This window comes from Aotus nancymaae, unplaced genomic scaffold, assembly GCF_030222135.1.
Source record: "Aotus nancymaae isolate 86718 unplaced genomic scaffold, 86718_ANA_hifiasm-v0.15.2.pri h1tg000006l, whole genome shotgun sequence".
NCBI lineage: Eukaryota > Metazoa > Chordata > Mammalia > Primates > Aotidae > Aotus > Aotus nancymaae.
In genome coordinates, this window is record NW_026988417.1 from 62996195 (window position 1) to 63061176 (window position 64982).

Below are 64982 nucleotides of genomic sequence, written 5' to 3' on the forward strand. Positions count from 1 at the left end.
CGCTGAATTGTTCACTTTAAAATTGTTAAAATGTACATTTTATTTTATGTGATTTTTACCTCAACTATTAAAAAACATGTGGCTGGCCAGATTTTGTTCAGAGGCACTGATTTGTCAGCCCTTGGTTAATTAAATTATAATAAATGTGATTCCTACATATTTAAAAATAGCAAATGCTGTTATTTATGTCATTTCCACTAGAAACATGTTACATTTAAAAAAAATATATGAAGTAATTTAGGTAATGACTCAAATCATTGTGGGAATTTTTCTGTCTACTTAATAATGACTGTAATTAATATAAATTTACTTTGCTATTAATTTGCTATGTACAGCAACTGTTTGTAGTGCTTTACCAAGTTAATGTGTCTATCCTTTGATCAGCCACATGAGGTAGATAATGGCATTACTTCATCTCTGTTTCACTGATACAGAAGTTGAGGCATAGAGGTGAGGCTACTTGTCTAACCCCATAAAATTTTGTAATTGTTTTTGCAGGGACTTGAATTCAGGCTAACTGGATCCAGAGTGCAAGAGATCTTAACCAACATCCTGTGCTGACTCCCCTTTCTGCTTTAAAGTTATTTTCAAAATGCTACATTTGTAGTTTCCATTTTCTTGGCTCTACCTTAACTGTAAATTATTATGAATGTATAATTAAATTTTTAGAAATATCCTTGTAATTATTTATCATTTTATAACAAATTGCCCTCAGTTGTGGAGACTTTGAAAAACAAGCATTTTATTACAACTCCCGTATCATGAGTGTTGGGTGGACTCAGCCAGGTGATTCATACACTATATTTCTCAGGCCATTACTTTCATATGGTGGCTGGGATGTAATTATCTGAAGGTTATTCATTCACATACTTGGTGATTGAGGTCCAAAGACTCTAATTCCTGTGGGACTGAATAATCGTAACTTCCTAGTCTCCTCTTTGCATCTCTCCCTGAAATTGTCATTTATCATCAGGACTTTGGGTGTGACACTGGGCTCCAAAGTGTATAGAGGGAGTAAAAGTGAGAGAGGGAGAAGGAGAAAGACAGAGAGAGGAAAAAAAGATACAAGTGAAAGACAGGGACTGACAGATAGACAAACAGAGACAGAGAGACAGAGATAACGTACAGCCTTTTCTAACAGTTTTCAAATTCATGTTGTCACTTTTACCATACTTTCTTTTGTGAGAAAGCCAGTAGCCTTGCCACATTTCAAAGGGAGGGACTACGGTTTGAAAACAATGTGAAAGTATTTGCAGTGATGTCTGAAAATTTCACAAATATAAGCTTTGAGTTGGTCAACAGAAGCCTCTAAGCAACTATGAAATTCATGACATATGGACATTAAAAACACAACAAAATTCTATAAATTGTGTGAATTTATATTTTTACAACTACTGCAACATGCTTTAGGCAATTTTAAATGTTTCCTCATAGAGTTTTATATATGAAATAGGTGTCCTAAAATCTACCCTCAAATAAACTACATAGTATACTGAGGTGATCATAAGTGACTTTCACCCTCCTCTTCTGCTACAGAAACATACACCAGGAACAGAAAAAATGGCATTGGACAACACACACAAGCTAGTCTAAAATGAAGGATGGATGTCCACCAGTTGTTAAAATTGGAAGGAATTCTGTAAATAGTCACTTGTAAGAACTATGAAAAAGTGATGTTTGGGAGGAAACCAAACGAGACATAGTACCGAGAAGTAAGGAACAAAAATTTACTCAATGGAGTGCAGTGACTTTTGTGAAAAAAAAATAATAATAATAATAAAATGTGTGTGTAACTAGAGATCTCCCTAGACTGCAACAGAGGCAATTTTAAATATAGTGAAGAAGTGCTCTTACAATGCGTTGGGAGTATGAATAGACTGGTGATAGGTGAAGGGTACACATGGGACCAGCACAAGAATACGAGGGATGTTGCTGAAGTGCAGTGGTGTGATCAGGGATCACTACAGCCTACACCTACCAAGCTCAAGTGATTCTCTCACTCTGTTTTCCAGACTGGAGTGCAGTGGTGTGATCACAGCTCACTACAGCCTCAACCTCCCAAACTCAATTGATTCTCTCACCTCAGCTCCCCAAGTGGCTAGGACCAGAGTTGTATGCCACCAGACCCAAGTAGTATTTTAAATTTTTTGTAGTGATGAACTCTCATTATGTTGTCCAGGTTGATCTCAAACTCCTGGGCTCAAACAACCCTTCCATTTCAACATCCCAAAGTTTTGGGATTACAGATGTGAGCCACCATACCTGAACAAAATGAGATTTTTAAATAAGCATGATTAAAATGTTCAGAGATGCAAGAGCCACTAACATAAAACAAAAATGGGATAAGGTGAGCAGGATGAATACAAACACAGTTAGATATTTTGGAAATCAGAAAAGGGCTCCCTAATTATATGAAATGTTTGTTGATTACATGAAATAAAATGAAACCACATGCTTGACTGAGAGAGCCCTCAGGAGAAATCAACAATGCCCTAGAAATTGGAGTAAACTGATTAAAACCTAAGAGTGTTGCTTGTTAATACCTTACATTAAAAATTTCCTGATTAACGGTTTTTCTTCCAAAGCCGTCTTGTTTTTGTTTGTTTTCTTGGTCTTAACAACCAGTTACATGCTTTATAAAAGCATTTATGACCTGATTCAATGTATTTGTCTCATTTTTTATTTCATTCTGTTCTACCTCTTGCGAACTGCATGTCCTCATTATGACTGATCAATCCAAACAACAAAGTTCACCTTATCTGACTAAGGATTATGCATTAAATTTCACTTGTTTGCCTGACCTTTATTAATCTTTTTTTTTTCTCAAGCACTCTGAGCCACTGTCATAATGAGTCAGGATTCTAGATCTTTATGAAGACAAATTCATCCTTAATAAAGTCTCTATACCAAAGAAGAATCAAAAGAAAAACATCACTTGAAAAAATGAGTGCAGTAGATAAACAATTCTCACTGGATCATAAACCAAAAACGTGATTAATCAGACTAATAATTAGGAACTTACAATGAAATCAATGACACATCTTGATGTGGTTTAAATGGATGAAAGTTCATATCCATCATAAGAAAAGCACCAAATAACTGGCTACGCCAGTATTGATTTGTTGGGAGTATGAGTAGACTGGTGATAGGTGCAGGTATACTTGGGCCCAGCATGAGACTCCCTCTAAGTCAAAGCTAGATACTACTGAAATTAAAAATCCAATCTGCTAGTATCTCATTTCTTATTATACATTTGGACATTAGGGAAGTGACCACCAGTGGTCACTTAAATATAAATATATAATATATATAAAAATATAAATATGTAAAATATAATATATGTATAAAACAAGAAGATTCCAAAAAATGCACAGAAAAACCAGTCTTTCTGACCTTCTCAAGTAAACAGTGAATTTCAAGTGAATCTCATTTTATTTTGTTTTAAAATATACATAATTAAGCATTAAAATTGAATTATTACAGGTTTTATGAAATTAAGATTGTACACTACTGAATGTTTAACAAAGAGCAAAAATTTTGCACAAACCAAGAAGGCACAGGTCTTATAAAATGTAGCCAAGAATTTAGTACATATCTTGATGCATAGTGGTGCCCTTAATTGTCATGATCTTCTGTATCATGCCTGCCTGCCTTAGATGTCAAACAGTGCTACACTCTATTCCTTCTTTCTTGTCTTCATGAACTTTTGATAATCAAGCAACATATTATGACAAATAGAGTAACAACTGCCACACAAGCCAACACACTCAGAGATCAGTACTGGCACCAGGTGAGGTTGTGGGAAGATGGCAGCCGGTACTTGTCCCCATTGTGGTGCATGAGAAGCTCAATCCAGAATAGTTTTTGGTCTTTAGAGACTTATCATAAATTATTGATAACCACATAACTTTCTCTTTACAGCTAAAATAACATAAAATAGACACCAACTTATATAATGAACCAGAAAATATAAATGTGTGAAATTTTTGTGCAGATGCTCAAAATGAGTGCCACATAAAAGTGGATAAAAAATAAAATATTTTATTTCATGGTGGTTATATCGATTTTAGTATGGGCTAGAATTTATTGGATGCATAAGATTTCAAGATGTGATGAGATAATTTAAGAAGAAATAAGTATTTCTAGCATAGAAATTCAAATCAGATAACTCCAAAGGGTTAAAAAAATATTTGAGAGTACAGAGGTTAAATTATCCAGTACAATTTTTAATGAACCTGCTGTAATGAACAAGTTTTGAAATAATATCAAAGTCTAGAGATAGGAGACAAATCTGATAAGGTCAGGTTCACATCAGGGCAAAGCACATAAGAAGTTCACACTGACCAAGAGTTAGTATGAACATTATATCAGTGGATTCGTGGTTAAAAGTATGAAAGCAGATGGTCTTAGTTTGAATACTAGCCTGATAGCTACTGGTTTTTTTGTTTGTTTGTTTGTTTTTTAAACAAAATGTATCTGTTTTGAATTTTTTATTGTTAAATTGAATGAATGAGAATCTTATCATTCTGGCTTGATTAGTGTGAGTAGTAATGTAATGATTCTTAGAATACCTGGTAGAATTATTCTCATCATATAGTGATTGTCAATAAATATTTACTTTTTTTACTGGTTTTTCTTGTATTGTGACTTTAAAGTCTAAGTGGCTTTCAGTATTTTACTTTGAGGCATTGTAGTTCCATTTGTTTCTAGTGTTGAAATTATGGACTAATAGCAAAAGAAAAAGGGTGCACGTAAGTGTCCTGCTTACCAAACTGAAACCAAAATTGCTAAAGCATGGCACATAGCAACAGCAATGGAGATAACTTTTCTCCTTCTTATTTAAAAAACACAGTGGGAGGACTGTGTTTTTCAGAGGAGGGCACTAATTCTGATATGTATTTTCATACAATTGGTAAAGACAACAAGGAAGTTACATGATACAAAGAACCAGGCCAAGGGCAGTGGCTCCCACCTGTAATTCCAGAACTTTGGGAGGCCAAGGCAGGCAGATCATGAGGTCAGGAGATTGAGACTATCCTGGCCAACATGGTGAAACCTGTCTCTACTAAAAATACAAAAATTAGCTGTGCATGATGGCTTGTGCCTGTAATCCTAGCTATCAGGAGAGCGAGGCAGGAGAACTGCATAAAACAGGGAGTCAGAGTTTGCAGTGAGCCAAGAATGCACCACTGCACTCCAGCCTGTCAAAAGACAGAGACCCATCTCAAACAACAACAACCATAGCAACAACAACAAAACAGAGATATGGACCAATGGAACAGAGCAGAGGCCTCAGAAATAACACCACACATCTACAACCATCTGATCTTTGACAAACCTGACAAAAACAAGCAATGGGGAAAGGATTCCCTATCTGGCTAGCCATATGCAGAAAGCTGAAACTGAATCCCTTCCTTACACCTTATACAAAAATTAACTCAAAATGGATTAAAGATTTAAATGTAAGATCTAAAACCATAAAAACCCTAGAAGAAAACCTAGGCAATACCACTCAGGACATAGGCACAGACCAGGACTTCAGGATTAAAACACCAAAAGCAATGACAGCAAAACCCAAAAGAGACAAATGGAATTTAATTAAACTTAAGAGCTTCTGCACAGCAAAAGAAACTATCATTAGGGTGAACTGGCAACTTACAGAATGGAAGAAAATTTTTGTAATCTACTCATCTGACAAAGGGCTAATATCCAGAATCTATGGAGAACTTAAACAAATTCATAAGAAAAAACTCCATCAAAAAGCGGACAAAGAATATGAACAGATACTTCTCAGAAGAAGACATTTATGCAGGCAACAAACATATGAAAAAGAGCTCATCATCACTGATTAGAGAAATGCAAATCAAAACCACAATGAGATACCATCTCATGCCAGTTAGAATGGCGATCATTAAAAAGTCAGGAGACAATATGCTGGGAAGATGTGGAGAAATAGGGCACATTTATACTGTTGGTGGGAGTGTAAATTAGTTCAACCATTGTGGAAGACAGTGTGGCAATTAATCAAGGATCTAGAACTAGAAATACCATTTGATCCAGCAACCTCATTACTGGGCATATACTCAAAAGGTTATAAATCATTCCGTTATAAAGACACATGCACATGTATGTTTATTGTGGCACTGTTCACAATAGCAAAGACTTGGAGCCAACCCAAATGCCCATCAATGATAAACTGGGTAAAGAAAATGTGTCACATTTACACCATGGAATACTATACAGCCATAAAAAAGTATGAACTCCCATACTTTGCAGGGACATGCATGAAGCTGGAAACCATCAGTATCAGCAAACTAACAGAAGAACAGAAACTCAAACACTGCATGTTCTCACTCATAAGTGGGTGTCAAACAATCAGAACACATGGACACAGGGAGGGGAACATCACACACTGGAACCTGTCGGGGAGTGGGGGCTTATGGGTGGGATTGCCTTAGGTGAAATACCTAATGTAGATGTCAGGGTGATGGATGCAGCAAACCACCATGGCATGTGTATACCTGAGTAACAAATCTGCACGTTCTGTACATTTACACCAGAACTTAAAGTATCATGAAAAATAAAATTAACAAATAAATGTAAATAAAGAACCAACAGAAAACATGTCATGTCATACACATTTATTTATCAACTAATTAGAAATTATACTTTTCAACACCAGCATTATGTTTATTAAAAATTATTGATATTACCAATATAATAGTAGTAGCATAACTGAAATTAACGTATGTACTGAAATAATATATCAACTACATATTTCTGGTTTCAAAAATTTTGGCTGCAACTTATCTATTTCTGGTCAAGTATATTTTGGTTTTATAATTCTTCTAAATAAGCTAGCAACCACCACTGTTAAGAACAAAGAAATGGCTGCATTTTTACTAGTATCTACTCTTTTCAATAATTTTAAAAAGACAAATTTGGAAGCTTTAGTAGTTTATAATTTATTAATAATGAGATCAAAATTTTAGCATAAAAATTTGGAAACAAATATAACGGGAATTAGAGATTGATTAGGTTGTGCTGATTACTGAAAATAAATTGTTTTAGAAAAGTTTTAAAACAAAAAAAAATAAGTAACTAATGTGAGATCATGACCATGTTTATTAGCTTCATTATGGTAACCTTTCAAATATGTGTTTGTATTCTATAATATCACTTTGTATATCTTCAATATACATTAAACAATTTTAAAATGAACATTTGTTGTGCTCTCATGCTGAAAGGCCACATAAGTGTGCTGAAAATTAGTCAGTATTGTAATAACATTTATGGTTCCCTGTTTCAACTTTGTTATCAATCTTCTTTATAAACCTTCTGTTACCATCTTTAGCGGTTCCTTTTATTTTACTTTTTGGCTATTTTAGAACTTATGCATGATTCTAAAACCTCTGTCAAATGTTTTCCACTAAAACAACAACAAAAAATATTGTGATACAATGGTGTATTGATCATGGCCTTTAAGCATTACAAAACATATATGTACTCAGCATTGTGCTCATGTTCAGAGTCACTGCTGCTCCCTGGGCTTTCATGTAAGAAATTATGAATACATGCTATGTGGCTAAAAAATTTACATTCATGTAGGGTCATTAGTGACTGCCTTTAATGCATTGAGCAAATCTGTAATTTACATTGTTTTAAGTTCAATCTAACAGCTTCCTCCTTAGCCTTCATGTAAGTAAAGTTATCAGGTTGATCTGCAAATAAAGGAAGACCCACCATAGGCATTCCATGGTAGATTCTCTTGTAAATTCCATTGGCTCTATCATGAGTTACAGAAGCTTTGGTTTGGGGATGACCTAAGATTTTTTGAAAAATTATGCATTATAAATCTTAGAAATAAAATGAGCAATGCACAATATCAGGCAATGAAATGGGCAGTGTTCTCTAGATAACAAATTACTGTAATAGTAAAACTGCATTAAAATCACTTTCAGATCACTGAGGAAGAAGCATCAAGTCCTCTGGGGCAATAAGTGAAAGCTACATATTAAGAAGTGGTACCTGACTTGAGACCTGAAGAATTAATACAAGATTGTCAAGTGGACAAATAGCACACACTGTGGATAAAGATAATTGCATATCACCCACTTCCCATCACCACCCTCCCCAAAAAAGCAGGATGCATGCTAGAACATGTTCTCTTAGAGAAATGGTGAAGTCACTGAGTATGACAGGGCACAGTATCCAGGGCAGCAGAGTGTAGGGTGGTGGTGGTACTTGAATAGAGGAAGGACAGGTCACACTCCATCATAAAATGTGTTAACAGCATTCCATAATAAAGACTGGGGATTTATTCTCATAGAAAATGCAGCAGCTGGTAATGAAAGAAGAGCTGTCATTTTTCAGTTGCGTTTGCAATTCCTATACATTAGGAGAGCTTTAATTTCAAAGAACACTACTGTCTTAACCATGTTCATTATCCACACATGTGTTTACTTGAAGCCCTGTTGTAAAATCTATACTGAATAATGTGAGGAAGGAGAACTAGTGGGGATTGCGTAGCTGCGAATTCACTCCTTGGGAAGCACATGACCCCCTAGTCTGCTTGTTCACTGTACTCTGTGTTTGAGTATTTATTCATCTGTTGTAGAATCAAGGTCTGCAGGACAGACCCCCAAAGGCAGTGGCCCCAACATGACCAACGTCACATAGTAGTAGTGCCAAAGTTTTAAAGAAACCTCATCTCTCAGTTCCTTCAGAAGGAGCAATGTGCTACAAAATAAATTTCCTCTATTATTAATGCATAGTTATGCAAGTGTGCCTGTGTGTGTATTTGACTGAGTATATATAATAAGAATTAAAATAGCAACTTTATACACTAATCAGGAGAGATACTGTTAAAAAATATGTGAATCAGACTCTTAATTAAAATATTTTAGTCACTAATATAGATTCTTAAGACGACTGCTATTTGTTTATTTATCTTTAATTTTATATTGTTATAGATCTGCTAAATAACTTGGGTTCATTCTAGGCAGCTTTTCTGAACAAGTATATTAATTTAGTCATGACAATTGATTTCCCTGACTATGAGCACGAAGGAAAAGTTACTTGTCATTGGGAAGACAGTGTATATTTCTCTCAACTATATAATCCAACATAAAACTTTTTTTTTTATGTTCTTAGTGGACATTTACATATTCTTTGGTAAAATTTCTGTTTAGATCTTTTAAACATTTTTGATTAGGTTGTCTTTTTAACATTGAGCTGTAAGCCTTCTTTATGTATTTTTTATACAGGTCACTTATCAAGTATGTAGCTTGCAAATATGTATTCCAAACTCTGGTTTCTCTTTTGACTTTATTGATGGTGTTCTTTGATGTGTAAAGATTTTAATTTTTTTAAATCCAATTTATCAATGTTATTTTGGTTGCTTCTGCTGCTGTGTCATATCTAAAAACCTTGCCAGATTCAAGGTTACAACGTTATACCCACATTCTTCCTGATAAGAGTTTTGTAGTTCTAGATATTATATTTCAGTTTTTGATCTATTTTGAGCTTATTTTTGTATATAGTTTGAGGACAGGGGTTCAATTTTGTTCATTTGTATGTGGCTAGTTTACCCACTGGGATTTGTTAAAGATATTCTTCTTTCTCCAATGTATAGCCTTAACATTCCTGTCAAAAATTAGTTGACCCTATGTTTGACTGTATTTCTGGATTCTTTATTCTTCAGTCTGGTTATTTTAGCACTAATTGCTGTTTTCTTTTTTTCTGCTACCTTTGGATTTTTTCTTTTTCCTAAATAACTTTTCTCATAACTTTTTGTATCTTTTTTTTGTTTTCTGTGTTCTTCAACTTTTAGCAAAGGGTATTTTTTAATTTCATCTTTAATATACAAAAATACATTATTATTAATGTATTTGTTAATTACTCAATTGTATTATTAATTCATTTTTAAATATTTGTATCTCATGAAAATCTTTATTTCCTCTTTTGTTGTGTGCTTTTCTATTGTATTTATTACACTTAAATGTATATATTACATTTCCAAACCAAAATAACATTGTTGTTATTATTACATTATATAATGTTATGTCTTTTCAGAAGTGAAAAAAAAAAATAAGAGCAAATATATACCTATATCGTTGGATATATAGGTTTTTGTTTACCATTTTTTTTGTTCTTATAAATTCAAGTTATGATTTGGTATTATTTCTTGCTCCAATTCAGTTTTGCATCCATATATCACCTTAGTGCTATTATTGACTAATGTATTACATATGTATATGTTAAAGGCTCAACAATATAACTACATATATGCTTTATATACTTTTTAAATTTGTTGAAGGAAATTGAATAAATATGGATTATACGATTTGTTAATTTCCATAATTATTTTTTTCAGGTGCTCTTTTTTTATGTGGATTATAATTTTTTTCTCTGTTTATTACTTTCAGCCTGGAAAATTTCTTTGGAAATTTCTTAAGGAAGACAGATTACTTAGCAATAAATCTTATTTTATATTTGTTTAGGAATGATTTTATTTCCCCTTTACTTTTTAAAGACGATTTTGTAGAATATAGGATTTTTGGTTGACTTTTTTTTTCTTTTCATGCTATTGCCTTAGTGGCAGCATTGTTTCTGATAAGTACTCAGCTATTAATGTCATTTTAGTTCCCTTGTATATAATGACTTGTTTTTCTCTTTGCACTTTATGATTTTCTTCCTTTAGCTTTTAGCCGATTATTATTATTGTATCTGTGTTTGGATCTTTTTGTATTTTTCCTAAACTAAGAATATATTGAACCTCCGAAGTGTGTAAATTAGTGGTTTTTAAAATCATTTATGGAAAGTTTGGGACATTATTTTGAAAATTTTCCACTGAATCTTTGTCTCTCTCTTTGTCATCTGGTACTCCTACTTTGCATATGTTACTGTGCTTAAGTGTATCTCAAAAGTCTATAAAGCTCTGTTTAATTTTTTTCTTTTTTTTCTCTGTTCTTTGGATTATATCGTGTCTATTGATCTATCTTCAAGTTTGTTGGCCCTTGCTTCTTCGCTTCAAATATAAAGCAGAATCCTGCTTGTGCATTTGTTATTCATTATGATAATTTTCATTTTGGTATGTTCACTTTGTTCTTTTCAAAAAACATAACTTCTATTTCTTTCTATGTATTCTCTATTGGATGTGACATTATTATTATACCTTCATTTTCAGCTTTAGATGTGGTTCCCTTTAGGTCTTTGAAAATATTTATAATATCTAAATTAAAGTTTTGTTTGTTAAATCTACAACTCATCACTTTCATAACACTTTTTTTGCCCATTTTTCCCCATGTAGCAATCTGACTTTCCTATTTCTTTATAGATCATTTAAAATTTGTTAAACCTTCCTTATTTTAGATAGTATGTTATAGTTACTCTGAGAACTAAACCCACACCTTTTTAAAATTGCAATTGTTAATTGTTTAGTGAGTAGACAAATTATTTAATTAAATCTCTTTTCTCTGTAGTGTCATTTCCTTGATATTTCTACACAGAGGGTACATCCTGGGGCATTTTCACAGGCCTATAATAATAGTGGTTTTAGTAGAAGCCCTCTTTGACTGCTTGCTGTTTGTTTGCTTATTTGTTTGTTTTTCATACCCAGTCCAGCTATTAGCCTTCATAAATTGTGGTTTATTCATCCTTTGCTTTTGGTAGTAGCCTGGGGTCAAACATTACTTCACAATCTGATAAAATATCATTCAGCCACATTAGCAGTGATAGCCTTTGAGACATTTCAGATTGCTTTGGAAACAAGAAAGGCTCTACTTTACTGTCCTTCTCTTTGTTTTGTTTTTTGTTTTATTTTGTTTTCTTTTGTTATTAGCTTGCTCATGATCTTGTTTGTATCTCTCATGAAATTACCACCTTCTTTTAAACTGTCTACTGTTAAACCCTTCATATTTTAAGAACACATTTAGGCTTGAACTTCCTACATATTCTTTCAAATAAAGTAAATTACTCTCATGAGAGCTTTAGAGCTCTTTGTTTAATGGCCTGACACTTTCTTCGGGTGAAATGTATCAACCCTGGCTCTAGAGGTTGGGGCAGAGGCAGTGGCACACTTTGTGCCACTAAGGGTAAGATGCTAGCCTCTTTTTTAGTTTGCTTCTTTTCTCAGGGAACCTCCATCCTATGAATGAATAATAATGACTATTTGGTACTCAGAGTTCTTACTATGCTGTGCCTGAGTAAAAGCTCTGAGTTATGACAGTGGCTAGAAGAAAGAAGAGACACATTTTTGGCCTCTCTTGCCTGGAATTTAGCCTCTGTAACATATAGGTGAGGTGTGTGCATGCAAAACTCAGAAGGCTTTTCCCTCTAAAAAAATAATATAGCCCTCCTGTAGAAGTTTCATGGAAGCAGAGCTTAATGCTGTTGTCTACACCTGCCTGCAGTAAAATATCTGTCACACTGAGTGAGGGCAGGCTAGAAAACAAGTCATTGTTTAAATGCCACAGGCCCTTGCTGTTGTTAACAACCCTTAGTAGATGCTCTGTAATAGATATTTGTTTGTTTGCTGCATGTCTTAAAGATAATTCCTAGTATAGTTTTCATTTGTTAATTAATTTCATTTTTTAAACCTTTTTTGTTTGCCCAGAGAATATTTGTTAGCAGAAGTTGCAGATGTAGCATTTACCTTGAGATAACTTTGCCACAATATATCTGGTTTTTATTATTTTTATTACTGTTTTTATGGAAATGACTTTTTCTGTTTAGCAATGGAATAAGCTTTTCTCTGCAATGGCTACACTCACATTTGTAGGAGGAACATGTGTTCATTGACTGCAACTATTTAAGTGCTGGAGGAAATATTCTTTTCATACATGTGCTTATATGGAAGGATTTCTGCATGGCAGATTTCTAGATGTAGAACTTCAGTTTCACACTGTATACTTACATTTTATTTTAGAAGGTTATTTTGTATTATACTCCCTCAAAAATAGATTTTTCAGGTTTTTATAGATTGCAAACCTTCTCTATAGCTTTAATTTATTGGCATATTTCCATATTCCTGAGCATCAGTAACTTTATTACCTTTTATATGTTTTTGGTCATTTTTACTTTGATGTGCCTATTTACACTTTCATTAAGATTGTATTAAAATGTTTCTCTTTTTTGGTTTATCATTGTAGTTCTCACAAAACAATAGATACCAATCTTTTAAGTGTGTTGTAGAATAAGTTTAATGTGAATCGAATGAGGCTTATAAGATTGACGAAACATTATTAACCTTTTGCCCCTTATGATTTCTGTTTTTTATATAAATGTATCAATATCTGGATGATTTGTTTAAAATATTGTTATAAATGCTTCCTGTAATTTAACATCAATGGTTTAGTGTGTGTGTGTGTGTGTGTGAGACATGATTTATATAAATGAATACAAATACAAATCTACGAATATAGTAACATCTATGTGCATAGCAATATATACGTGCATATATTACTGTATATGCAAAGACATAAGAATAATATAATGGCCTCTCAGGACACAGGGAACAGTCATAGTGGGGAGAGGGCTAAAAGATTACATATTGAGTGCTGTGTACACTGGTCAGGTGATGAGTGTACCAAAATTTCAGAAATCACAACTAAAGAACTTTTCCTTCTAATCAAACACCACCTGTTCCCTAAAAAGTATTGAAATAATTTAAAAATGAGAATAAAATCAACCAGATGAATATTTTCGAGTGACCTGAAAAAATAGGTAAACTGAGGCTCATGGTGAAAGACTGGCTCAGTAGAAGGATGGAACTTGATCTCAGTTCTCCTGACTTTTAGCCCAGTGTTCTTTCTACCACTCACTCACTCATTTCTCCATTTTTAATATGTTTTTGGGCAGACATGTGTTGATATTGTTGATATCATTTGGAAAACCTGAGTTAGGAAAGCCTGAATTGACTCGTAGAACCAACACCTTTGTAAAATAGTTCAATTTTACTGTAGGAAGCAGGTAGGAGTTTCTGTATTTCTAATTCCACCTATGTTTCATTGGGAAATGACTTAAGCTCTAAAATGGTAAAAATTTTGCCATAACTTTTAGGAAAAAATTGAGGCTGAAGCAGGATGCACCATAAAAGCCAAGCAGCACTACTCATCTTAAAATATCAAAAAGAAGAGAGAGGTTTTTGTTATACAATTAAATTGCTTAAGAGTTCCTTTAGCAACAGTTAAAATATAAAAATCCCACTCAAATGAAGCCAAAGTATTCTGAGTATTTGCAAATCAGTACTGATACTCTCAGTGAATTCCTTGTGTTCTTGTGTTTATTATGTACAATATGTGAAATGTTGTTAAGCTCAGTGACATTTTTTTCATGTTACCTGTGAATGGGAGCAACTAATTTCAATAGAAGCTCAACAAATTTAAATGTAAGATCATGTGGCTTTATACAGTTTTATATTTTTGCTAGTGTTTTCCTTCTTGACAAAAATTATTTCTAACCATTAAACAGGTATTAAATCTCTGAAAAACTCAAGGTAAGCTGTTTTGAAATGATGTTCTGTCATGGAAAGAAAGAGACCATGCATCATAACCTTTCTTGTTGAAATAAACTGAAGTAGTCCCATCTATCAGGTTTCCCATCTTCAAGCCTCAAATACAATTAATCTTTTTTTGTCTTCTTTCCAGTTCTAACAAATTTCCAGAAACAAAACAGACAACATTTTGTGATGATAAATATCACAGCTGCCATGCAGGCCAGGAGAAACCCAATCACATCCAAAGAGTGGTACTGGAACCAGGTGAGGTCGTGGGCTGCAACCCGAAGGTGTTTGGCTCCTTTGTGGCGCATGACAAATTCAATCCAGAAGACTGCTCGATCCAAGGGCTTCACTGGTTGATCATGATGAATTCTTGATAATTTCATAATGTTCTCTTTATATCTGAAGGATAAATATAGAGTTACCAATATTGAAATTAAGTTAATTTGTCTGAGCATATCAAGTCCATGGAAGGTTTTTATTTTTTACATTTGTTTGTTTGTTTAGAGACACAGTCTCACTCTGTTGCCCAGGCTGAAGTACAGTAGAACAATCTTGGCTCACAGTGGCCTCCGCCTCCTGGGGGGGTCAAGCAATTTTCCTGCCCAGCCTCCTTAGTAGCTGGGATTACAGGCTCATGCCACCATGCCCAGCTAATTTTTGTATTTTTAGTACAGACAGGGTTTTTCCATGTTGGCCAGGCTGGTCTTGAACTCTGGCGTCAAATGATCCACCCCTCTCAGCTTCCCAAAGTTCTAGGATTACAGGTGTGAGCTACTACATCCACCCCATGAAAGGTTTTTTTTTTTTTTAATTGCATTTTAGGTTTTGGGGTACATGTGAACATGTGAAGAACATGCAAGATTGTTGCATAGATGCATACGTGGCAGTGTGATTTGCTGCCTTCCTCCCCTTCACCTATATGTGGCATTCAAAGTGTCAAATGATTCAAAGTAAATCTCATAGACTTGACATAGAATTTGTGTATATTAATTTGAGTCATCATAGAAACTTTGGCTTCTAAATTGGAATTTTGTCATTGATAAATATTTTTAACCTAAAAATGGAAAAAATCAGGTGAGAAAACTAATTTTTCTCAAGCAAAGCAAATATGAGTTATTTCATTATTATTTTTTAATTTGTTAATTTTTAGTTTTTTGGGTACATAGTAGGTGTATACACTTATGGGTTGCATGAAATGTTTTGATACAGGCTGCAATGTGAAATAATCACATCATGGAGAATAAGGTATCCTTCCCTTAAGCATTTATCCTTTGTGTTATGAACAATCCAATTATACTCTTTTAGTGCTGGAATAGGCATATGAGAACATGCTCAACATCATGAACAATTTTAAGTGCTTTAAGAAAGAGGGAAAATATAATTTGAGAAATATCATTTTTAAGTTCTGAAAAGGAATTGTGGTCATGGTGAGTGAAATGCCTCATAGCTAGTCACTCTGCTTTTACCCTACCCCTGTGTCTCCTACTGTTTCCTACTCAGTAGCCAGAATGATATTTTTGAAATAAAAGACAGATTTTGACACTCCTCTGGGTAAGATTTTTGCCTGACTTCTCATCATATTAAGAATAAAGCCCCATCAAAAACTGGGTAAAGTATACGAACAGACACTTTTCAAAAGAAGGCATTTATGCTGCCAAGAAATACATGAGAAAATGCTCATCATCACTGGTCATGAGAGAAATGCAAATCAAAACCACATTGAGATACCACCTCACGCCAGTTAGAATGGCGATCATTAAAAAATCTGGAGACAACAGATGCTGGAGAGGATGTGGAGAAATAGGAACACTTTACACTGTTGGTAGGAGTGTAAATTAGTCCAACCATTGTGGAAGACAGTGTGGCAATTCCTCAAGGATCTAGAACCAGGAATACCATTTGACCCAGCAATCCCATTCCTGGGTATATACCCAAAGGATTATAAATCATTCTATTATAAAGACACATGCACAAGTATGTTCACTGTGGCACTGTTCACAGTAGCAAAAAGTTGGAACGAACCCAAATGCCCATCAGTGATAGACTGGATAAAGAAAATGTGGCACATGTACACCATGGAATACTATGCAGCCATACAAAAGGATGAGTTCATGTCCTTTGCAGGGACATGGTTGAAGCTGGAAACCATCATTCTCAGCAAACTGCCACAAGAACAGAAAATCAAACACTGCATGTCCTCACTCATAAGTGGGTGTTGAACAGTGAGAACACAGGGACACAGGGAGGGGAACATCACATACCGGGGTCTGTTAGGGGGTGGGAGAGCTAGGGAAGTGATAGCAGGGGGTTGGGAGATTGGGGAGGGATAACATTAGGAGAAATACCTAATGTAGATGACAGGGCAATGGATGCAGCATGGCATGTGTATACCTATGTAACAATCTTGCATGATCTGCACATGTGCCCCAGAACTTAAGCATAATGAAAAAATAAAATAAAATAAAATAAAAACATAAAATCCAACTCTGTTATTTAGTCTGTAGGACCCTGCAATGTCAAACACTGGCAAGCTCTTCTCCTAACACTTTTTCCATGGACACTAGGTCTTCTAGAGACATTGACCTTCTATTTTTCTTTTTGCTCCCACAGGTGTTCTCATCTTAGCACCTTTACCATTTTGTCCCCTCTCTCCCACTCTTGGAGTATTCTTTCTTGCAACAACCCAAGGCATGCTTCTCTCTCATTTTGAGGCTTCCCTCGAAATGTTACCTCTAAGAGAGGCTTTTCTTGGCCACACTAAGATGGAACCCCTAGGATTTTCTCTATTGTTTTATGATTATTTTGATATTTGATTCCTAGAATTTAAAATATATTACATATCTTATAAAATAAAACTTTAAATATTAAAACCAGAAGATAAATATACATACACTAAGTGAGTAGGTCAAAAGTGTAAGATCATCTTGAAGAGAAGATACCAATTTACCTACTGCTCAGTTTATGGTACAGGATATCACAACCTACCTAGAACAATTCTCTGTTCCTGAACTATTTAGTCACTAGCTTTGTCCTCCAATTAAGTATTAGCCTGACTTCAAATATCATACATTAGTTTTACTTGTTTATATAATTGAATTATATAATATGTATTCATTAGAGTCTTTAAAAAATTTTTATGTAGCAGTTGTTGGTTAGTTCCATTGCTGTGCAGTATTTTGTTGATTGCTAACACATGGATTATGTCATCGTTTTATAACCAATAGACATTTGAGTTGCTAACAATTTTTGGATAGTAGTAATAATTCTGTCATAAACATTTTTGTATATGAAATTCAAGAGTTCCATGGCCCCCATCACAAGACGTCCAACAGGTGTGTGACTCATCTGTTCACTCCCCATTCACACACAAACCCCTTACAGGAGGGGGAGCACACAGAAAGCCAGGTGCAGGAGGCTGGGTGAGCACCCTTGGCCTCTGGCCCCAAGGCACCATCCAAGGTTGGGTGTTTGTAACTCCCAGTGCCCACGTGGGTAGTGTTACAGGGTACTCTTTTAGCCTTGCCATCTTCTGATGGCTTAAGTGTTAACCAGTTCAGTGCCCTGTTAGTACTCAGGTCCTTGTCTGGCATTTAGGAAGAATCAGGTCACACATGGAATTGAAGGATGACATGTAAATGTTTATGACAGAATGCATGGCTTTTATTTAGTGGTGGAGGTAGCTGTCAGTGTGATGTATGGGGAGCTAGAATGGTAATAGAGTGGGAAGATGATCTTCCCCTGGAGTTTGGCCATCCAGCGTCCAATTTCCTCTCCTCTCCGACTGTCCCTAGCTGAACTACTCTCACCATTCAGAAGCTCCTTCTCTTCTCTCTAAGGCACCATTCTGCCATTCTTCTGCTCTTCTGTTCATCTCGTGGAGCCGGGGATTTGGGGTTTATGTAAGTACAGAATAGGGGAACATGGGGGGCCAAAAGGCAACTTTGGGGCTCAAAAACAGGAATGTGTTCTCATGTAAGGCCATCAGTTTTCAGGCTTGATGGTGGGAAATTTGCTGGGGAACTGACCTCTTCTACCCAGTATTTTCCTGTTTCCTGTCCATATTATATATAGTACAAGTTTGGCATATTTATACATATCTATTCGGTATATAATTGAAAGCAGCATTGCTGAGATAAAAATGCATGCATAGTCATGATTTACTTCTTGACTTTAATTTTTAATTTTTAATTTTTTTTTTTGATGGAGTTCTTCTCTTGTTGCCTAGGCTGGAATGAAACGGCATGATCCTGGCTCACTGCAACCTCCATCTTCCAGGTTTAAGTGATGGCTTACACCTGTAATCCCAGCACTTTGGGAGGCCAATGCAGGTGGATCATCTGAAGTCAGGAGTTTCAGACCAGCCTAACCAACATGGTGAAACCCTGTCTCTACTAAAAATACAAAATTAGCTGGGCATGGTGGCACATGCCTGTAATTGCAGTTACTTGGGAGGCTGAGGCAGGACTTTAAATTTTTTTTGAAGTATGTTTTTTTGAAGTATATTTCCAAAATGAAAGTTATTTTAGTTATTTTTATAATCTCCCTTACTTCCACTAAGGCTGGATTATATACCTTTTATTATATTGAATCTTTTTATATTTACTGAGTCTTACAGCCCACCAAATATCACTTCAAATAACTATTAACAGTTCAACATGCTCTAAGAAAATGTGTCTTCCAGTCAATATATATAATACATATATGTGTATTTATACATATATATGTATGTGTACTTATATATGTATGTGAAAGTGTATCATGTTCCATTTGTTAACTCTGTTATTCTAATATTTTTTGTTCTTACTAGTTATTTGCTCCTCTTTTTAAAGTCTGTTTTGATTTAATGAAAGTATTTATATATTCACATTTAAATATATCACCTTATATTTCTTTTATATTTGTCCAACATGTTTTATGGTCCAATCTGTTTTAAAGTGTTCCTTTAGGTGATACCTTTCATATACAAATATTATTGACAGTAATTATATATGCTGAATTGATGGTAGCTGGATTCGGAATTTTAGGCATTTTTTACATTGTTTCCTTTGGAGTATAAATAAATCAATTATTAAAAATTTAACTTATGAAAATTAAAATTTGTGGGCTTCAAAAGCCATCATCAAGAAAGTAAAACGTTAGCACACCCAGAATGAAACAAAATATTTGAAAATTACATAGCTGATATAAGATTATATCAATAACATGTAAACCATTCTTAAAACTCAGTAATAAGACAAGGAGCAAAGTTAAAAAACATTCCAAGGATTGGAATAGACTTTTTTCCAAAGAAGATATATCTTCAATAAGCACATATAACAATGCTCAACACTTTTAACCATAATGAAAATTCAATTCAAAAGCACAATGAGAGATCATTTCACCCCCACTAAGAAGGTTACAAGAAAAAAACAGTAACAGGTGTTGGCAACAGTGTGGAGGAATTGGAACCCTCTTGTACTGCTGGTGGTAATGGCAAATGGAACAAGTCATTTGGAAAACAGTTCAGCAGTTCTTCATAAACATACAGTTCCCACATCAGCCAGAAATTCCACTTACAGTATCAACCCAAAAGAAAGGAAAATATGTTTATGCAAAAACATGTATAGCAATGTTCCTAATAGCCATGATTGGAAACAAGCGAAAGGCCAATGAACTGATAAGTGAACAAATAAAATATGGCATATCCATACTATAAAATGTCACACGGCTGTAAAAAGAAATATTAATACACACTACAACATGAATGAATCTAAAAACCATTAAAAAAAAGAAAAACTATACTAGGTGAAAGACATCATTTATACAACACCCTAAACAGTATAATTCCAGATGGCTTCATGACTCTAAGCATTCTAAATATATTGGGATTTTATACTGTAAATAGATGGGTTTTAAGTTATGGAAATTATATCTAATTATCAAGTCTGTTACAATAATTGTAACAATAAAAGTGAATTTTTCATCAGGAAAATAGTTATACTTTTAGACATTTTAGGTATTTAATTAAAATATTTAATGATGTTTCTTCATCTATTCTTCCTATTATGGATTGATTGTATCAATTTTTTAAAATGTCTTTTAAATATTTTCTATATTACTTTAAAATTATTTTTGTGCAGAAAATTGTTTCACTAATTGGATGTCCCTTAAATGTATGGGGTCCAAACACAAATTTTTAATAACTGCTCAAAAATCAAAGAAGATTTCAGATTGGCTACATCATTTAAATTCTTTCAGAATTAGTCTCTTGCAAAAAGGATGAATCTCATACTTAGTATTTACAAGATAAGCTGTCTATAAATACCGCCTAGTAAAAATTATTATTATACTCACATAGGATCATTAATTACTGCCTTCAGTGCATTCAGCAAGTCTGTACTCGACATTGTGTTGAAGTCCAATCCAATAGCTGCACCCTTGGCCTTCATGTGAGCAATGTTATCAGGTTGATCCGCAAATAATGGAATGCCCACCATAGGGATCCCATGGTAGATTGCCTCGTAGATGCCACTGGCTCCACCATGAGTTATAAAAGCTCTGGCTTTTGGATGACCTAGGATTAAATTAATTTTAGCAAAATTATTCACAGGAATAAAATGAGAAATCCACAACTAAAGACGCTAAAAGTGACAGTGATTTCTAGCTAAAACGTTGAACTAAATTAAAATTGTGTTTCAGACTTCAGAGGAAGGAGCACCTACTTCTGCCATAGATGTAAGTGAAAGGTATATGGTGTGTGCAACTTCAGACTGAAAAAAATTAACACAAGCTTGCCAGTTGGACTAAAGAAAAAGTACAATCTAAATAAAAGAAATAAATTATGCAGAAAAGAAATCCCAAAAAAAGTGATGGGCAAGTAAGAATGTGTTCTCTTAAGTACAGTCACAGAATGTGATATGACATGTGTAAGGCAGGAGGCAGTTGGGTGATGGTGATGTCAGGATTGAGGAAGGACAAGTTACTCTTCATCATGAAATGTGTCATCACTTTATGATTAAGATTAGGAATTTAATTCTTCAGAAAATGCAGAGCCCCTGATGATAGCAGATGAGCTGTTATTTTAGTGACATTATAAATAACCCTGTATAAAAAGAAAGAACAGGTGTAAAGTTATAGAAATAGGAGACAAAGAGACAACTCACGAAGTTATTAAAAAATTCTGTAAGACATAATAACACCTGAAGTAAAGATACTCTGATTCCAACCATAAAGAATGTGAGCATGTGTAATAAAATGCTGACAATTACTGCTTATTTTGTTCCTATAGTACTGGAATAAATATAAAGAAGTTTCATTGTTTCTTTTAAGTTTTTCCATAACAAATAATCTTATTTCATGATGAATTATTAACACTCTAATTGGCTATTACTAATATATTCAGTATTTGTACTCCAGAGTCATACCAAGAAGGTCATTCTGAGGTATCCACTTGTACACCCGAGTATTGTGTCCTAAGGCATGAGGTTTATTCCCGTCAAATCTCCACAGAACCTGTTACAGTAAAGAAAACATCTTATTCCATGAGTGAAATTCCAAAGTTATAGAATGTTAGAACTCTAAAGAGATTAAGAATGAGATCAAGGGATGTTAGGTAATAAATACTACTCAAAGACTGATGTAAATAGAGTTCTTACATTTCATTTTCTTAACTTTTATAATTAATTAAGTATAAAAGGAAACCAGGATTTTCCAAAATAATAGCTTAGAAAAATGAGATACCAATGAAAAGTTCAAATATTTAAAAAACTGTTACTCTTTTAAAAAGAAGACCTTGATGCAGCCAACCATCATATGAAAAAACACTTAACATCACTGCTCATTAGAGAAATGCAAATCAAACCACATAGATACCAGTCATAATGGCTATTTATTAAACTCAAAAAGTAATAGATGCTGACAAGATTGTGTAGAAAAAGGAACGCTTATACTCTGTTAGTGGGAGTTTAAGTTAGTTCACCCATTATGGAAGTCTGTGACACTTCCTCTAAAACCAAGAGGCTAAAATACAATTCAACCCAGCAGTCCCATTACTGGGTATATACCCAAAGGATGATGAATGATTCTCTTATAAAGGAATATGTATATTCATAGCAGTAGTATTCACAATAGTAAAGACATGGAATCAATCTTAATGTCCATCAATGATTGACTAAATAAAGAAAATGGAGTATGTATACACCATGGAATCTTATGCTGCCATAAAAAAGAACACGACTTTGTATTTTCAGGGACATGGATGAAGCTGGAGGCTGTTCTGCTTAGCAAAGTAGCATGGAAACAAAAATCCAAATACTACATGTTCTCACTTAAGTGGAAGTGAGTTAAGTGGAAGCTAAAAGATGAAAACACATGGAAATAATACTACATGTTCTCAAGTGGAAGTGAGTTAAGTGGAAGCTAAAAGATGAAAACACATGGAAATATGGCGGGAACAGCAAACACTGGGGCTTATTGGAGGGTGGAGGTGGAGGGTGGGAGGCGAGAGAAGATCAGGTAAAATAACTAATGGGTACCGGACTTAATTCCTGGATGATGAAACAATCTGTGAAATAAACTCCCTTGACACAAGTTTACCTATGTAACAAACCTGCATATGTACCCCTGAAGTTAAAATAAAAGTTAAGAAACAAAATTAATTTAATTTTAAACACATAAAAATTCTAAAAAATTATATGTATCAAAAAAATTCAAGTAGTCATTATAATGCTAGAGAAAAAGCAGTAACAATTTAGTAATGACCTATATGTTCATTTTGTTTGATGTATTTTATACTAATTTTTATCTTCCAAATCAAATATTAATGTGTTCATTTTTTAGTAATATGGGAAGTAGTTAATGCATTTTACTTATCTATAAGTAATTATATTAGAGTTTAGTGTCATTGACAAAAAAGCAAGTTGATAAAATAAACTACTTGTAAGAAATGAGTTAATGCTACAAAGGTAGCATGTATAACTTCTTTGAAATTATGAATTATCAACACTACTTCCAGGAGAAATTTCAAGGGGCAATTTTTGAGACAAATTCAGAGTATTATCAATATTGCTAATTTTAGATATTTTTTCAGTATTGAAATGAGGAACCTGTTGGTATCATAAATAAAGAGACAGCTTTTGAATAAATTCAAACTTGTATTTTGCTGAATTTGGTCAACCTATTGTAAACACTAACAATGTGCTACAAAGCTTGACAACAGTGATTAATGTGTTCTGCTGTAGCAAAGACATTTTTAAGTTACTAATTTTAGAACTCCCAAGCAATTCTTATGAATTGAACAATAACTTAGAGTATTTAACTTTTATTTCTTTTGTCCAGTATTAAAGTAACTGAATTTTCAGCAAAAACATTAGTATAGTTCATTACAAGAAGACTATATCAGATAAGGAACTAAAAAGTAATTGACCAAGACACACAGGTCAATTCTACACAGAAGAAAGTACGTTCCTACTATGTTCTATAGAGGGGGCATCTGAGCCTATTCCCCTGCCTGGCTTCCTTCTGTTTGACTCCTTCCTATATTTCCTTCTGCTGCTTCCACTGGGACAAGTTGTTAACCTGATAGTGCAGAGTCCTTGTGGGGCCACATTTTATACAGCACAGGATCCACCTTCAGGACAGGACCCATCTTCACCCTTTCTCTTTCATCTTCCTGCTTCAGACATTGGCTGGGCTCAGTCCAGCAAGTGAGGCTGCTTTTTCTCTTTCTCTAAATCTATCTGACTGGGTGGGAACTTGGACTAGTTGTATGTCAGCCTAGGTCATCCTTTCTCTGAATAGTAACCTGAACATCACACAATTATGCCTATTCCAAAATGTGCATGAAGTATATGAGGCTGGATTACGTGGCAAGCCTAAAGTGCATGATGCATGTTATACATTTTGAAATACCTGCTATTGTTACTGTGCTAGTGAAGTCACCCCTTTAAATGTAACTACTTCTGATAACATCTGTAGTGTGTACAAGTGTACAATGCCCACAGGAATCCTTAAACATAAGTATCAAACGACAGGGGAAGACTTTGGTGGTATCTCTTACCTGGCCCCAACATCATGGTAATACCAAAACTTTCCCTACACTACTTAAATATATTTATTCCTGTTATCCATAAAATAGCTTCTGTATTATTTTAGCATCTTCCATGTATATTTCTGATTTTGAACTAATATCTGATAATTAGTGCTATCCCAAGGCTAAATTTTTAGGCAGGAAATTTCTGTAATTGCTTTATTTACAGATTTTGACAGCCTCTTTCAGTAGTTTTCCAAACCACTAAGGCACTTGATCTAACCTTTTGTGGGATCTTGGCAAGGGCTGATGCAATTACGTTGGCCCTTTCTTCTGTCATGTTACTGATCATTGACCCCAGAGAAAACACCACAACACCATTTTCTCCAGAGCTCTGGACAAACTCTTCCATTTCCTGTGAAAAAAAGAATTTGTTCCATCACAAAAGAGTATCAGCTCAGCAAGCACCACTGAAAGATTTGGTACAAATAACTAAAGAGAGAAAAGCAAATATTATGTTATTATTGGAGTGAATTTTAGCTTTTAACTAACTCAATCATTCAGTTTCTCATCAAGAAGATGTATACTATGAGACGGGTGGCCTCTACTAAAAGTGTTTGTGAAAATGTGTGTGTGTCTGTGTGTGTGTGTGTGCATGTTTTTGTGTGTGTGTGGTAAGAGAGAAACGAAATAGAGCTATTTCGTAGTGGTCTAGAAGATAATGTTAGAAGTATTATACCCAGACTCTTCAGTTATAATATTATAGTTACTAACATAGGTCTTGAAAAGCGGTACCACTTGTCTTCAATTCTATATTGTCATTCTACTAAATCACTTTTTTTTTTTCAGGCAGGTTTTCTACAAAATTCTTTTAGTTTGAAGCCATCAGTGGTTTGCTTTCCTAACTATTAGCACTGAGGGAAAGTTACTCACAGTTGGGATGAGTTTATGTCTACATTTATCTTACTCTATAATCCTTTACACTTCACTTAAATTTTGTCAGAGTTTTCCAGTCTTTTTTCAAATAAGGAAAAAAATAATCATAAAACGTGGTGGTTAAGAATCACTGACATTCTGGAGTCAGGTTTTGATTTGAAATTTCTATGAATTAGTCCTGAGAGTCTCATTTGTAAGACAGAATTGTATAGTATACAGCTAAATAGTTGTATGATCATATTTCTCAGGTTATTGTTTAGGTGGAACCCCTACTGCCCTGAAATCACACTGTTAAATTGATGTGCTATTTATAACTGCATATGAGGAACTCTCATCATTACTTTGCTGTGTCTCAGAGGCAGCATTTGCACCATAATAGAAGAGGCCACCAGGCCTTCCCACATGGGAGATCTGGTCACCCTCAGAAGTAGCTCACTCACACTACATAAATCCCTAGTGAAGATGTGCTTGGCAAAAATTGATTGATAATTATTCTGATTTGCTTTCTCCAATCTGTGCCAATATTTAAATTTATATACTTTCAAATTTAATCATTAGGGTAAAACTTTTTTTAACTGTTGTTTATAAAAGAAAGAAAAAATATCCAAATATTGACGGTGAGGACCGTATGTTGCTGTGTATTTTTAAAAATATGGATTTTAATCTTCCGACATCAGTGTTAATGTGAGAGCCATTGTACTACTATTACAGGTAATACATGGGGAATCCAGGCATTTTGTGTAATTGCAGTTACCTGTTGCCACATTTAATGTAACTCATATTCAGTGTTTACTCTCACTGGCTTGATGACCAGAGCCTTCTTTATCCACCCAATGTTGAAGTAATCTAACCTCTGTTTACTGATTCATCACTGATGTGGGTTGCTTGTTTACCATTCTGTGAGAACTTCATAAAAATAATACAAAATCAATGTAAGTAATTTGATAAAAGTATGAAAAGTTTTAAAAAGAAAAGAAAATTTTTCTAAAATTTTTATTTAGAGATATTATGAATGTAAATTGTGTATGTTCCCATCATGGCTTTTGTTCTATTTACACGTGTACATGTAACATTTATTTAGAAAATTTTAACCTTATTGTATATAACTTTTCCTCCTACAAAAAATTTATCATCTTGTTATATGTATAATTTTCTACCTCACTTTACTTGTATTATGGCTGACAGTGTAAGTTAACATTTGATTAATAAAATTATTTTAATGCTATAGTATGCACATAGTATAAGTTTTTAATCATTGCTTCATTTAAGATGTTGAGTTGAGTTACTTCCAATGTCAATTTTATGAATATTTCCATAAATATTAAGTAAGTACATCTTGAATTATTTTTTCTCTGTATGGTTTCATGTGAATATGTTATGAAACCAATGGCTATGAGCATCTTTAAACACTTGATACCTTTTGCCAAGTGTCTTTTTGTTTTGAAATATACATAAATTATCTGAGAATCTAATATTTAATTGAAAATAAAGCAACTTGGGTTAACAATTATTTTATGTGATAAACAACTAGAGAAATGATTTTACAACCATTGACTTGCATTGAAATCTTTCTGCAAATTAATAACAACAGCGAGTATTAGTAATTGTCACTATTGTATTGTAAAGAAAAGTCATCCTTTTTGTCTTTCTATGCCTCCTACTCTCTTCCCCCTCCTACTGGCACTATCACTTTCCCTTAATGTGAATAGGGAAATCTTTCAATAGCAGGACAGGGTGGCATAAAAATTTTTATTAATCTTGCCTCAGCTTTTGTCTCTTTAGAAAGTTATATAAAGCACATACAATTTGCATGCAACATAGATATTGGATTTTAACCATGGAATAAATTCTCAGTTTTATGTAGACAAAGATCTTAGGATATTACTTAATAATCTATTAAAGAATGCTTACTTTCTACATATGTCTTAAAGGTATGATATTAATTTAAATATATGAGATTCTTGTGTTCCTTTATAAAACATATCATCTTCTACTGGTATGCAGACAGAATTCTTTTGTTATTGTAAACTAAGTTTACTATTCAGGTACAAGTGATAGAAATTATTTGGTTTTTATTATATGTATGTTGTTCATTTTCTCCCTGCTTCTCTGTAGGCAGCTATGGTGTCTAGACACAAGTTCTCCCAGGCAGCTTTACAGAGTTGCTTGTCATAAGGCCAAAAACACCTGCTCTAATAGGGTGTGTTTCTGTTCTATGATGTAAACCTCTGGGATCTCAGTGTACAATGAGTTATATCCTTGAGTAAAATCAGATGAACACTAAGTTTGGCTGCAACTATTATTAGGATTACACGTTTATGTTGTTAAGTAGTTATTTTATTTTAAGCTACAATACTTAAGATCCTTGTCACTTAGAGTAGAATTTTAGAAATTCAACTTGCTCATCTTACTGGCAAAACTAGCATATCTACTTTTATTCAGGTCCACAAGAGATCTGCCATCTATGACTTTGCAAGAGAATGTAATCTTGATGTGCTGAACATTCTGGTTCTGGTTCTGCTAAATGAAGAATGCTATCTCAAGTGACTTGTACATGTTAAGTAATCAGTAGTATTAGTAATCATAATAAAATAACCATAATTGGAAAATTAATAATATTTCTAAATCACTGACTATATAACAGAGACATTTTAAGTGTTTTGTCTATATTAACCTTTTTTCCACACAACACAATATGAAGTGGGTACTATTAGTGTAAATGAAGGCAAAATTATTTCTGTCAACATTCTAGCTTATTTTTCCATCATCTACTACCAGATTCCATACAAAATTTCCCAATTTGTCTGCTTTCTTTAAAAAAAATGATCTTATCACATATCATAATTTCTTAACTCTTTTTAGCAGTTTCCAAAGGTGCTTAATAAATATTTTAACTCCTAATAAGTATCTGGCTCTAACTTGACTCTCAGTATCACCTGATTATCACTCAGCCTTTCCCATTGTTCTGCTCCCATCTTAATTATCAGTGATTCCAGGATACTTTCCATTATCTCCACTGACGCTTTCTTGGCATTGGGTTTTTCCTCAAAATAATAGCTTTGCATAGTTTTTATCACTTGCACATATTGTATCTTTTGAAGTAGAATGTAATGTGTGTGGAGACAGAAATTGTGTCTATTATTTTTTCTGTTGTCTGTGGTTTGTGCTAAACTTTTTATAAATATTCTTTCAATGAATGACCAATACCTTCTTACATGCTTATGTGTTGCGTAATCAAGGCTTTAATTTAACCAACCCTATTTTCGAAGTCTCCTTAGTACCCTTCTCTATCTTTAGTAATGATTAAACTCACGTAATTGTTATGGTATCAACAAATCAACATGTCCATGAGTTTCTAATTGGTATCCGCTTTACCCTGCCCACTTCCCATCTTTCTTTCACTGTAAGTCAATCACTTGGAATGAAGACTAGAGGATCATTCCTACTAAAAATTCAAAGCAAACAAATCAAAACCAAAACAATTTTTTTTTCTTTACCTTGGGTAAGGGTTTGGCAGGTTTGCAGTGGAGTCCTCCAACAAAATCAACATTTGGTAAGAGTGGATGAGGAAATTGAAAATCCCAGGAGTTTCGAATAAGCCATATGTCAGCTTTCCCCATTGTCTCAAATAAGGTAGTGGGTCTTCCTGACAGGAATAAAGAACAGAAAGGTAGATGACACAAGATAATTACACTTGGTAGTTTTCTGAAATGGATGAGAACAATGTAGGCAAAGTGTCTGTGCTTTGAAATACAGAAACATATATTCAAATATAGACATAATTTAATTTTTATGAATTATATATTTTGCCCATGTGTATTTATAAGAAAAGCAAAGTGATAAGAGAATTTTGAGGATAAACGACATCACGAATGCCGCATCATTATACTCACAATCATAAACAATTATTAAAATAATCCCTAGAGAATTAAACATCCATTTCTTTACCCTTTAAAACTTCAAAACAGTAGCATATAAATTTTCAACAACTCTTTGAGCCACATGATCAAGTAATTCTGCTGTACCTACGAAACAATTTTCTAAGAAATAGTTTAGTTTCCACAATTCATGGAGCTAATCCTTTCATCTTTAGTTACTCAAGGGAACTGTGGGCTATTTTGAGAGTATGACTGAAATAGTTGTACCCACTACTGCTTTTGATTCATCCTAAGGTATTAAAAATATTAGCTTTTAAGTAAATATATTTATAAATTACAGCAGAAAATTTTGAGAAATCATTGAAATAGATATTTGTACTCAAATTTAATTTGGCTCATATTTTTAAATAAATAGACATAGTTTCAAAAAAAACGATGCAGATATAACAATGTTCAGACTTCATCAAGATGATTGCCTTAAAAAGAATGATTTCCAATCGTTTAGTAAAGGAATGCAGAGACATTAGAAACTACAAATTCCTTATTTGTTTTTGCATTTGAGATGGAGACACTATTTCTCTCATCTGTGAAGGAAACCTGGTAACATGGGGACATATTTTAATTTCGGAATAAGGAACCTGAAGTATACAAGAAAAAATTTCTGTAATCTTACATAGATAGTTGTAGAAAAATGTGTGACTACTCAATCTACATGTATGCCTTCAGCAAGATGTTTGTTGATGGGCCTTTTTTTAGGATGAAAAAATGTATAGTAAAAGAGACGTGTGATTGTTTAAAGAAATATTAAGTGCACTAATATACCGGTTTATGGCTTCCTAGAGTGTTCTGTGTGAGCAATGGCCACAGGGTATTGAATAATCTTATAATTTAAACTTTTCTATAATATTTGTGTGATTCATAGATCATCTTGTGTTTTCATTTCATAAATTCACTTATGAAAACCTCTACTACAAACTGGGCATGCTGGCTCATACCTGTAATCCTAGCACTTTTTGGGAGACCGAGGCAGGTGGCTCACTTGAGGTCAGGAGTTCAAGACCGGACTGGCCAACATGGTGAAACCCTGTCTCTAATAAAATACAAAAAAATTAGCCAAGCATGGCGACACGCACCTATAATCCCAGCAGGGAGCCAAGATAGTGTCACTGCACTCCAGCACTCCAAGCTGGAACCCTGGGAGACAGAGCAAGACTCCAAAAAAAAAATATATATCAAAACAAAACTCACTACCCTGACTTTATTGCTTTATATAAGTTCAACTTCAAAGGCACAGGAAACAGCTTCAAAGGCACAAGAAAATTAGATCTCCATGTTACCAACTGAAAAAATTACTTACCTAGAACTTCACTGTAAAACTGGTCCCATTTCTTCATATTAAATATTTGGAACCAAAATTGAAAATAAAGCACATAGATCATATTTGTTACCCTCTCCATGAAAGTCATTTGATCACTTAATTCCGACATAACAACAGGTGCATAGGAAGGAGGAAATAGAAATCCTCCACTATGCTTTTCAATAGAGTAGCCAGGAGTGAAGCGGAGACTGTACACAAAGGGTATGTTTAGTAGCTCAGCCAGCAGCTCACCACCAGGAATAACAGCATCTGCTAGAACAACATCAAATTTTGACTCCTGTAGTTTTTCCATAAGTTTCTTATTTGAAACTACATCCTTGCAGAATTTTCTCTGTATGTCACTAAATGTCCACATGATTTCTTGTACTTGTGAATAGTATGACCAAAATGTGTCTTCAGGAAGGTCTAACCATCTGTTGACCTGTTGCAGGATGAAATCCTTATACTCAGTTTTGGTTAAAGATGTAGGATAAACTTCAAGTTTAAGAGTAGATTGGCTGTTGGGATCAAAAAGAATGGAAGCTGAAGATGCCAGCACAGTCACCTCATGACCTCTCTGGACAAGCTCATCCAGGATTGTCCTCATAGTCATCCAAAGGCTGAATTCTGTGGGCCACACCAGCACTTTTCCACAGTTTCCAAAGTTAATGTAACAGCTCAGCTGTAGGAGCAGAAAAACTGAAGTCCATTTCACAGACATCCTGGCGCAATGCAAGGCTTTATTTTTCATTTGCTGTTTCTTTCTGTCATTTCCTGTGGTTATATCCATGGATAAATGAATCAAGAAGTTAAAATGTAACTTACACTTCAGTGTAAAAGCATTATCATCAGATTAACCGTCTGAACATGTAGATGGCAAGGCGATAAATGAAGGTTGATGACCTGTTTACACAAGTGTGTTTGATGTCCCTTTTATGTTTATAAGTGCTATTTTTCAGCTAATATCAATGTTCTTGTATGGACACATCACTTGTCTTACGTAATATATTTTAGAAGAGTTTCCAGAACCTTAGTCATGGGAGGTTCACGTTTCTGCATTCTGTTTGACACAGAACTAAAGATCAAATAACAAAACATGGATCAAATAATATTTTGTATACTTTGTTCACATGTAATTTATACACCATACAGCACTATCAGCTGAGGCGTGGTGTGCAAGGAGGCTGCCAATTTTGTTGTTTGGACAACTTAACTGTTCTGCCCTTTGAGCTTTGGAAGGTCCAAATGTACTGGTGGTGGAAGGAATCCACCAGTTGCTGCATGTCTGCTCTACAAAAACGTGGCCAGACTGCTTCTTTAAGCAGGTACCAGATCCTGTTCTACCTCACTGGGACTCCAGCCATTCCCACCACTGTTCTCGGGCCCATAGAAATTTGAAAACTCCCTGTGACAGAGCTCCCAGAAAGAGGTATGGGCTGGCATCTTTGCTATTTGAGTGACTTACCAATTCCAGTCTCTAAGCTTTGAAGAGTCCAAGCTAACTGGGGTGAAAATGATACACCAGGACAGCACAGCAGCCATATAAAAATGTGGCCAGACTGCCTTTTTAATTGAATTCTTGACCCCTGACCTCATCACCAGGTGGAGCCTTCCAACTGGGATCTCTGGCTACCACCACTGGTGTTTCCTGGTTGACAGAGGTTCCTGGTAAAGGGATCCCAGGGGGCAGGGCAGGCTGACATCTTTGCTGTTTGGGCAACTTAGCCATTTCAGCCTTCTAGCTTTGGAGTGTCCAAGGCAACCAGAGGCTGAAGTGTACCCCCAGCACAGCACAGCTGCTTAACGAAAATGTGGTTAGACTACCTGAAGCAGGTCCCTGATACCATTCCTTCTGACAAGGGTTCTTATCTCCCAACTGGGGTCTCCAGCCACCTCTTAGAGGTGTGTTTGTGCCAGAAACAGGTCCATACCTCCCTGGGATGGTGCTACCAGAGAAAAGGCTAGGCTGCCATTCTTGCTGTTTCTCAGCCTTCACTGGTGGTACCTCCAGGTACTAGAAAATCTGAGGTGACTAGTGACTGGAGTAGGCCTCAGCATACCACAGCAGCCCCACAGAAGAGTGATTAGAGTGTAACGTAGGTGCCTATTTCCATATGGACTCCTCAGGAATCTTTCTGGCCTGGGTCTCTAGCCATTCCCTGCCCAAGCTATCTAGCTAGTACCAACTTGGCTCCTCTCTGGGGATGGGGAAGGGTGTCATGTACTTTTAAACAACCAGATCTTAAATGAAAACTCACTATTGTGAGGACAGCACCAAGCTACAAGGCATCCAACCCCATGATCCAAACACCTCCAACCAAGCCCCACCTCTACCATTGGGAATTACTACTCAACATGAGATTTGGATGAGGACTAGTATTCAAACTGTATTAGTAGGCAAGTAAACAGTTCATGGAAATGGATTATAGTCATTAGAAATTGATGATAAAGATAAGCTTTTTTTTTTTTTTCCTGGAAAGCAGAATTAAGAGATAATCCATAACTTCCAGGACCACTTGTAAACCCCTTCTATGTCTGGTATAATTATTATTATATTGATTTACTTTTCTTCTATGTAGGCTTTTCATATTTCTTTTCAGAAAATATTTCTTTCACATCTCTCAAAAGAATTAGAGTCACAGAGTTTACACCTCCTTATTTTTGTAAGAAAATAATTACTTTGTTAAGTAACTGCAATCTACATAAATAAGAACTTTGTGTGCACTACTCTTCATATTGAAACAATGGCCAATGTGATGGTGTTATGAAGTGGGGCCAAAAAAAGACAATTAGGACATGAGGGTTTCTCACTAGTGACTGTAACTAAGGCCCACATAGAAGAAGATTTGTGCAGTGTTTAGCCTTTTTGCCCTTCCAACTTACAGCATTTGAGAACACAGTATTTCTTCTCTTTAGAGGATACAAGAATAGGCAGCTTTTTTCCAAGCAGAGAACAGCTATCACCACATGATAAACCCAATACAGGTTTGATCCTGCACTACTCAGCCTCCAGAATTGTGAAAAACACATATCTATTTTTGTATTTTACCCAATCTGTGGTACTTTGTTAAAGCAGCACAAATGGACTAAGGCATAGGATGGTTGAGATTCACTCAGGGTAGCCGGCAAAACATTAAATATTAGAAATAGTTATAGATTGTAATCTCAAACTTTTGGAAGGTGAAAAGGTTTATTGGGACAGGCTGAAATAGGAAAGAGACAGAGAGAATAAAAGGCTTTCCCAGTTTAAGTCTGATTATCCCATATCCCTTTGTCTCTACTCTGTTTACTCATGTAAATTTTGTGCTGGATGACCCTCTCAGGGGAAAATCAGAGAAGAATTACCTGTTAATAGTGTTTACTCTGGGCTCAAAACCTAAAGCTTTTATTATTCATAAAACCACTCTTTTAACAGTGTTAGTTATGCACAAGTGTGTTAACTTAGAACCTGTGCTGTAAAATCTGACTGAATATATGTAATGATGGAGAAGGAATCTTGGTCAATTGGCTTCAGTTCATTCTCTGAAAGCAGCTGACGACCATCCCTAGCCTACTTGAATCACTGAAATGGTGTGAGAGTGCATTCATTCATGTGTAGTTGAGTCAGAGTTGGCAGGCCAGACATCCACAGGTGGTGGATGACGTCTCAGGTGGTGACCCGACATGATTGAGGTCACACAGGATGGTACTTCTTTTGTGTTAGTTGCTGGGTAAAATATGTAACCATTATCTCTGAACTAAAGGAGTTTATGAGAAAAAAGCTATGGAAAACATTCACTCTTAGTTTTCACTTAGGATCCACTTAGGATCTGCCTTTATAAATAACTTGATATTTAAGTAGACATTTTCTTCACAAACATTATAAGCATGTTGCCAAGTTTAGCTTGTGAGATCCTTCCATTTAAAAATAAGAAAAAAAAAATTGTGATCTTTATAATGGTATAGAAAGAATTTTTAAATACATGCATTTTTATTTGTATGTCATCTTTATTTAGCTAAAATTTCCAGAATAATTACTCATTTTGTGTGTCCAGTTAACTATTTACAAATACACATACAGATGTTATTTCATCACCACAGCTTTGTTTAGAATCTACAGTTAGTTGCTTTAATCATTTAGTCTCTGGTAGGCAAACTTGGATGTGTGTTAGGTGATGGAAGTAGCAGTTACATATGGATGAAAAATGGTCATCATTTTCCCAGAGAAGTATACACTTGATTTCATGAGAATAGACACAGTGATAAAATAATACTTTTTAAAATATATTATTTTTATTGTGTCTATACCTTTAACATTTCATGTTTTAATCATTTTTTAGCATAGACATTTATTGATATGTTTTTCTCTGAGCATTGCTTTCACTGTATCTCTAACATTTTGATATGTTATGTTTTCACTGATTTTAAAGTATTTTGTAATTACCCCTGTGATTTTTTTTGACCTATTTGTTGTTAACCTTAATAGCATAAAAAGTACTCTGCTCCTATATGGTTTCCTCACTCTTCTTTTTGTGTTATTGATGTGACAAATTGTATCTCTATACATTGGGTTCCCAGTAACATGGATTACTAATTATCTTTTAAGCAAGTTGTCTTCTAAATTATTAAGGAAATAAAAAGTAGAATCACAACCAACATTACAATTTTATTTTAAAATTGTCATGAATTTATCTTCACTACAAATCTTTATTCCTTTACATGTGTTTGTGTTACTGAATAGCAGGCTTTTATTTAGAGCTAAAGTATTTTCTTTAGCATATGGTATGGAAATAGTACACTTTCTCTGCATTTCTTAAAACTAAAAATGTCTTAATTTCTACCTAATTTTTGAAGAACAGTTTTTCTGAAAATATGTTGGGTCTTACCTGCAGATCCTGACCCAACAACAGATGAACAAATGCACTCAGATGCAGATATCCAGTGAAAGAGTGGACTAGGGGTCCGGGCCACTCCCAGACACTGAGGAGGGTGCTGTAGAGTCAACTGCCATGACCCTCACTGGCTGGTGCTGCAGGCATTTATTCAGTATAGATTTAATGACAGAGATTTCCAGTCAACACACTTGTGGATAATTATTAACATGATCTCCCTCCCTGGAGACAGCAGTCCTACAGATTGATTAAAGTCCAGGTTCCAAGGCCTAGGTAAACTAACTTATCTAAATCAGTTTCTTTATATCTCCTTGTTATAACCTAAGCTTTCAGGCACCAGATAAGAGAATCTGGCTGCCTTCAGCCAAATCCTATTCTGAGGTTTTGCAAGATCCTCTGACCTTCTAAGAAGGTTTATGTACATTTTATAATTTTTTCCCACTACCCTGACTGAACTCATACATCTCTTCCTTTTCTGTTTTTTGCATGAGTTTTTGTTGATTGAAGATCACAGATATGTGGAGCAACAGGTCTGTCATGTGTGGTGGTCACTGCTTGTATTCTGGCTTTGCAGTCTAGAATTAATAAATAACATAAGACAATCATGAGCATAATCAACAACGTCTTTTTTCCAATCAAGGAGTAGTGTGCAACGTTACTTGGCACCTCAGTCTAATGTGTGCCATTACTGAGGGACCCCACTGGGGGTATGTTAATTCCTCTTAGTCAAGCAGTTGAGTCGTTAGAGGCTGGGAAGGGATTATCTGTCTAAGTAACGTGGAAAAAAAGCAGGTTTAAAAATGGACTCAATAGAGTGTAGCAGGTACAGCTTTCAGGCAGAGTGAGAGAATGAAAAAAATAATATCTGGAGTGAATGGTGTTTTTGTCTGGAGCAAGATTCTCTTAGCCTTCTGAGTTGCCTTCTTCAGCATTCTGTTTGAGGCCTATGTTGTCCAAGGAAGCCACATTTTCCAGAGTTATGAGTCCTGCAGGGTCATCTCCTTCATTTCTGGTATCAGGTTGGGTCGCACCAACACCATGGGATGGTTTGATGTGTCCTGCCAGAATCCAAAGAGGACCTGAGGGGGTGTGAACAGAAGCATATCTTCTTCTCCATGTTAGAAAATCATTTGGATCAATCATTTATTACTATTTACAACCTTACATAAAATTTCAGGTTTTATGTCTGGAGAGGTTTTAGTAAAGTGTTTTTCTATAGCTGATTTAAATTGTCACCTAAATTTTAAAAATTAAGGGTCAAAAGGCTTGTGCTAGTAGTGTTTCAGAGTCCTTACTCATTTCCCCCTTTTTTATTTTCTGAGCATATTTTTAAAGGTGGAGTGGGCACGTTATACTATGGCCTGTCCCTGGAGGTTACATGGATGACTGTGGAATGTTGGATGTTTCATGTATGATAAAAATTGTTGAAATTGTGAGCTGGCATAAGCTGGACCATTATCAGTTTTAATTTTTGTGGGCCACTCCATAAATGCAAAAGTTAAGAGATGATGTTTAATGACATATGAAGTGAACTCTCCAGGAAGAGCATGTACACTAATTAGATGAGTGTTGGTATCAACAGATACATGTACATATCTGACTTTTTCTAATTCAGGGATATGTGTAACATCTGTCTGCCATAACTGATTATGTTCTAGTCCTCTAGGGTTAACGCTTGTTGAAGGAGGGGACGTGCCTGTGAGCTGACAATCTGGGCGTTGCAGATAGTGCTTAGCTAGTCTTTTGATAAGTTAAAATTGTTAGTTAAGTTTCTCCAATTTTGGTGGAAAAATTGATGCAATTGGGCGGCTTGGTCAAGCAGCAATGTCATAACCTGTAGGTCTGTTTGATCACTGCCATAAGCCAATAGGCTAGGCAGTAAGCTGTGGGCCTGAATTTGTGTGATAAAAGTAGGATGTATGCATTGATCTAGCAATTGCTGAAGTTGGAGAAAAAGTGCAATAAAATATATATAAAAAAATTTAAAAAGAAATAGTCTACTCCCCCACCCCCCATAAAAAAAATGCCTTGGGTAAGGTTATCAATTAGGCTAATTTGGTAAACCAATGAAAGCTACTCTAAAAGTTCCTTATAATTAAAGCAGCATTAAACACATATATTAAGCACATATTTATTAAGCACACATTAAGCACATATATTAAGCATATACATTAAGCACATACATTTCTTTTAAATACTTTAATGAAACTTAGGCAATCACTTTAAGTAATTGCCACCCATTTAATGTTTACTGAAACAGTTTACAAAGAATTCACATACCATTCTCTAAATGCTTACTTGGCTTTTCTGATATGCATTAAACAATATGTTAACTATTAATGAAGAGTAAAGAAAAATCAGAATCTGAAGGTAACTTTAACCTTTAAAAGGTCCACCGAGAAGCATGACTTATAATTAGCAAAATACATGTGAGCTTCTTGTGGCATTAACCAGGGCCCTATGATCCATGCTTTAAAGCAAGAGCAGGAGAAGAAAAAGCAACATGCTTCCTAAAATAAAGTCACCTTCTCCTTCTGTCCACTGTCAGTCAAAAAAATTCTATTTTTGCAGGTAACAGTATTTGTGAAGTGGCAATCTACTAAATGAACTCAGTGCAAAAGGTATCAAAATGAAAAATAAAAATTGCTAATATTCATTAAGCAATTACTTTTCTTAGTTCTTAGTCCCCACTCTAAGTTCTTTGCATTTATTTTTTTCCATTTAATAATGCTAGTGTTAATAATAATAGTGTTATTATTATCTCAATTTATAAATAAGGAAATAGGCACAGAGAGCTAAGTAACTGCTCAAGATCAGATGGCTAATAAGTAGCAGAGACAGAAACTGAACCCAGGAAATCTGACCTCAGAACCTATGCTCTTAACCACGCTGCTGTGCTGTCACTAAGAGAATTAGGGACTTGAACTGAGTCCCTATGGAGCTCCCTAAAGAGACAGAGGAGCTATGACAAGAAACATAGGAAGGAATGGATGCTGAAAACAAGTCAGGCTTGCAAATCAGTATCCAATTCATTACTGAGTGCCTACTATGTGTTGGGCACTGCACTCAATGCTTTGGGAAATATTACCATAAAGATGAATAAGACAGAGCCCCTCCTCATCTTCATTGCTTCTTCAACTGTCAGCTCTTCCATAAAGCCTCCCCTGACTCTGAGCACTATTATGTCACTCTTCACACTGTATTATAAAGTCTTCACATGTCTGCCTCTTCTCTCTTAGGCTGTAAGTTCCATGGCCCATCATGGAAACAGACACCATGTCTTAGCTCGTTTTGCAGTGCCCAGATTCCTGGTACCGTGTGCCTGGACACACTGCTGTCTCTCTGTAGATGTTTTATGAATGCCTGAACAGATGAAACACAGATAGAGGACATGGAAGTGAAATAATGTGCTCTAAGATTCACAGTGTGCTAGTGGTAAAGATGGGGAAAGATTTTGCATATCCCAGCTCTACTCTAAAGTTCTGTCTAATTGTCCACATGTATCACTCTAGTATCTTTTGCTAAAACTGCATGATTTAACATTTTAGCATACATTGTGAAAAAATGCTCACATCTCATCTTTATGCTTCATCTCTTATTTAACATGCTAAACCTTTACAAGCAAGGGCCACTGCATACCTCACTTACGGTGTAAGGCCATGCTAAAGGGATACCTGCAATTGAATCTTTAGAAAGGTACAGACCTCTTAAGTTGCTCAATCTAAAAATGAAAGATTAGATAGATTAACTTGCTCAAGGTTACAATGCTAGAAGGGACAGAACTGGAACTTAAATCTAACTCAAAATCCCACACTAGTAATAACTGGACTATTTTTGTGCTTTCAAAGATTCAAATCCCAACTTCACCATCTACTAGTTATGTAACCTTGGAAAAATTATTTAACTCCTCTGAGCCTCATTTTTATCATCTTTAAGTAATTGAGAACTTCCAGAAATAATATAAGGGTCAAACGAGCTCATAAACGTAAAGTGTTGGTCACATAGTAGGTATTCAATAAATATGTATTGATAGTTCCATCAAATAAGATTCTGCTCAGAAATTGAGCACATTTGTTAACATCTGATTTAGATAATATAACTTCTATTAACTGCTGTGCTATAAAAACAACTATGCTGGAATTTATTTCCCAGCTAAAGATTTCCAAGTTGTCCACCAAATTAAAATTTTATAAAACTAAGATTTCACAGAAAATGCAGACAGCTATAGATTAAGACTCTTCTATGACTACTCTTACTATCTTTTTAAAATCTGTAGTGACTCTAAAACACAAAGTTCAAAACCTTGCCCAAGGCTAAATCAGTTATTGAGAATCTGGACCCAGAATTTGGTCCCATGTTCTCATTTAATCATAGCTGGCTTGCTTCCACGCTAAGGTATGGTTCCTTTTATAATGGCAATTCTGTGATGATTAATTTTGTGTGTCAACTTGACTGGGCTAAGGAATGCCCAGATAGCTGGTAAAACATTATTTCTGGGTTTGTCTGTGAAGTTGTTTCTGAAAGAGATCAGCATTTGAATATGTTGTGGAACAAAATCAAATAAAAAGATGGAGAAAAGGTAAATTCAGCTTTGTGTTTTAGCTGGGGCATTCATCTTCTACTACTCTCAAAAAACAGTGCTCCTGGTTCTTGGGCTTTCAGACTCCGACCAGGACTTATACCATTAGCCCCCCAATTCTGAGGCTTTTGGACTCAGAATGAATTATACCACTGTCTTTCCCCAGTCATAAGCTCGCAGACAGCATATTGTGGGACTTCTCAGCCTCCATAATCACAGCAGCCAGTTCCTATAATAAATGTACATACACACATGTATATCTCCATGTATCCTCTTGGTTCTGTTCCTCTGGAGAACCCTAATACAACTTCCCATATGAAATAGAGTTTCTACCCAGTAAAGGAAGAATTTGAAAGATCTAATTTCACATTCAGTCTCTGCCACATACTAGCTTTGTGAATCAGGCCAAAGTTTCTTAATCGATGGAATGGGAATAAAATAGATTTTTCAAATAATTGTTATAAGAATTAAATAAGACAATGCATAGGAATAGGTCTAGCATAGACTCAAGAATATAATAGGCATTCAATAGATGTTGATGAAACTGAATCTGGGGTTTTCCAGATGCTGCCAAGAGCCAGTGCTTTTATTCGAAGTACATAAATACAGAGAAGAAAAGGAGGGAGGAAGGGAGAGAAAAAGGGAGTGGGAAAAGAATAAAGGGAAGCAGAATAAGAAGAAGAAGGGAAGAAAAAGAAATTTGAAAAATACCTATCTGTGATGCTATAGCTGCAATTCTGTTTAAAAGGAGCAGGAAGACTTCAAAGTAATACAAAAGCCTATGATTTTGATCCTGAATTATAATGTTAAATTATGGACCCCAACTTATCATTTTTGCTAATCGTAACAGAAATTGTGATCCCTGAGGAGCTAATCAAAAACTGAAACAGAGTAGTCATGAAGAGATAGCTTCATCTGTGTAGACTGGAAGACTTGTTTTTCAAGAGGCAGTTTGTCGGGAAGACACCAGAAGATAAAAAAGTGCCTTTAAGTATGAAACAACAGAGAATCTGCAAACACCTTTGACAGAGAGACAGAGATAGGTGTGAAATGCTAAGAGGCATACTGATTTACTGTGAAATAAACCTTACAACTGTGTAAATGACATTTGGGATACATTTTATTATAGACGACCAATCTGCTTTTCTTTTTCTTTTTTCTTTTTTTTGAGACAGAGTTTCGCTCTTGTTACCCAGGCTGGAGTGCAATGGCGCGATCTCGGCTCACCGCAATCTCCGCCTCCTGGGTTCAGGCAAAGCTGGGATTACAGGCACGCACCACCATGCCCAGCTAATTTTTTGTATTTTTAGTAGAGACGGGGTTTCACCATGTTGACTAGGATGGTCTCGATCTCTTGACCTCGTGATCCACCTGCCTAGGCCTCCCAAAGTGCTGGGATTACAGGCGTGAGCCACCGCGCCCGGCCCCAATCTGCTTTTCTCTTTTTTTTCCCCTTTAAAATTTCACTTTTTGTTAAAGCATAATACATATTAGAAGAAGTAAAGAAAAAAAGCATAATATATATACAAAATAAGTAAATCACCACAAACACTCATATAACCTCTACCTTTAACAAATAGAGCATTACCAGCATCCCAGAAGTTCTTCTTCTGCCCCTTTTCAATCACTACCCTTTTCACCCTGAGATACCCACTGTCTTGACGTATAGCACCATATATTAGCTATGCTTTTAAAACTTTATATAAATAGAAACATACACAGTGTATTCTTTGTGTATACCCTCTTTTGTTTAATATTGCAGTTTTGAAATTTATTTATGTTTTTGCCTGTGGCTATAATTTATTCATTTTCATTGCTGGTATAGTATTCTCTTGCATAAATATATCACAATTTATCCGTTCTTTACTCACAATGAAGCACTACATGAGTAGTCAATAAGCTCTCCACCTCCCTTCTTACCATTTATCTCTCCCTCCCTTGCCCTGCTAAATCCTCAGATTTGAAACTGTACTGTGCCTCACCTTACAAGCTGTATGACTTAAGAACATATTAACAGAAGACATTAAAGCAGAGGAAGATGAGGTCTGATGGAAATTACTTTAAGGAGAGAAAAAGACTGGCACAGCCTGATTTTTATACTTTCCTTAGTGGCAGATAGTAAGCCCCATTTATAATAGAATGCATTGTAAACAGCACAAAAAAAGTGATTACTACAAAGTGATTTTGATAACTTTATTGAAATCTATACTCAGATAGAGTATAGATTTTGATGCTTTCCATCCCCAAAATACATTATTAGGCCTAACATGACATTATCCTCTTTTCCTATATGGTTGCCAAGTGCCAACTTTACTGTTACCTAAGAGTTACACACTTAAGACTGGGGCATCATTGCCCTTACAAGTAACCACTGAAATATATGTATCCCATCTAGAAACAGGCTGCCAAAAACTACACATTCAAGACCAAGTGCTTCTCTTTCAGAATCACAGCACATCAGGAGTCAACACTGCAGATGGTGTACAGCAAAGAGAATGAGCTGCAGGCAACCCCTTCAGGTTCAAGATTCACAGCCCATTTCCATGCATTCCCTTGGCAACACAGTTTGCTGCCTTACACGTTTAAAGGTAGTTTTCATTGATAAGGGATATCTGTTACCTTCATACTCTGTGGAAGTAAGCAAAGAATCATTGTGACCCTAGAGAAAAATCAGAGTGACAGAATTTTATGTCTGGAAGGGACTTTTGAAGTTATTTAGAAATATCATTTATAAGCAGGAAGACAGGAAGACAGAGGTTCAGAGACATTAAGGGACTCATCCAGGTTCAGCAAGTTACTAGCAGAATCAAGGTTTTTTTTTTTTTTTTTTTTTTTTTTTTTTTTTTTTTTTTTTTTTTTTTTGAGACACAATGTTGCCTGGCTGAGATTACAGGCATGCACCACCATGCCCAGCTAATTTTGTATTTTTAGTAGAGACAGCTGCCTCAGCCTCCCAAAGTTCTGGATTACAGTCATGAGCCACTGCATCTGGCCTTAAGACTTTTTAAAATCATTATCCTCAGTGAATTGCTCTTTCTACCACTTAAATATACTTTATCAATAGCCTGATTGTTTCTAAAATTTTGAAATACTTCCTTTACTAAGACTGAAAAAAACTCTATTTCCAAAGCTCAGAAGACTAAATTATAAAGCCTCAAATTCATATATGAACCTCCTTCCCATTTCTACAATTACCAACACCCTCCCTACCTTGCTACTGAAATAAAATAACATCCTACTAAGCTATGCCATCTTTTGCAATGCACCAAACATCAAATATAGAGAACAAAAATAAGACCGACACAGTGTTAAGAACTAAAATACATAAGGAATTCATGCAACTGAATAGCCAAAGAAAAAAATGAGCAAATAACTTGAATAGATATTTCTCAAAAGAAGACATACAAATAACCAATAGATATCTGAAAATGTTCAACATCACTAATCATCAGGGAAATGCAATAAAAGACATCACCTCACACCTGTTAAAATGGCTATTACTAAAAGACAAAAGATTGGCCGGGTGCAGTGGCTCACACCTGTAATCATCACACTTTGGGAGACCAAGGTGGGAGGATCGCCTGAGGTCAAAAGTTCGAGAGCAGCCTGGACAACATGGTTGAAACTCATCTCTACAAAAATACAAAAGTTATCCAGGCATGATGTCAGGTGCCTGTAATCCCAGCTACTGAGGAGGCCAAGGCAGAAGAATCTCTTGAACCCGGGAGGCAGAGGTTACAGTAAGCAGATATCGTGCAACTGCAATCCAGCCTGGGCAACAAAACAAGATTCCATCTCAAAAAAAAAAAAAAAAAAAGACAAATGATAACAAGCACTGGTAAGGATGTGGAGAAAAAAGAATGCTCGCACACTGTCACACTGTTGATAGGAGTATAAATGAGACAGCCATTATAGAACACAGAATGAAAGTTCTCCAAAAATTTAGATATGAAACTGCCATGTGATCCAGCAATCCATTTCCATTTCTGGTTACACATCCAAAGAAAACAAAATTACTATCTGAAGGAAATATTAATATCTGCACTAATATGTTCATTGCAACATTATTCACCAATAGCCAAGATATATAATCAACACAAATATAAATAGATAAAATATATAATATATACATATACGGATATATGCATTCATACACACATACATATATAATATAAAATGGAATATTATTCAGTCTTTTAAAAGCAGGAAATCCTGTCATTTGTGACAACACAGACAAACCTGGAGGATATTACATTTAGTAAAATAAGCCAGGCATAAAGACAAATATGGCTTGATCTAACTTATATGTGGAATCATAAGGAAAATGAAAGTCATACTCAACAGAGGCAGAGAGCAGAATGGCAGCTGCCAAGGGCTGGTCAGGTGGGTGGAAAGAAGGAGCAGGTGTTGCTCAAAGGGTACAAAATTTCAGTTAGGCAGGATGAGTAAGTTCTGGAAATCTACCATACAGCAAGATGACTAGAGTTAATAATTTATTGTATACTTGAAAATTCTTGGAAGAATAGATCTTAAGTGTTCTCACCACACACATACACACAAAGATAACTATGTGAGGTCATGAATATGTAAAATAGCTTGATTGTGGTCATTATTTCACAGCATGTATGCAAATCAAAATATCACATTATATGCCATCAACATATACAGATTTTATTTGTCAATTATATCTCAATTAAGCTGGAAAAAATGGAAAGCAACCTATGGAATGGGAAAAAATATTTTCAAGCCATACATCTGATAAGAGGTTAATGTCCAAAACATATTAAAAATTTGTAGAACTCAATGTTAAAAAAGAAAAAATAAGGACAATCCCATTTTTAAAATCGACAAAGGACCTAATGAGACATATTTCCAAAGAAGATATACAAATAAATGACCAACAGGTACAATAAAAGACTTCAGCATCATCAATCAGCAGGGAAATGCAAATTAAAACCACAATAAGATATCTGTCCCCTCATATCTGTTAGGAAAACTATTATGAAAAAGACAAGAGATGAGTGTCGATATGGAGCAAAGGGAACACTTGGACACTTGTGGCAGGAACGTAAACTTGTACAGCCATTACGTAAAACAGTATGTAATGTCCTAAAAAGAATTAAAACAGAACTACCATAGTATACAGCAATCCCACTTCCAGGCTTCTGGGATACATCCAAAAGTAACTAAATTTGTTTCTCAAAGGGATATTGGCACCCCCAGATTCACCACAGCATTATTCACAATATCCAAGACATGAAATGACCAAAGTGTCCTTCAAGAGATGAACGGATAGACTGTAATATATACAATGGAATATTAGCCATAATAAAGAAGAAAATCCTGCTGCTAGTGACAACATGAATAAACTCTGAGGGGGTTATGCTAGTGAAATAAGTAAGACAGAGAAAGACAAAGACTGTATAACCCACTTACATGTGGAATCAAAAGAGTGTCAAACCCATAGAAACATAGAGTAGAAGGGTGGTTACCAGGGGCTGGGAGGTTGGGAGAATGGGGAGATGATGGTCCAAAGATACAAATTTTCAGTTATAAGATGAATAAATTCTGGTATGTAAGTATAGTATGTTTTATAGTTAACAGTATCATATTGTATGCTTGAAAGTTGCTGAGAGAGTAGGTCTTAAACGTTCTCACCAAACAAAACAACAGTAATGAGGTGAAGTGGTAGCGTTATTGACTGACTTGATTGCAGTAATTCTTTTACAATGTATGTTTATATAAAATCATTACATTGTACACCTTAAATTTAAATAGTTTTATTTGTCAACTATACCTCAATAAAGCAGGAAAAAAAAGAAAAGCTACAGGCTGGCAGAAAACATTTGCAAATTACAAAGCTAACAAAGAATTCATATTTAGAACATATACAGCACTCTAAAAACTCAACAGAATAAAAAAGAGAGCATGAGAGAGAAAGAGAAGGAAAAAGGAAGGAAGGAAGGAAAGAAGGAAAGGGGAAAATAAAGAAAGAAAGAAAGAGAAAGAAAGAAATAAAAAGAGAAAGGAAGGAAGGAAGGAAGGAAGGAAGAAAGGAAGAAAGGAGGAAAGACAGAAAGGCAGAAAGGCAGAAAGACAGAAAAAAGAAAAAATCCCACTAGGAAATGGGCAAAAGATACAAAGAGACATTTCACCAAAGAGAATACACAGATGGTAAAAAAGAAAGTCAACAGCTAGCCATTAGGGAAACAAATGCAAGTTAGGACTACAAGATCATCACTATACAACTATCAGAACAGCTAAAATAAAAAGTTAATGATAATTCTAAATGCTGGTGAGAGTAGAGAGAAATCAGATTACTCATACATTGTCAGTAGAAAGTAAAATGATAGAAGCACTCTGAAAAACATTTTGGTAGTTTCTTTAAAAATAAAACACTCATTCACCACCTGACCAAGCAATTGCACTACTGGGCATTTACCTCAGAGAAATGAAAACTAATGTCCATTCAAAAGCATGTGCACAATTTTTCATAGCAGTTTTGTTTTTGTTTCTTTTGTTTGTTTGTTTTGTTTTGTTTCATTTTGTTTTGAGACAGGATCTCATTCTGTTGCCCAGGCTGGAGTTCAGTGGCACAATTTTTAACAATATCATATTGTATGCTTGAAAGTTGCTCAAGTGAGCACTGAGATCAAGTGATCCTCCCACTTCAGCTTCCTGAGTATCTGGGACTACAGGTGTGCACCATCATACTGGGCTAATGTGTTTTTTGTAGAGATGAGGTTTTGCCATATTGCCCAGGCTGGTCTCAAACTCCTAGGCTCAAGGGATCTGCCTGCCTCCACCTCCCAAAGTGCTAGGACTACAAGCGTGAACCACCACACCTGGCCAGCAGCTTTACTTGCAATAGCCTGGAACCAGAAACAACCAAGATGCCTCTTAATTTGTAAATGGTTAAACAAACTGTGGTGCATCCATACCATGGAACACTACTCAGCAATAAAAATAATGAACTGTTTGCAACAACTTAGATGGATATAAGGGCACTATGATAATGAAAAAAAAAAAGAAGATCTAAAAAAAGAAAGCAGATTCACATACCATATGATTTCATTTATATAGCATTCATGAAATGACAAAATTACAAAGATGGAAAACAGATTGGTAGTTGCCAGGGATAGGGATGGTGTGAAAGGAGGGGGTGTAACTCTAAAGAGACAGCCCAAGGAAGATCTCTGTAGTGATGGACTATTCTGTGTCTTGATTGTGGTAGTAGTTACATGAATCTATACATGGCAAAATTATATGTAACTATGCACACACATTGTACCAAGGTCAGTTTCCTGGTTTTGATATTACACTCTAATTATGTAAGATATAACCACTGTGGAAATGGATTGAAGGATACGTGAGACCTCTCTCTACTATCCCTCACAACTTCCTACAAATCTATAATCTTTTTTAAAATAAAAAGTTTTTCAAAAATACAAAAGCTGTATGATGCCACTTTTTTTATTTCTATTTTTTTATTGCATTTTAGATTTTGGGGTACATGTGAAGAACATGCAAGACTGTTGCATAGGTACACACATGGCAGTGTGATTTGCTGCCTTCCTCCCCTTCACCTATATCTGGCATTTCTCCCCATGCTATTTCTCCCCAACTCCCCACCCCCTGCTGTCCCTCCCCTATTTCCCCACAACAGACTCCAGTGTGTGATGCTCCCCTCCCTGTGTCCATGTGTTCTCATTGTTCGACACCCACCTATGAGTGAGAACATGTGGTGTTTGATTTTCTGTTCTTGTGTAGGAATCACCACACTGTCTTCCACAATGGTTGAACTAATTTACACTCCCACCAACATTGTAAAAGTGTTCCTATTTCTCCAGATCCTCTCCAGCATCTGTTGTCTCCAGATTTTTTAATGATCGCCATTCTAACTGGCGTGAGATGGTATCTCAGTGTAGTTTTGATTTGCATTTCTCTAATGACCAATGATGATGAGCATTTTTTCATATGTTTGTTGGCCTCATGTATGTCTTGTTTTGTGAAGTGTCTGTTCATATCCTTCACCCACTTTTGAATGGGCTTGTTTTTTTCTTGTAAATCTGTTTTAGTTCTTTGTAAGTTCTGGATATCTGCCCTTTGTCAGATGGGTAGACTGCAAAAATTTTTTCCCATTCTGTTGGTTGCCAATTCACTCTAATGACTGTTTCTTTTGCCATGCAGAAGCTGTGGAGTTTGCTTAGGTCCCATTTGTCTATTTTGGCTTCTGTTGCCAATGCTTTTGGTGTTTTGGTCATGAAGTCCTTGCCTATACCTATGTCCTGAATGGTTTTGCCTAGATTTTCTTCTAGGGTTTTTATGGTGTCAGGTCTTATGTTTAAGTCTTTAATCCATCTGGAGTTAATTTTAGTGTAAGATGTCAGGAAGGGGTCCACTTTCTGCTTTCTGCACATGGCTAGCCAGTTTTCCGAACACCATTTGTTAAACAGGGAATCCTTTCCCCATTGCTTGTTTTTTTCAGGTTTGTCAAAGATCAGATGGTTGTAGATATGTTGTGTTGCCTCCGAGGCCTCTGTTCTGTTCCATTGGTCTATATTTCTGTTTGGTACCAGTACTATGCTGTTTTGATTACTGTAGACTTGTAGTATAGTTTGAAGTCCGGTAGTGTGATGCATCCTGCTTTGTTCTTTTTGCTTATAATTGACTTTGTACTGCTGCAGGATTACTCCAGAATGATTGCCATGTTGTCTCCCCTTTAGTGGGTCCTCCATCTGCACTTGGAGCTGGCTTGCTAATTGTCTTGGAAACTGCAGTTCAGTCATGTATGTTTTCACTTTGTTATGCTAGTGTTCATTTGTTTTAGGAGACTCTGGCAACCACATTTCATGGATTTAACAGAGGTAAATCACAAGCTTCAACTTCATTTATAAGTATGCCTTCAGAAAGATGGAAAAATATTTCTACTCTTCTAAAGTTTTCATGTTGGTGCAAAATGGTTACTGCTGTGGTAAGTTTGAGTTATTATGTAAGAACTAGGAAGCCGCAGCCCAATACAGGAAGGAAATGTGGTGTGGTACTGAAAACACTTGCTAGAGGGCCAAAGGCCTAAGTTAACTGTTTGTGTCACCTTTGCCAAATCACTTGTCCTCAGTTGCCTTATCTGCTAAATCTGTAGGTTTAAATTTCTGATGTGTCTGCCTGCTAAAAAAATACTACTATTTTCAAAGCACTATCAGAGAAAAAAGAGCTACTTTTCTGAGGAATATTTTATTACCTTAAAACCTTGAAAGGCAAAGAACCAGTTCTAAAATTTATCCTATGTTTAACCATCACTCCCATCACCAATGTTTTAAGGTAAATTACAATAACCAGTTTGAACAAGTCTTAAGTGAAAGGAAAACTTTTCCCGAAGTATTGTGGAAAGAAAGTGACAAACCTTTCCAAGGCACTATGTCAACAGATCTTCATTTTAAATGATCATTTGCTCCTGAATCCTTTGGGTTTACTCCTGCTGTTGCAGTGAAAGAATTTTTTAAAGAAATTTCGTCAATCAAGGAAGGAAGCAGAAGATCCTAGGCCAGTGAATGAGCTGAGGACATTTCTCCAAAGGAATCAATGAAAGACAAGAAAGGGTCATTTGGTCTCAAATGAATATTTTGGGATAAAAAATAAAATCTTCAATAACTTACTTCTGAATTTTTGTCTTAATTTGCATGTATTTCCTCTCTGTTTTCTTTCAGACTATTTGAAGAAAGTCTAGCAACTTTTTTTTGCTGACTAATCTATCTAGTTTTGTATGACCTAAACTAATTTAGAATATGAGAGCTGGTAGGAAATTTAGAGATTATCTACACTAACTCTTCATTTCACTGCTCAATAAAGTGAAGACTCAAAACATTAAACCATGTGTCCCAAAGTCAAGAGCTAGTAAAAGGTGCAGCTAGACTAGAACTCCACGTCTTGAGTGTTTTCTCTGCTTTACCATGACATCACCCTCATCTCTCTCAGGGTGAAAAAAAATTCTACAGAGTCTGATAATCAGAACCTCTAATGCTTCTACAGATACTAACTGAGTTTAGGAACTGAACTTCTGACACCTGAATTACTTAGAAATTGTAAGGCCGGCTGCCTCACTGGGAGTTAAATGGACACACTTATCTCTCCCCGTGCTGGCCTCTCTATGCTGGCTCCCCACACCCACTCCTATCTGGTCTCTCTATGCAGGCTCCACACACCTACTCCTGCATTCCTCACTCGACCCCTTCAAAATTTAAAAAGCCCGCCAAAGATTTGTCCAGTGGCAGCTTAACATTGACCTCCCCAGCCGGTCAACCCACCAGTAGTCCCACCTGGCAACCAATGGCAGCTCGCCCCATCAGCACCTTGACTTCCTCTCACCAATGAAACTCACCAATGAAACTGTCTGCTCTTTGTTTCCCTAATAATCAATCAACCCTCCTCACCAATGAAACTGTCTGCTCTTTGTTTCCCTAAAGACCAATCAATTACCTCCACTCCCTATAAAACCCCACACCCTGAGAAGCCCAGTGCGAATTCTTTGGCCCCTTCCTGGACCACAGAACCTCGCCCGGGAGTTGAATAAATTGGATTCTCATTTTCTCACACTGGCCTCAGTTTCCTCATTTTAACTCGTCAATATACCTTACAGCTGGTGCCAAAACCCGGGAGGGGTTGTGAGACCCCCTCCTAAGGGGGAAACCGACTCCTCCACCTGAAGCGGGACCAGGGAGCCACTCCGCCGCAAGGTAAGACTTCTGTTACCCATAGCATCTCCCGCTGCTTGCCTCTGGACTCCCTGTCTGTAACCGTGGCCATGTCAGGGACTCTTTTCCGCCGTGGGCCCAGGGCCCCGGCTCCATTCAGCTGAGGGCCCAGGGCCCCAGCTCCGTCCCGAGGACCTGAGTGTAGAGGAGACGTCCCTACACTCTTGTCTTCCCCCTGTAAGGGGTCTGCGGAGGGTCAGGAACCTGAGGGAAATGTCCCCTTCTTCCTGAACCCTCTCCAGTGTTCAGTAGTGCCGTCCGGGACACCTACCTGTCATCTCCACAGCAGCGAGTGAGTCTCGGGTAACCAGAAGCCCTGTTTACTCCTCCAGGCCCTTAAGTCCTGGGTTAGACCTTGGCTCCTAACCCCAAAACTCGCCCTTTGGCAAGTCAGCTCCCATTTAAATATTTTCAATTTCTCTTTCTCCTTCTGTTCCCGAGTGAGTGTGTGAGTGAGTTTTTTCCCTTCCAGTAAAATTGTATCCTGCTTTGCAAGTTTTATAAGTTTACGAATTCTTGTATTCTTGTTCTCTATTGCTAATAACTGTAAGTTTCTACAGTGAAGGTCATACAAATGCCCAAGCAGGCAGAACTCTAGCTTTCTAAACACTGTATCAAAAAAAAAAAAAAAAAAAATAGATAAGGCCTGTGCTAAAATCCTTGAGCTGTACAGACAGCAAACATCTGGGTCACATAGCAACTATCACATGTAAGCCTAAGTTAAATACCTATTACTGCTTAATGAATTGTCTTTGTTCTATGCCTGCAAACTTGTTTTAGTGCCACTGTGTACTTCATGTATAAAAAGCCAAGCCCTGTCTTTGTTAAGTGCTTAATATTAAAATGCTAATCTGCTAAGCTGGTAGCCACCTTAATAAAATCCTCCTGTTTCACAAAAAGAAAAAAAAAAGAAAAGAAAAGAAAAAATCATGGGTAACCAGAAATCCCACCCAAACCCTAAGTCATCACTGGGATGCCTAGTTCTAAACCTACCCAAGCTAGGCCTCTCTATAAAAAAGAAAAGGCTACTCTTCCTCTCCACCGTAGCCTGGACACAGTATCTGCTAAACAACCAGTCCAAGTGACCTCCAGAGGACACACTTAACTTTAATGTCCTCACTAATTTAAACAATTTTTGCCAAAGGAACAGCAAGTGGGCCGAGGTTCCCTACACCCAAGCATTCTGGTATCTCTACGCCCACCCCAACCCCTGTTCCTCTTGTACTACGACTCAGGTGCTCCTAGCAAAGGACTTACCCAAACAGCCTTCAGCCCCACAAGCAACCTCCTCCTCCTCCTTCTCTAATCCCGACTTGCCTAAAAAACTCTCCCTACCCCCAACCTGACCTAATAATCCTCCACCCTATGCAGAACCCCAAACCCCTCCTGCTTCCCCAGGTCTTAACTTAACCTCTCTGGTCAGTGCCCACACTCGCTCACACAGTGCTTCCACCAATGGGGGTTCCCCCCTTTGTCCCCCTCTATACCAAATCTCAAATCCCTTCTGCTCCTCCCCTTTCAAAACCCCAGCCACCTCCTGCCCTCCCAAGTCCTAATGTAACCCCACCCACTAGTGCTCACATTCACCTGCATGGCATGTCCACTAATGAGAACTCCCTCCTTTGTCCTCTCCGCAAGATGGCTGGAACAGAGGGTATAGTCCAGGTACACGTTCCTTTCTCTCTCTCTAACTTGTCCACCATAAGAAATGCCTAAGGTCATTCTCCACCAATCCTACTGTTTATACTAAAGAATTACCCTATTTCACTCAAGCCTATAACTTAACCTAGCACAACATTTATGTAATTCTGTCCTCTACCCTTACTCCTAATAAAAATCACCACCGCCAAGACCAAATGCTGCAGTGACTCCTAGCAAACATGCAAGGCACAGCTCATAAGGTAGTTAATTATAATAAGCTGCATGAAATAACCCAGGGTCCTGCTGAAAACCCAGCTGCCTTCCTTAACCAATTAACCAACGTTATAGTCCTACATACCCAAGTAGACCCAGACTCCCCAGCCAGAATCACCCTCCTAGTGGCCCATTTTATCTCCCAGTCAGCACCAAACATAAAAAAAAAAAAAAAAAAAAAAAAAAAAAACTCAAGAAAGCAGAGGAGGGCCCCCAGACTCCCATATGAGACCTGGTAAACTTGGCATTTAAACTTTTTAATGGCCGGGAGGAAAAGGCTAAGGCCATCTGCCAGGCCCATTTACAGCAACAGGTAAGCCTCCAAACCCAAGCTATCATAGCAGCCCTAAGGCAGGCAGCATGCCCAGCATCTGGTGGGGAAAACTCCTCAAAGTTCCTCCAAAAAGGTCCCCTAGAACCCACCCAGACTGCTTCAAAGGTCCCACCCGGGCCCTGCTTCAAATGTGGCCAAGACGGACAATGGGCCCGGCAGTGCCCCTGTCCACATCCACCTCCCAGACCCTGTCCGATCTGCAAATAAACTCGACACTAGAAGGTAGACTGCCCATTCTGGACTACAGGCTCACCCCCTGCATCTCCATGTGAGGGGCAAGCCAGTCCAAAGGATGCAGTCCCTTTGCTTGAACTCCTTGGCCTCATGGATAATTGATGCAGCCCGAACTCAGAGACCCCCATCACCCTTGCTGAGCCCAGGGTAATGCTATGAAGAGCGGGTAAGTCCATTTCCTTCTTAATGGACATGAGGGTTGCCTATTCTGTATTGCCTTCCTACTCAGGGCCTAGTATACCTTCCCAGGTTTCAGTTATGGGAATTAATAAAAAGCCTTCCTGCTCTAATCAAACTCATCCTTTAGCCTGTGTCCTCCAAAAACACCCCTTTTCTCACTCTTTTCTAATCATACCCTGATGCCCAGTTCCCCTATTAAAACAAAATATTCTCCAAACTGTGGGGGCCACTCTCCAACTTACTGGTCCCCATACTCAAACCCATCACCCACTCACCTCCTACTGCCCCTCCTAACTAACCCTATGCCCAAGCTCAACCCCTTGTCTCAACCCCCTATCCCTCCTGATGTAATTAATCCCTTACTATGGAATATCTCTAAGCCTGTAGTGGCCAGACATCACACGCCAGCTAAGATACTTCTTAAAAATCCTACCAACTTTCCCTCACGTCCTCAGTTTCCCATCTCAAAAATCCACCGCCAAGGCCTAAAGCCTATTATCACCTAACTCCTAGCACAGGGACTCCTTATTCCTACTAGTTCCCCTTGCAACACTCCTATCTTGCCAGTCCAAAAGCCATGTGGCTTTCACCTGGTTCAGGACCTGTGCCTTATCAATGAGGCAGTAATTCCCCTCCACCCTGCAGTTCCCAATCCATACACCCTATTATCAAACATTCCCTCCACTACTTCTCATTTTACAGTCCTTAACCTCAAGGACGCCTTCTTTACCATTCCTCTTCACCCTAAGTCCTATTTCCTCTTTGCCTTTACTTAGACCAATCCAGACACTAACCTTTGGCAGCAGTTAACCTAAATGGTCCTGCCCCAGGGCTTTAGAAACAGCCCTCACATATTTAAACAAGCATTAGCAGCTAACCTAATCTCTTGCCCCCCTCAGCCTAGTTCCTCTTACAGTACGTGGACGACCTGCTGCTTTACAGCCCTTCCCTCTCCATGTCACGGCAGCATATTGCCGCTCTCCTTAATTTCCTTGGGTCTAGGAAATACTGGATTTCCCCCTCCAAAGCACAGCTGTTGGTCACCTCAGTAATCTATTTAAGTATTCACCTTACTCCCCAAACTAAGGGCTTAAGAACAGACCATCAAAAGGCACTACTTGCACTGCAGCCCCCCAAAATAGCTAACAAAATCCTCTCCTTTCTAAAATTTTTGGGATTTTTTGTCACTGAATTCCTACCTTCGCTACTCTGGCTAAGCTCTTGTATGCGGCAGCCAAAAATATCCCCAGAAAACGTAGCCAATATTCCAGTCCTATACCTGCATTGTCCCTAAAGTTATAAAACAACTTAGCTCTGTAAGCCATACAATCCTAAAAATAAAGCCACCCTAACTAACCAAATCAAACCCTCAAATAACACCTCTCATCCTTTCTCCTAGTTAACTCTAGTACAGCAGGGAGCCAACATGTTAAACTTAACCAAAACTGTAAACCTCACTCACTGCTTTTTATGTGCCTCTCTTAACAACCCCCCATTAGCCACAGTTCCCCTCCAGACCAGATTCAACCTGTCACTAACGCCCACAGAACCTAACACCACCTTAACAGGCATCCCCTTATTCAATATACACTCCCAGTCTCTCTATATATATTACAGGACAGTTAACAACCCCAGCCTCAGGTGCAACACCACAGTAAATGTAAAATCTTCCCTTTATGCACCTCCAGGGGAATACTTTTAGTGTAATGGAACCCTAACCAAAGTTATCAAAATGTCCTTCACGTTCCCCTGTGTTCCCATTACCCTAGTCCCACAGTTAAAAGTGTATGGACAATCTGAGTTCTTGTCCCTCCTTGCACCGTCCCCTAATCACCAGGACAAACAAACAGTCTTCTTCCCAATAGTAATAGGCCTCTCTTTAGCATCCTCTCTAGCAGCAGCTGAAATAGGAAGTGGAGCCATGGGCTACAGCATCACTTCGGCCGCTCAACTGGAGGACAAGCTCTGTGTGGCCATTAAGGCATCAGCCACCTCTCTGGCATCCCTCCAGTGGCAGATAATGTCACTGGCTCAGGTAACTCTCCAAAACCGGTGGGCCCTAAACCTGTTAATGGCAAAAAAAGGAGGTACCTGTCTATTTCTCCAGGAACAGTGTTGCTATTACATCAACGAAACAGGCCTAGTAGAAAAAAACGTCAATACTCTCTACCGCCTCCAAGAAGACTTCTAAAGGAAACAGAATACACCAGGCTCTTCCCTTAACTGGTGGCATTCTCCCATATTTACCTGGCTAGCTCCTGCTATCGTTCCTCTCATCATGGTATACCTTCTACTAATGTTAGCTCCATTCTTTCTCAGGTTTTTACAAGCTCGCATAAAAAAATCTCCAGAGTGGCTGTAAATCAGATGCTACTTCAACCCTATGTCCAACTCCCAACCAAGGCACCGGCCAGCTAACCTCCCCACTCCACCCCGTTCAGCAGGAAGTAGCCAGAAAGAAGCGGCATCCTATATCATCAAAAAGGTTGGGATGTAAGGCTGGCTGCCTCACTGGGAGTTAAATGGACACACTTATCTCTCCCCATGCTGGCCTCTCTATGCTGGCTCCCCACACCCACTCCTATCTGGTCTCTCTATGCAGGCTCCACACACCTACTCCTGCATTCCTCACTCGACCCCTTCAAAATTTAAAAAGCCCGCCAAAGATTTGTCCAATGGCAGCTTAACATTGACCTCCCCAGCCGGTCAACCCACCAGTAGTCCCACCTGGCAACCAATGGCAGCTCGCCCCATCAGCACCTTGACTTCCTCTCACCAATGAAACTCACCAATGAAACTGTCTGCTCTTTGTTTCCCTAATAATCAATCAACCCTCCTCACCAATGAAACTGTCTGCTCTTTGTTTCCCTAAAGACCAATCAATTACCGCCACTCCCTATAAAACCCCACACCCTGAGAAGCCCAGTGCGACTTCTCTGGCCCCTTCCTGGACCACAGAACCTCGCCCGGGAGCTGAATAAATTGGATTCTCATTTTCTCACACTGGCCTCAGTTTCCTCATTTTAACTCGGCAATATCCCTTACAGGAATGTTCTGTTTGGGGAACCCCACTCCTTGTCAAACTATTTGCTTTAATTCTTCATGTCTAATTCTATCTGAATGGACTCAGTACACAGTTTATACCATTTTTAATGGGCCATCTAATATGGCACATACAGTTTGCCACTGAACAACACAGGTTGAAATTGCATGAGTCCACTTACATACAAATTTTCTTCTGACTCTGTCACCCCTGAGGCAGCCAGACCAACCCTCTTCTTATTCCTTGTCCTCAGCCTACTCAATGTGAAAATGACAAGAATGAAAACCTTTGTGATCATCCACTTCTACTTAATAAGTAGTAAATATGTTCTTTCTTCATTATGATCCTCTGAATTACATTTTAATAATATTTTCTTTTCTCTAACTTTATTATATGAATACAGTATATAATACATATAACATATAAAATGTGTTCATTAACTGTTTATGTTATTGGTCAAAAGTCAGCTATTAGTAGTTAAGTTTTGAGGAGTCAACAGTTACACATAGATTTGACTGTGTTATGTCAGTGTCTCTAATTCCCATGTTGTTGAAGTTTCAACTGTATTTACTGAAAGTTTCTATGTCAATTATTAGACTAAGCACTTTTTTTTCTTTTTTTGAGACAAAGTCTCACTCTGTCACCCAGGCTGGAGTGCAGTGGCATGATCTTGGCTCACTGCAACCTCTGCTTCCCAGGTTCAAGCTATTCTCTTGCCTCAGCCTCCTGAGTAGCTGGGATTACAGACGTGCATCACTATACTTGGCTTATTTTTGTATTTTTAGTAGAGATGAGATTTCACCATGTTGGTCAGGCTGGTCTCAAACTCTTGACATCGTGATCCACCCACCTCGGCCTCCCATAGTACTGGGATTACAGGCATGAGCCACTGCATCCAGCCAGGCTAAGCACTTTATATTGATTTTCTCATTTAATCATTACAACAGTTCCATGGGTCAGATAGTATTCTTGCCAGGTTTGGGGGTGCAGGGAGGCTCAGCTCCCTGAGAGGATGTTTATCCAGGCTCTTGATCTCTCACTCACCCAAGAATGGGAGAGGGAACCACGCCAAGTGTGGTGTGCTCGCAAGTAGATATTGAACCCCAAAGAGTTTTGCAGAAAGAGATTTATTTAGGCAGAGAGAGAGAAAAAGGGGAAAGAAAAAGGTAAGAGAGAAAAGCTTCTACAAGTTAGTGTGGAAGGGGATCCAGACATGAAGTCCGAAGGGGTATGGAAGAAGGGGACTTTTAACCTGGGAGGAATTGCCTCCCTCTTCAAGCCATTTGATCTGTGAAAGAAGGTCCTTTTAACTTCCGCTGGAGTGATTGATCTTTGAGTCTTTCCTTTGGGCATGAAAATTTAAACAAAGATCTCTAATCCCTGAATGGTGAGGTTGGGGAGGCACGGCACTGGGAAGTTCTTGCCTTTGAAACTATGCCCTCTTGTGGACCCTGGAAGAGAATACATTCCCTCAGTCCCCCCTCTGAACAGGAGAGCCCAACTTCTTTTGGAACACATTCAAAACTATTCATATACTAATAATGTAATTCAAAGTGAGGGATGCTTTTAATTTCAATTTGGGTTAAAACCAAGCAGCTTATAATAATAATGAGTGTGTTTCTACATTTTTAAATAATTTGCTGATTTATTCCAGGAGGTCAAATTTTCTCACAGAATCTCCAAGTCTTTTATTCCATCCCCTTCACTAACAACTTTATGTAGCAGGTGCTTGCCTATAGAGAAGACAAAGAAGGAAATTCCTGGTTGGCTGGAAAAATAACAAGGTTGAAACTGGAATTAAAAGTCACAGGTTCAAGTCCCAACTCTTCTCCTTGCTAATGTATGAATGTTATCAAGTTACTAATGATAATAACTAATATATACTAAGCTGTATTATTTGCCGGTACGCACTGAAAACTTTATACTCATGTAACTTTCACAGTCACCTAATGGGGTACATATCTTTATCATCTTATTTCACAGATCACAAGAATGGAGACTTAGGGCAGTCCTATGACTTGAAATCCCATCTCTACTAAAAATACAAAAATTAGCCAGGCACAATGGCACATGCCTGTAATCCTAGTTACTCCAGAGGCTGAGGCAGGAGAATAACTTGAACCCGGGAGGCAGAGGTTGCAGTGAGCCAAGATTGCACCACTATACTCCAGCTTGGGTAACAGATTGAGATTCTGTCTAAAACGAAAAAAAAAAAGAATAGACTTGAAAAGTCTGGTCATTTATCAACTTCTCTAAGCCGCTGATTTGCATGAAGATTAAATAATACAGTATATACATTGATTCAGCAAATCTTTATTTAGTGTGGCTATGTTCCTCGTATTCTTCAGAGAGAGGGAAATATATCTGTGTATCAGAGAGACAAAGTTCCTAAGAAATTGTGAATAGATGAACAAGGTAATCTCAGCATTAAGTGTGTTGTGGAGAATAAAATGAGGCAGGGACTGCTTGGCATAGGGTGGTTCACATGAGGCTTCTGGAGGACAACAGAGCAGAGACAAAAATGACAGGAAAGAATCAGCACTGTGAACATTTGCAGGTAACGTGTTCCAGCCAAAGGGAACAGAAAGTACCAATGCTCTAAGGTGAAGACAAGTTTAGGATGTTTCAGTAAAAGAAACAAAGTTTGCACGGCTGGACAGGGCCAGAAGTTCAGCTTTAGCAGATGATACTGGTTGGGGCCATGAAACCAGGGTAAGAAGTCAGAATTTTAGGTGTTGTGGGAGCCACTGACGAGTTGTAAAATGGAGAGTGACTTGAACTGTTTTTTATTTTTAAAAGATCACCGTGGCTGCCATGTGAAAAATGGACAGTATGGGGACAAGAAAAATTAATAAATTATGTCAGGAGCCAAGGGAAGGCTATGGGAAAAACAAATTGTTGGGGAAAAAAATCAAGAGTTCTGTTTAGCCACTTTAAGAGTAAGATGCTTATTACACATGAAAAAGGAACCATCGGGTACACAAGTAGATTTCTGAGTCTGGAGCTCAGAGGTTCAGGATTAGAGATAAAGATTGGAAAATCAATGAATAAAGCTGGTACCTGAAACTATTACTAGATGAGATCATCCAGAAAAAAAATGTAAAAATCAAGGAGTGGACCTCAGGCCAAGTGCTGAGGCATACCAACATTTACAAGCAGAGCAGAGGAATAAAAACAATCAATGGGGTAAGAGGAAATCCAGGCAAGAGTGATGTCAAGGAAGTCACAAAAGGAGGAGGATACTGCTACCGAGTGACTGAGAAAGACAGAGAGAGAGATGTTAAAAGCATTTTTGTCATGATCACATGATCACCAACATCTTCCAATTGCCAAATATATATACATACATATATATACATATATGTATATACGTGTGTGTGTGTGTGTGTGTATATATATTAGACAGAGTCTCACTTTGTCACCCAGGCTGGAGTGCAGTAGCATCTGTAATTCCAGCACTTTGGGAGGCTAAGGCAGGTGGATCACAAGGTCAGGAGATCAAGACCATCCTGGCTAACACAGTGAAACCCTGTCTCTACTAAAAATACAAAAAATTAGCCGGGTGTGGTGGCATGCACCTGTAGTCCCAGCTACTCAGCATGCTGAGGCAGGAGAATTGCTTGAACCTAGTAGTCAAAATATAATTTTGACACACCACATACAGTAACAGACACAGAGGAAGCATTCGATAGCTCTCTTTTCTCTTTCCTGCCTTCTTCCATTCACTCATTCATTATTTACTGGATACCTACTATGTTCCAGGCACAATCCAAGGCCCTGGAGTTAACAGTGAGAAAGACAGACAAGGTACCTAATGCAATCACATCCACCTTCTTAAAGATTATCCCTAGCAATGCAGGCAAATAAGTTCAAAAGGCAAGAACCCATCCATTACACATCTGTAGACATAGATAAGGATGACAGTTTAATGGGGAAATTTTCTTAAAAGACCTCAGAAGAACAACAAAATCCTGAAGCCCTGTACTACTGCATGTACATTAATAGTGCCAGCTCCCCTTTAGAAAACAAAGAGTGGTTTAGCTCACATGGCTGCTCAGAACTAACCCTTTCCAGTCCTATCAGGACTAACTCTTTCCAGCCTATCGAATCCAACGCAAATTCACGTGGAACATCATTTCTGCAGCCCACCATTAATCAAACTGGTCCGAAAGTCTTTTGTTGTCTTTTTTCAAATTTCCTAAATAAAAGGTTCAGCCTTTGTGCCTAAGCCATTCCCAAAATTGCATGCAACCACCAAAGGAGAAGTAAAAGAAGAAAAGCTGACGCAGTGGCTCAGCCTGTAATCCCAATGCTATGGGAGGCCGAGTGGGAGGATTGTTTGAGGCCCAGAGTTCTAGATCAGCACAGCCAACACAGCAAGACCCATCTCTGAATTTTTTTTTTTTTTTTCAAATTAGCTACATGCAGTGGTGCGCACCTATAGTCCCAGTTACTTGGGAGGCTGAGGTGCAAGCTTGAGCCCAGAAGTTCAAGGCTGCAATGAGCTATGATTAGTCCACTGCATTCCAGCCTCAGTGACACAATGAATTCCCATCTCTAAAAGAAGAAAGAAAATACAGAAAGGAAGAGAAAATGAAAATCAGCAACAATTGGAAGGAATACTAGAAAAATTCAGAAAAATCCACTTCCTAAGCTGAGAAGACCATCCAGCCTAACTGAGGCACTGTCACTTGTTCCATCTGAGATAGAGAGTGAGAATAATGATTGGTGCATTCCTTGGCTCTTTGATGCATATTTCACATTCCCTCCAAGACTATACATAGAGAGTAATTAGAAACTTCGTTCTTTCTGACAGAGAATGCAGAGCATCTCAAAGCAGTCTCTTCCCCGTAGGAAGCAAAAAGGGTGAGTGAGGCAAACTGAAAGTATAAAACCTGTGCAGCCACAGCGGCCTTTCCCCAGGGCAGCCCTCACTCCTTGGAAGTAAGCCCAGCCTGGTGCACATAGGCTTCTGCACAACATACAGGAAATCAGCACCTTTTCTTCATCTTTATGCCACAAATGCCAATTATTTGGGTTTGTGTCCCTCCCCACCGCAAATCCTCTCAGCAGTTGCTTGCTATTATTAGTAAGACAGAGATATCTTTTAAAATAACCATCTGACCCAACTAGTTCCTCCTTCTTTCAATAGGAAGAAATTAACTCATCCAGTCCTTAATCAGGCCCCTAAACCCATTCTTAAAAGTTCCTTTCACACACTCTGCATTCACTAAACAGAAAGAAGGGAAGAGCATGCTTCTAAAAAGCTCCCTGGTTGCTCACATCACCAGCATGAGGCAAAGTTCAGAATAGATTTGGAAGCTTCTCACCAGCATCACAGGGATAAGGGTCACACCAGTCAGTATAAAATCCACTCAGGGCCAATAATGCCTTCCCTCAACTAGGCCTCTGACCATACAAGTTATACCCTTTCTACAAAAGTCCACACTCAAAGCAAGGTTTTTCTTAGTCTCTGTTATTCTGGGACACCAAAATGATTTAATGTAACATGTGAAATCTATTGCCAAATGGACCAGCTTTCACCAGCTGGTCCTAATCACTGAGCAGGCTCCTAAGGGTGACTTAAGCCTAGCATGAGAAATATTTGTGCAAAACTGTCAGCCACTGGGACTTGAGCACCCATGTACATTCCACCACTCTCAGTTCCCACCCCCAGAGCCCTTGCCAACTGCCAACGTGCTCACCAGCTAGTCCACACAGCGCAAGCAGCTGCCACTCAGCCAGTCAGCACGTGGCAGACCTCCAGCTCACAAGTTTCAGAATGCAAGCCTGCCCCGTCACAGTGCTGCTAAAGGTTGAAGGTCTTCGAGTGTGCTAGCCTTTAGATTAGCCTCACTTGCCCTCTCACCTCCCTTCTCCCATCCCTCCCCTGTTACTCCTCCCATTGTAGCACTTCACATCTCTCTACAGTAACAGCACCTGGATTCAGGGTTAAAACTTTACACAGCACATGCCTCCTCCTAGCCCAAGCTTTTGCCAAAGGATGCCGTAGCAAAAAGGCTGCTGCTGTGCAGTGGAGCCGCCTGTTTCCCTGCCACCCCAGGACTGCAGCTACTCTGTAAGCTGTAGGATGAAAGCAACCACAGCACTGAGCCCAGGGGAAGCCTCCAACCTCGGCGCACTGGCAGGTATACAGAGGACGGGACCCTGGAGAGCAGTAGGGCACCAGTGTTTAACATGTTCATACCAGAGTTTGACATCACTGGTTCTCTCTGTGCACACAGCTTAAAGTTTATTAGCTAATCTTGTATTTCAGCTCATCCTACTTTATCCTCACTAGCTGGTCTGTTTATGACATCCAGTGAACCCCATAATCTCTCACTTCACACAGCTTTCCCATGTGTAGCCAATGTTTAAAAAGTTCTTTACACACATGCCCACACACACACCAAAGTGATGCACACAGTGGAGTGGACAAATACTAGCAAGTGAAGAGTTTCATTATCAGCCATTTTTTTGCCATGAAAACTAAGTGTATACAAGGGCCTTTACTTGAGGACTGAAGTTTCAGAGTTGAAAAGCAGGCTGTCCGTGTTACTTGGCTAATCTTGGATCAGATGAAAGGCAAAAATCAGCGTTTCACAGGTCTTCTTCAGGATCCACACAGAATATAACAGTCAGTATTGACATCTAAAATTATACATTCATACACACATTTCTGTGTTCTATTCCCTATTCAAATCATGTCTAAGAAGTGGGGGACTACTTCCATTATAAACCACATGCAAACGTGATATTTTCTTTAACGCTTCACAGCACTTTATTGGTGCTTTTGTTGTTTGGTAAAATCTGCTGTGCACATTTTCAACATATGTAAAGAACAAGACACAATTCTCTAAGCCACAGGTGACAAGGGAGACTGATCTCAGTGGCTGCAAAGTGCACTGCCATCTTTTGACAACATGTATTCACTACAGGGAAACGAAGGGCAAGAAAAGGCTGCAAACTATTCCCTTTAAACTTCACAGGGTCACATAAATGTCTTCTTTTAAGAATTGTCTGTTCATATCCTTTGCCCACTTTTTGATGGGTTTGTTTGTTATTTTCTGGTAAATTTGTTTTAGTTCTTTGTAGATTCAGGATATTAGCCCTTTGTCACATGGGTAGCTTGCAAAAGTTTTTTTCCCATGCAGGTTCACGATAATGATAGTTTCTTTTGCTGTGCAGAAGCTCTTTAGTTTAATTAGATCCCATTTGTCTATTTTGGCTTTTGTTGAAGTTGTTTTTGGTATTTTAGTCATGAAGTCCTTGTCCATGCCTATGTCCTGACTGGTATTGCCTAGGTTTTCTTCTAGGATTTTTATTGTGTTAGGTCTTATGTTTAAATCTTTAATTCATCTGGAGTTAATTTTTGTATAAGGTGTAAGGAAGGGGTCCAGTTTCAGCTTTCTGCACATGGCTAACCAGTTTTCCCAACACCATTTATTAAACAGGGAATCCTTTCCTCGTTGCTTCTTTTTGTCAGGTTTGTCAAAGATCAGATGGTTGTACATGTGTGGCATAGACATTTATGCAGCCAACAAACATATGAAAAAATGCTCATCATCACTGGTCATTAGAGAAATGTAAATCAAAACCACATTGAGATACCATCTCATGCCAGTTAGAATGGCAATCATTAAAAAATCTGGAGATAACAGATGCTGGAGAGGATGTGGATAAATAGGAGCATATTTACACTGTTAAGGGGAGTGTAAATTAGTTCAACCATTGTGGAAGACACTGTGGCAATTCCTCAAGGATCCAGAAATAGAAATACCATTTGACCCAGCAATCCCATCCCTGAGTATATACCCAAAGAATTATAAATCATTCTATTATGAAGACACATGGACACGTATGTTCATTGTGGCACTGTTTACAATAGCAAATACCTGGATCCAACCCATATGCCCATCAATGATAGACTGGATAAAGAAAATGTGACACATATACACCGTGGAATACTATGCAGTCATAAAAAAGGATAAGTTCATGTCTATTGCAAGGACATGGATGAAGGTGGAAACTATCATTCTCAGCAAACTGACACAAAAACAGAAAACCAAACACCACATGTTCTCACTCATAGGTGGGTGCTGAACAATGAGAACACATGGATGCAGGGAGAGGAACATCACACACTGGGGTCTGTTGTGGGGTGGGTGGCTAGGGGAGGGATAGCAGGGGGTGGGGAGGTTGAGGGGGGTTAGCATTAGGAGAAATACCTAATGTAGGTGACGGGGGGATGGAGACAGCAAACCACCGTGGCATGTGTATACCTATGTGACAATGCTGCACGATCTGCACATGTATCCCAGAACTTAAAATATAATAATAATAATAATAATAAAAACTTCACAGTGGCTCTAAGAAGGCCTTTCATTCCCACAGGA

General features: G+C 37.3%; 1 protein-coding gene across 2 annotated transcripts; it reads right to left on the minus strand.

Annotated features, from left to right (window-relative positions):
• Positions 1–13936: 13936 nt before the first annotated feature.
• Positions 13937–35691, minus strand: LOC105731572 (UDP-glucuronosyltransferase 2B4). Of its 2 annotated transcripts, XM_012473412.3 has the most exons (7): positions 35546–35691; positions 30681–31454; positions 28943–29091; positions 24793–24924; positions 21907–21994; positions 20837–21056; positions 13937–14902 (listed from the first exon to the last, which is right to left on the minus strand). In XM_012473412.3, exons 2-7 carry the CDS (start codon positions 31429–31431, stop codon positions 14623–14625), a joined length of 1620 nt encoding a protein of 539 aa, XP_012328835.1. In that variant the 5' UTR covers positions 31432–31454; positions 35546–35691; the 3' UTR covers positions 13937–14622. The 2 variants fall into 2 exon arrangements, with proteins under 2 accessions (XP_012328835.1, XP_012328836.1); XM_012473413.3 differs by lacking the exon at positions 30681–31454 and having other exon boundaries at positions 35546–35690.
• Between the last annotated feature and the right edge of the window lie 29291 nt (positions 35692–64982).

What these genes read in the sequence shown, in the direction of transcription:
- LOC105731572 (XM_012473412.3), bottom strand. Translation starts at nt 31,431, where the DNA reads ATGAAAAATAAAGCCTTGCATTGCGCCAGGATGTCTGTGAAATGGACT. An exon ending in GTTTTACAGTGAAGTTCTAG is followed by an intron (nt 29,092 to 30,680) that starts GTAAGTAATTTT and finishes TATTCCTGTCAG; the next exon opens with GAAGACCCACTACCTTATTT. An exon ending in CTGCCAAACCCTTACCCAAG is followed by an intron (nt 24,925 to 28,942) that starts GTAAAGAAAAAA and finishes TTTTTTTCACAG; the next exon opens with GAAATGGAAGAGTTTGTCCA.